This window comes from Haliotis asinina, chromosome 6 (genome assembly GCF_037392515.1).
Source record: "Haliotis asinina isolate JCU_RB_2024 chromosome 6, JCU_Hal_asi_v2, whole genome shotgun sequence".
In the NCBI taxonomy this organism is placed as follows: domain Eukaryota; kingdom Metazoa; phylum Mollusca; class Gastropoda; order Lepetellida; family Haliotidae; genus Haliotis; species Haliotis asinina.
Window position 1 is genome coordinate 11,511,858 of NC_090285.1, and position 72,089 is coordinate 11,583,946.

The 72,089-nt window shown below is 39.2% G+C and overlaps 3 protein-coding genes and 1 pseudogene across 3 annotated transcripts; all 4 read right to left on the minus strand.

Moving 5' to 3' along the window:
• Positions 1 to 6,883: 6,883 nt before the first annotated feature.
• LOC137286850 (mas-related G-protein coupled receptor member D-like) lies at positions 6,884 to 7,801 on the minus strand. Its single transcript, XM_067818860.1, has one exon. It carries the CDS (start codon positions 7,799 to 7,801, stop codon positions 6,884 to 6,886), a length of 918 nt encoding a protein of 305 aa, XP_067674961.1.
• Positions 7,802 to 24,112: 16,311 nt separating this feature from the next.
• LOC137286851 (somatostatin receptor type 4-like) lies at positions 24,113 to 25,027 on the minus strand. Its single transcript, XM_067818861.1, has one exon. It carries the CDS (start codon positions 25,025 to 25,027, stop codon positions 24,113 to 24,115), a length of 915 nt encoding a protein of 304 aa, XP_067674962.1.
• Positions 25,028 to 28,122: 3,095 nt separating this feature from the next.
• LOC137286852 (somatostatin receptor type 5-like) lies at positions 28,123 to 29,073 on the minus strand. The gene has a single exon (XM_067818862.1). It carries the CDS (start codon positions 29,071 to 29,073, stop codon positions 28,123 to 28,125), a length of 951 nt encoding a protein of 316 aa, XP_067674963.1.
• Positions 29,074 to 53,420: 24,347 nt separating this feature from the next.
• LOC137286854 (FMRFamide peptide receptor frpr-18-like) lies at positions 53,421 to 60,280 on the minus strand (annotated as a pseudogene).
• Positions 60,281 to 72,089: the final 11,809 nt, after the last annotated feature.

The following is a 72,089-nucleotide window of genomic DNA, read 5'->3' on the forward strand; positions in this document are numbered from 1 at the left end:
CATTTACGTATTGGGTGTATCTTAATAATTCATTTCTTATTTACATAGCTGTGTATTGCCGTTTGACTGTGTTCTTGCCTAATTGTTATTTGTATTTATAATCTGTTAACTTATACAATGTATAACAAATTAACCTCGGGATAATAAAGGATAATCTTATCTTATGGCTTAAGATGATGGTTTAGGACCGTGCTAAAGGTTCATTATGAGTGCAAGACGGGGGGAACATATGCTTTGGTATCTGTATACCAATAAGTACCTCAAGACATCTAGATCGTGCACCCTTTTATAACATTGTACATGGAGAGATCTGGAACAGATTATTAGGAAAATCTGGACAAAAAAATGAAACATGGGTTACAAAACACATATGATCATCTCCGAAATAGTCCTTAGAAGACTTTCCATATTGCTCAACAGGAACTTTGAAAAGTAAGTCAAAAAGAGTGAGTGAGTTAATATTTATCGTCACATCGGCAATAAGTCAAAAAGAGCACCATAAAGCGCACCTCGACCTACACGATGTTTTAAATGTCAGAAATTCGGACATGAGCACACTTCATGCAAACGCAAAGCTACTTGTTTCCGATGTGCCGGATTTGACCATTGGGGGTAGCACATGCTCTTAGCCTGTTAAATGTTCCAACTGTCAAGGTGACCATATGTCATCTTCGACAGACTGCTCTCAATATAAATTTCAGTCTCTTGTTCGAAAGATCAAATGTGAACAGACGATCAGTTATGCAGATGTGATCAAACAAGCACAGTAAGTAAGTTGTTTCTGCAAAGATAACAGGACATTCTTAGGCTTCTGTAGCCAAGACCATCAAAACAAAAGCGGTAGACTGTCAGACAGATTCGTCATGGACATTTGGCGACACTCCAAAACAAGGTTCTGATAGTGAAAAAAATGCACAAGCACCAAAATCAAGTGCGATGATAACCAACCACATGAACATCTACTTTTACAGAAAAAATATCATAAGGACAAAGAAAAGTTCAACGTTGAAAAAAAAAGAAAAAAAAGAAAGTTCATGATGACCAAGGGTCAAAGGCACTCCACAATAAGTATGGGTCGCTCGAGGACAATTATGGATACTGAAGTATCTGATCATGTTCACACTAATGGTCATACCAAAGGTCGTTCACGCAAAAAGAAAGGAGAGCATCGTCACCTGTTACAGCCCCTTAAATGCTTAATACAACATTAATTCCATAGATCTGTAGAGTATTGTGGAATACCTTCAATGACATCCACTTGTTAATACAGGATTTACACCGTCAGCAGCATGTCTCGAGGAACATCTTTGAAAAAAAATACAGATAATGTCAATCTAAGACAGAACTGTGATTATTACACTTTGCTCTCCGCCAGGAGATAAAGAAACTGGAGGTACTTCTATTTAAGTATGGCAGCATCATTAACCCTGGTGACGATCCACCTTTATCTAGAAAGAACTTTGCCAGGGCCGATTGGTCATTACATTGGACCCTATGTGTTGAACGATTGAAGTCTGAACCTTTCAGGAAAAATTAAGATCCTGTACAAGTTTTTCAGGACATAGCTGACAGAGAAATTCCTCAATCCTCTGCGAATCCACTATTCGTAAACTATGGTTTAATAATGAGTGTGAACAGTCCATAAAGTTTATGATGAAAACGGTAACATTTTTTTGCAAACATACTACTGTCCATAATTTAGACAAAGTTAAAATTTTAAATACCTAGCCTCGATGCTAATTGAAACAGAATGGTTTTGGAGGAAGTACATTTCCAAAATCAATTTACATACAGCTATGTCCAAACTGTGGAACATGGTCCACAGAACCGAAAGGAGAGCAAAGGTTCTCAATCTACTGTACACCATCTGAAGGATGGGGATAATCTATTAACTAATAAAACTGACATATCAAACTTGATGAAACTCGGCCCAAACATTCTTAATCTTTAAATCATGTCCCTAAATTTCAGAAACACCAAGAGGAGAAGAAAACTCAGTCAACGGTGGACATTACAATGGATTAGTTTCACTACATGAGCTACATACCATCATCAAAAGAGGCTGATGATGTCCACTATCAGCTCTTAAAGCACTGAAGTCGTGTTTGGAAACACTGCTAAACATAATTGCTACGATATGGAGCACATGGAATACCCAAACTTCCTGGTGTAATGCCATTGTAATCCCAATACCAAAACCTGGCCGGTTTCATACTGATCAGTTTAATAACACACCAATCTTTGACGAGTTGTGTCTGTAAAACCATAGAATAAAAGGTTAACAATCGATTAACATGGTATCTTGCAACCAATAACCTTATCACAGATGTAGTGTCAGGAAAAATCGTAGTGCGATCATTTGGCACGTTTAAAATCTTTTCCTAAAATGCACTAGTAAATAAACAACATGTAGTATAAATTTCCTTTGATCTTGAGAAGGCTTATGATATGACCTGGAAGCATGGCCTTTTGAAGGATTCACATGATTTTGGTTTGAGAAGCCCATTTGCCTCTTTTTATATCACAGCTTTTAATTTCAAGTCCGAGTGGGTTCAACCCTGTCTGAACATTATCATCAGTATCAGGGTGAGCCTCAAGGCAGTAGATTGTCTGTCACGCTGTTTAGCACCAAGATCAATAGTTTATTAAAGGTTTCAAATGATTCCATTGATGGATCATTGTTTGTGGATGATTTTAATATTTCTTTACATGTTAAGAATATGCGAACTATTGAACGGCAATTACAGTTATGGCTGAACAAAATAAATAAATGATGTCTTGAAATTTTCCAAATCCAAAACTAATCGTATGTACTTTGTAGAAAATGCCCCTTGAGGACCCAGAACAAGTTCTAAATAGTCAAAGTTGTAAAGGAGGCGAGATTCCTGGGCCTAATTTTCGATTCCTGTCACATATTAAATCCCTTGAAGCCATCGTATACAAAAGCAATCTAAAGCTACTTGATTCTATCCACCACCAAGCCTAAGACTTTGTCTTGGGTATTTTCGAACTTCTGTTGACACCCTCTATGTTGAGGCAGATGAATGTGCCTTCTCTTACAACACGTCTTGTAAACTTATCTTTGCACTATATTACAAAGTTACTTTTAACAAGTCTAACACTGCTTTTAACCGTGTCTTAACCGTGAATTTACACGTCAAGAAATCTTCTCTTCTTCCGCCTCTTGGGCTCAGAATTAAACTATTCATCTCTGCTGCTGGCTTTGAGCTGGAAATTGTATCTCTACTTTGCTTTCTTCTCCTCCATGGCAGTTGGCTAGGCCACACGCTGTCCTAACAATAACCGCATTTAAAAAGTCAGAAACAAATAAACTACAGTATATACAAGGATTTAATTACGAAATGAATATAATACATTTAAATCCTTATTGACAGATGGGTCCAAGGATGGTGGTGCTGTCGACTGTGCCACTGTCTTTGGATTGCGAACAATATCTTCTCGACTGCCTGCTAACAGCTCTATACAGCAGAGGCTAGCGCATTATTATCAGCTCTACTGTACATTAATAAACACCCTAAACATAAACGATATATCATCTTTTCAGACTCTCTTTCTTGCCTTCAGGCCTTTCTTACTTGTAAACATCCACTTTTAATTGCATTTCTTGAATTATATCATGATTTGCATGAATAGGACATCGTCTTTTGTTGGTTAGCCAGTCACATAGTCTTTTCTCGTAACGTAATGGCCATTCTTGCTGCTAAGGCAGCACTCAACAAATCTGTGACACCACTATTTATTCTACACGATTACAAAGCTAGCATTAAAACTTACACCTGATGCAAAAGATGTGGAACTCTCAAGTCGGTATGAATAGTTTACATGAAATAAAACCCTATATCGGTTATACCTCCTTGGGGTGCCAGTTTAGATTTGAAGAGGTCATTATGTCGCATTGGGCATACTAGACATACTTAGGAATACCCGTTGAAAGGTGAAGATCCTCCGTTTTGTAACCCTTGTGATCACATTCAAGGATGTTCTGCTTGAGTGTATTGAATCTGCCATCACAATGAATAAATACTTTATTGTCGAAACGATCAAAGATCTCTTTTATAATGTGAATTATCACGTAATCCCTGACTTTTAAAGGAAATGTAATTACTGCATAAATTTTGAACAGTATGTTTTGTAAAAACATAATGGTATTTAAAACGGTATTCTTAATTAGTAACGACATTTGTTAGTGGCTGTATCCTCAAAGGTGATTAAAGTATCGGAAAGTTATTGTCCTCCTGAGAGGCTACGTAAGCATCAAACCTTTCCAAGTCAGTTTAGCTTAACCATGTTTAACTTGAATGTTGAATATTTTAAATTTTGGCAAACGTTTCCTACAATCGCCAGTGGATGAAGTAATGGTGCAAATTCAGCTATGTCCATGCAGGTATCAAAAATGCCTTAAGTCCTCATGGTCCCTAGTATGGTGATCTACCTTCATTTGCTGGCGATGTATATCCTATATTTTATAATACATCGTCATGTATAGTTAATTTATTTTTTGATAAAATTACCAGTTTTAAATTAATAAATGTGATTATCTAGTTGACGTTCGTTGACAGATATTTCTAATGTACTTTTAAATGACAGAACATCTATAATTTGATTTAGGCTGAAATATTGCCGATGTAACTGCATAAATTTAAAATCACTCACTAGTGTTCACCTTCATATATAAAAACAGTATGTAAATGGTGCGCCCTACTGTATCATGGGTTAAATATTATAGTAGTTACATCTTGTGATTTATGGTTATGTTTTCTGTTTGTACATTTAGAAAGTCGCTTAAACGAAATTGCCACTAGCCTCGCTTTCTTAAGTACAGGCTAACACAAAGGAACCCTTGTCAAATGTTCACGAACGCAGGTAATAAAAACAAAACGAAACAGCAACAAAAGCAACCACAACCACACCAAGAACAGAAACCCAACCGATGTAGCCTCACACATTCAATAATTCTTGTGTACATGTACTATTGGGTTTGGTATAACCACTCTACATAACGTTTAGTTTTTGATTGTAATTAGACAAGATGGACACACTGAACTATTCGAGAAGAATATTGAGCAGTCTGGACCAGACAATCCAGTGACCAAAAACATGAGCATCGATCTACACAGTTGAGATACAATTACATGAGCCAGTCAAGTCAAGATATGCAATAATTTCAACAATAATTTCTTTCACTCTAGATATGCTATGTGCCCCGTATGATGTTTGGTACATTTTCTTTAGTTTTCCCTATTTGAGGAGATAAATAATAAGTGAAACAAGTGAAGCAGTCATAAAATGACCCGAAATGTTTTTTTATTTGCTTCCACACTTACGTTGTCTTCTCTGGTATCGTAATGTCGAAGGTGTAACTTTCGGGCACATGGCCTGCAAATACGGAATAATATAACCCATTACCGAGTTTGTCTATTAATAACTGACTAATTCAGCTGGCTTCAAGCTATTCATGACAAAACTATCAAACATGAACCCCCAAATCTTTAATCAAGTACAGCAAAATGAGCAACTTAACCAGGCGCCACAATACGGTTAGTTTGTATTCCTACACACGTTGGAGTGTTTGGAAACGAAAACGCCCAGAAAATGGTCACTACGTACATAACAAAAACTGTCCAACAATGGCTTTTTCCCCAAAATAAAAATAAACATCACAAAGCGACTCAAAACTAATAGCCCCCCCCAAAAAAAAACCAAAAAAAAACCAAAACACCAAAAACAAAAAAAACCCCAATAAATATAGCAACTGTATGAGTCAGAATGTATCGTTACATTGGCAATATTTCATCCATATCGTGACGAGAACAATCAATGTTATACATAAAAATTAATGGCAAATCGTATAAACCTGCCAATGAGCGACAGTAAAATGACTAGATTACTAGATTATCACATATTCGAATTAAAAAAAGTAATTAGATATGATACAGTTTAACTATAGCAGGAAAAAATAGCAGGTAAACAGTCTATATATTGCGAGCAACTTCAGGTAGACCACCATCCTGGGGACCATTCATAATTTATGGGTGAGGAGTGAGGTGGTGATAAGGGATTTTATGGAGTTGCATGTAGAATGTGAATGACCTGATCAATGACTCCACCTCCACTCCTGAACATGCGTACAATACTGATGACACCGTCCTTCTCCTACCCTCCCACCCCCACCCCACCCCACCCCACGCCTCCCTCTCTCTCTCTCTCTCTTCTCTCATGAACGTTCCCCTATGAACCAATAAGTAACAGACAGGGCAATACATGTAACTAAGCTACAGAAAGGACTCACGAAAGTAACTTGTTATTGAAATATACCTAGTGCGGCGTAAAACTAAACTCACTCACTCCTTCACCATAACACTTCCCTGGCAAGTTAAATAGGCAACTGTAACGGCTACTTGCATTTGCTCTCTCCGTTCAAAGCCTTTCTTTACTAAATGACCCTACGGTCTCACGTGGAAATCCCCACATGATCATTGTAATGGCTAAGCACCTGTCGTTATCTTGATACCAACACTGCAGAAGTCAATTATTTCATCTTTCAGTGCCTTATTCCTGAACCTAAAATTCTAGAACTGACACACATTTTAAAACAAGAATAAAATAACACGTTTGAATTTACCAAATTGTGACTCGCTGGCGGAAATATTTCATTGATCTTGTCGTCTTGTATCAGTCACGCTCTTCTGATGATCGTCACGTACACACAACAATGTGAATGTGAGGAATAAGCTTTCCTGGTCGCCACTTTGTAGTCACTTGCAAATTGTTCGTCATCCGTTTGTCACCAGGCAGTCAAAAGATCACAAACTGGTCGTCCGTGGTGAACAAAAAACGCAAACATCTGGATCCAATCCAAGTACTATACTGATGACACAGGTATGGCTGTCTTTATCCCTGTTGAACATGGTGTCTTTTTGCACAGAGATGCCAAGGTTGTTCTAAATTCACTGCCGATCAAACAGTAGAAAATGAAGTTGGTAGCACTGTTAATGACGGTCATCAAACGGGCAGAAATAAGCACGTATGCAGCTATTTCAATCACACTGTTAGACATCCAATAATATATAAAAGTGGCGCCTAAAGCACCGTGTGTGACAATAAACATTGTAGTGATTGCAAGGACGAGACACGTCAGCTGAAATGCACTCCGGGGGTGTCGTCTATGAGGTGATCCACATTGGTTGTCGTGCCCTTGTAATGATTTCATTCTACATCGTGAAACAACTAGGATGACGTTGCAGCTGACAATGATGATTATAGGAAAAAACCGGCAAAGTATCTGTTCGACATACTTTGAGGAAACCACAATATTTTGGGGTGGCATACCCCTGATGTAAAGTATGTCAGCCACCACTGATGGCACGTTGAAAAGCACTGAAAGTACAATGATTACAAAGAGCATCTTGTTTTGAACTGAATCCCGCATACAACTTGAAAATCTGAAAGGCATCGCCACGGCCAGACATCTCACAAAGGCAATCAAGACAGTCAGGTAGGCTTCAAACGTCAGAACTATGTCCACCAAAGGTACTAAAAACATATAAACATGATGAAAACTGACCTGGGGACTTCCCATCTGAACGACGTTCAACGTCAGCAAAGTACAGTACATGGCTAAGAATGCAATATCCACTGAGTTGAGGTACTTTAGCAGACGTAACGACCTTGAATTCATTTTGGAAAGAACATACACGCTTATCGAGTTTCCAATAATGCCTAGTAAACACAGCGCTATCCCAACACACATACATACTTTTTCGAAGTATATAACATCCATGATGCTTTGCGGGCTGAAGTCTGGTCACGTGCAATGTTATGTCCTTATGTCCTCTGCGACATACAATGTCATGCCCTTATGTCCTCTGCGACATGCAATGACATGCGCCTATATCCTCTGCGACAGAAAGTATCTTCATACTTTTCAACCGTACACAGATTCCACGAGGCTATGTATGCTGCACGATCAGCTGAATGTTGCGTCTCGTTGCATGCATACTTCTGGTTGCTATTACCTTTGGGAAAAGAATATATAATGTATATAGAATGAGGGCAGTAAACTAGCAAATGTTTTTGTCCGGACAGAAAGCACATTGTACGTCCAGGCTCTATCAGAATCGGACCGGGAATGTCACGGGGCAGAACAGGCCTTCAGGAACCCATGCTTGCCATAAAAGGCGACTCTACTTGTTGTCAGAGGCGACTAACGGGATCGGGTGGTCAGGATCGCTCACTTCTATTAGAATCGTTTTGAATGTGTATGGACCGCTTTGCGCTATTTGATTATTGTCCAGATAGGATCATTTGTGTGAAAATATTCACTACATGAAAGTCAACATAAACATATATAAAGTCAACATAACGAAAACTAGCTTCCTAGATCCAAGAGGAATTTAACACTAAACGTGATAGCCATGTCAATACCAATTTTATCAGGTTAATCACAAATCTGAGCACATATGATATGACATTTACATAAATAACATCAATCTGTAATTGAATGGGTGGGGTAGTTTTGTTCAATGTCAATTCTCCCCTCCTTGTTGATCTGCCTCTGGCGTCAACGTTAACATCTGTTTAAAGTTTATCGATGACACATGACGTGGTTTTACTAACTAAATGATACATTATTTTGATTGCCCTCAATGTATTTGGAATTGCCAGAACTATACTACAAACAAAACATACGGGAAGACCCTAAAAGTTGATAATCATGTATTACCTAAAACGTAGTGATGTAATTTATACTCTAAGGTAAATGCAACGTTTTGTGAGATTAATGGGCAGTTTAAACGACATGATACAATTTGCAGTGATGCAACTGATTCCATATTCGTTGAGCTTGAGTGAAATAAAGGGTGAAAAACAAGGGTGTTGAAACACACCAGCACTAAGTTTGATTCAAACGCTCAAACAAAACAGCTCAGTGGATGTGGAAGACAGACTGGATCCTGAGTCCAAGATGCGGGTCAAGAGAATATTTCTTTTTGAACCGATCCACATAAAATGGATACAACGGAAGGTAAAGGCAGGATTTGACTGGCTGGAATATACGCTCGTAATTTTGTTGTACACTACAAGGATAATATAATCTGGCGGTGGTTAATGTGTGGCTCAACGGCCTCGACGTAGAGTCTGTCAACAGAAGAAGATCAAAAGACCCAAGACAAAGAAACTCAAGCGAATGTTTGAAACAGGTAGATCTACCGGAACTCGAAACCTCGCCTCCGGGATATATAGCAAAATCAGAGACCACACTATGAAATATGTATCTCGATCCATAAGCCTTGATTCTGTGATACGATATGTGAAGGTCTGGGCTAGACTACTGACCTGCAGTAACCCGTGCTTGTCTTAAGAGGTGACTATCGGGATCAGGTGGTCACGCTTGCTGACCTGTCTGACACATTTCATCGGTTCCCAATGGCGCTGATCGATTCTCATGCTGTGAATCACTAAATTGTCTTGTCCAGACTTGAATATTTACAGACCGCCGCCATAAAGCTGGAATATTGGGGAGGGAGGCGCAAACATAAACTCACTCACTCACTTTGCGAAATACACGGTTTGATGTCTTTTATCTAAACATATTCCTAGCACAGGAACTAGGGCTGAAACATCTGAAACATCGACATCCTCATAATCCTACTATGTTTATATTCTGAACATATTCAGAAGAGTTAAGATCTGAAATGTTTAAAATTAACAAATCTTCGAAACAAACTGCATGTCAGTGTTGTTATCCTACGAATGTAAATATGTTTATGTGCATTACATTCAAAGTCTATTTTTGAAGCCATTTCAATGTACTAAGAAATTCGGTGTGCTGAAAATTCACAGGCACTTGCAAAACTCGCTTAATCAAAACACACTATATAAATAGTGAAATACACTAAGCCATGTTTGTGACTAGGAAGTATGTCATACTGACATCGGCCTCGGTACCTTATGTGTCCGTGTGAAGAATTAGAAATCAAGATGTTTCAGTTTCTTATTTCCCCAAGTATCTGAAAGTATTGCGTCCAAAGATCGCTGTGATTGTTATATTGTTTTTACCAAACAGAAGTAAACCAAGTACAGTAAATGTGAAACTGCGACAGACCCTCCTCAGACCTCCCACGTTCAAATAAAACAATGATGAGTGAGTGAGCGAATTAATATTTAACGCCACATCGGCAATATTTCAGCCATATCGTGACGAGTAAACGACCATGAAACCTAATAGAAAGAGGTGACTTGTAAGATAACTGCAATGAATTGGGTGTCACCATCATAGACATAAACAACTGATTAATGTTGGTTGAATACTCGGTTTCATCTGCTATGTCATCAGCACGTTTTTCAAGCGCATCAAAAACAGAATGGCGCTATCATTAGGTGATGTATTCCTATCGCCTGTCAAGGGTCCGATCCTAAAATACGCATACAAGTTACTTAATCAAACCTTCACACGCCTCCAGCACTCCCTTACATGTCTACCCCTCTAATATCAATCCTACTAAATATTCACTCCCCTAGTGCACGTCCACGCTCTATGTGGAAAGGGTGAAACAGAATAATCTAATTGATTTACTTCTCTCCATAATATCATGGCATCACAATAATGATAATAATAGGGGACTCCTTTAGTCCTTTGCTTTTTTGTCTGTCTCTGAATCCTTTGAGTTTTCTGCTCAATAGGGAGGAGGGTTATCATCCCGGACCTCCTCAGCACAGATCCCCAACACCTCTTACTCGTCTTCTCTACATGGATGACATCGAGCTCCTTGCCAAGGGAGAGACCAATTTGAAAGAACAGGTTCTCCTTGTCGAGTCCTTCTCTAATGATATAGGCATGACATTTGGACTCGACAAATGTAATACTCTTCATTTGAAACGTGGCAAGGTAACTAATGATGGATCGGTCAGGTTACAAGGGGTAGGAGTTATTGAGCATCTTGTGGAAGATCAGGCCTACACCTATCTTGGAATGCAAGTTCGAGACAAGCTCCAGAATGCCCAGATTCAAGATAAACTTCGGGCCGAGTATAAATCTCGTTTAAAGAAAATCTGGAGCTCCGAGCTAAATGCTCGAAACAAGGTCAAAGCCACCAATACTTTTGCTGTGCCAGTCCTCTCCTACTCCTTTGGAGTAGTTGATTGGACAAAACAAGACATCCAGGGTCTTGACCGCCTGACCAGAAGGATCATGTCTGATAACAGAGCACACCACCCTCGTTCCTCTCTTAATCGTTTATACATGCCAATCAATTCGGGAGGACGGGGTTTGATTAATGTGGAAGCTCTTCATGACAGAATTCTATTGTGCACTTTTGCACATATTTATTTATCGGATGATCCTCTGGTGATGCACGTCAAGACTCACGATGAAAGCAACGAATTCCACAGCTATTTTAAGCGTGCCAAGGTTGTTGGACACAATCTGAAATTTGAAGTTGATTTTGTTGATGGTGATGTACTGCTGGACGGTACAGTGATGGGAGTAAACCAGGTGAAGTCCTTCACCAAGTCTGCCCAGAGTCGGTCCTTTGTGGAGAAGCTGTCTGAGAAGCCACTGCATCGTGTGTATATGCAGTGTGTGGAACAGAACAGCAATCCAACTGACTCCTTCGCCTGGATGAAGTCGGCTGGTCTCAAATGTGAAACTGAGGGCTTCCTTTTTGCTGCTCAGGACCAGTCACTTCCCACTCGCAATCGCCAGAATGTTATTCTTAAAGAAAATATCAATATGAAATGTCGTCTTTGCAATCAATTTACAGAGACTGTCCAACACCTTGTTAGTGGATGCCCTTCCTTGGCACAAACAGCATATCTTAAAAGACATGATGGCATGGCTCGCTGCTTTTATTATCGTCTCCGCCATGCCTGTGGCTTTGACTCCGAGGTCCATCCATGGTACGACCCTGAGCATGTCCAGGGCGTCCTGGAAAATGCCAGCTACAAACTTCTCTGGAATAGGCCAATATACAGCCTGAGACGAATTCCAGCCAACAAACCTGATCTTGTCCTTTTTGATAAAGCCAATGAAATTATTTATATCATAGAATTTTCTGTCCCTTTTGACAGCAATGTGATTGGCAAGATTCAGGAAAAGCATGATAAATATGCGGACCTCGCCTTTGAAATGTCTCGCTTGCATCCCAAGTACACTGTCGTCAGGCTCCCCATTGTTCTCGGTTCCCTTGGTTTGGTACCTCCTGATCTCTTGGCGCAGATGAGGAGAGTGCCCGGGTTCTCCATCGGGAGCACAGCCCTTCTGACAATCTGGGTAATGCAGAAGGCTGCAGTGTTGGGGAGCCTTCATATTCTCCGAAAAGTTCTTGGTGGGTTCGACTAGGCAGTGTTTCCTGGGAGAAGTCCCATTCGCTGTCTGGGCTGCGTGTAGAGGGGGTGAGGGCCCTGAGCTGATGATGAGCTTGACCAGCCTGACTGTGCCAGGATCACCCGAACCCTCTCTGCTGCATTTCAATTTTTTAATCTGTAAAACATAATTGCTATAATGCACATTAATGTAATGACTGTTTGCAGAACTGCCAATGAAATCACAGTTTTGCAAACAATTAGGGAGTATGGCAAAATGATACATTGCCCCTTAGAAATGTCAATGCCAAGTTCTTTTTCTTTGGATAACATAAGAGCAACGTTTTGATGAAAGCAAGCTTTTCATACCATGAATTGTTTGGCAGGAATTCATCGGATGTCGAAAGGACGCATAAATTTGACATCCTTGTTTGGTGCACTTTACTAGCGATGTAATGGTGGTCAGGCGAGATTGAACATTGAAGACAGAGCAGGATATATGTTGTTGATGAAGCATAAACAGTAACAAAATTGTACAAAAATGAAAAAGATTAAAATGATTAGGTTAAAGTACCACGCCAAGATGGACGGAGAACAAGTTCGAATTGTATCGGTACACCATTCATAGCTGCACTGCAGCAAAATAACGGAAAAATCGCTGTTCTCATCGCTGACCGTAAAAGGTTTTGTTTCTCATAACGTTGACCAATATTACGTGAGTGAGTGAGTGAGTTTAGGTTTACGCCACACTCAACAATATTCCAGCTATATGGCGCCGGTCTGTAAATAATCGAGTCTGGACCAGACAATCCAGTGATCAACAACATAAGCATCGATCTGCGTCACTGGGAACCGATGACATATGTCAACCAAGTCAGTAAGTCTGACCACCCGATCCCGTTAGTCGCCTCTTACGACAAGCACAGTCGCCTTTTATGGCAAGCATGGGTTGCTGGAGGTCTATTCTGCCCCGGGACCTTCACGGGTCTGATTTCAAAGAAATGGAACTTAATTATCTCCTGCATCCTTATGTACAAAGTGTGATTTTCTGTATATAGTTTCTCTTTGATAAATTGTTGGGGACCATACCCCTACATACCACAATATGGAATATTGAGGGCTGGAGTAAATGCTTCTGCGGTACAATGTAGAAGACAGAGGTTTTTGATGACGTAATTGTGAACAGTGGTTATCTGTTGTTCCCCTTTTTGTAATATAAATATGCACTGATGTTTACTAATACCTTTTATGTCGAGAGGTGGCATGAAAAGGTATCGAATCGGTGGCTACACATCTATGCTAAAAGAAGACCACCGAAGTGATGCAGATGGGCGCCAGCAAAAGCCATTTTGTCAGGACCGTGAACTGTACAAGTTGATCATCATCAGGCTGTTTCAGCGGTACAATGTAGAAGGCAGTAGTAACTTGATGGCTTAATTGTGAACACTGGTTATCTATTGTTCCCCTTTTTGTAATATGCACTGATGTTTACTAAAACCTTTTATGGTTATACACTTCTTACAAAATAAATTATATAACTGGAATATTGAAATTTACTAAAACCTGTTACCTATTGTTCCCCTTTTTTGTAATATAAATATGCACTGATGTTTACTAATACCTTTTATAGTTATACACTACTTGCAAAATAAAATATATAACTGGAATATTGATGAGTGCTGCGTAAAACTACACTCACACACTTTAAATTTTCTCTTGGCTATATTGTGTTATAATATGTTTAAACATCTAGTTAAGTCCAGCGAATGCGGTCGCATTAATACTATAAATTAAGACAATATGTATGATACCTGCAATTCCAAAAGATATTTCAACCCACAGTCAGTGATAAACTCACATTGTCACGAACGGAATGCTGTGCCATTGACTGACATGGTACCGATCCAAAGTAAATAATAACAGCGGAAATAGCATATGTAAATGAGCTACAGCTGAAAAGGGTGTTAACAAGTAAGTTCACACCTTCAGTGGAGAGTATGATAAACTTGTATATTCATGCCTGCCGTTAGATCATAATTTCCTTATGGGCAAATCGTTCGACTGAATCATCAGCAGGATTTCTAGCCGTTTATGGGGGAGTATCTACTTAACGATGACGTGTAGCGTTCGCTGAAGACAGTTGACCGTTAGCTAGCCGGAAGAGCTGACTACTCTTAGAGATGTTGGGAATTATGCTTTCTGCAGAAGAAAAATAAACATAACTAATAATGTTTCAGGTTATAATGACGAGAAAATGAAATGAAAAGAAACATTCGGCTTTTGGCTGAACTCAAGTGAGATCATCTATGAAAATTATTCTACATCAGTCTGATCACATGGAGTCTACGATAGATAAAAGGGAATACATTGCTTATGCAGTGAAAATGTGAGACAGAATAGAAATCAATTAATCTGAAATACATGCAGCTGTTGTTGTGATCACCAAGTATATATTTCTCAACAACCAGCCCCGAAGTCCTATATCACCAGAAGTGATTTCAGTGGGCAAAAACTGTGGCGATGTCCAAATAGGCTAGGGGTGATGTTAGAAGATCGTATTTTCATCAATGAGTGAGCGAGTGAGTTAATATTTAGCGTCACATTTAAATTGAGAAGGTAAAAACCTGTCATCGAAGGACTGTAATAATACCAGAGTATCACGGATATGAACATGGAATTAGCATGTAAAACTAAAACAGTGCAATTGAAGAGGGCACACCATATTAAACAAGGGGTAGAGATCATCAAACTGAAGTTAGAAGATAGTAAAATCCTTTTAGGCTGACACTTACTAATCGTTCTCCCAAAGGCAGCATTTGGGCAGTGTAGAGGCACGTGAATTTGCGAAAATGGCAAAACATGCGTTTTGAGAAAATTAATGCTTGTCGAGAGGTGGCATAAAAAGGTATCGAATCGGTGGCTACTCATCTATGCTAAAAGAAGACCACCGAAGTGATGCAGATGGGCGCCAGTAAAAGCCATTTTGTCAGGACCGTGAAAAGTTGACCATCATCAGGCTGTTTCAGCGGTACAATGTAGAAGGCAGTGGTAAATTGATGGCTTAATTGTGAACACTGGTTATCTATTGTTCCAATTTTTGTAATATGCACTGATGTTTACTAAAACCTTTTATGGTTATACACTTCTTGCAAAATTAATTATATAACTGGAATATTGATGAGTGCTGCGTAGAACTACACTCACACACTTTAAAAAGAAATCTGTGATAGGTTATTCTACTGAAGTGGAGAAGTGTTTTCAGGTCAGACTTATTCATTGATAGAATATAGAGAGTTATGGTCACAGTATGGCGGAAATACTACACATGTGACTTTGATGATTAGCTCACTCAGCATGTATATACCTAGCAAAATACAAAAAAAACCTGCTCACAATAGCTCTAGCTTTTCATTTCCAAAATGATGTAAAATTATGTGAAATTTCATCTGAATCCACTTACCCTGTTATGAGAATTGTTGGAAATGAACAGGTTGTCCTGTATCAGTCATGCTCCTCTGATGCCCGTCCACACAACACCAGAATCAATAATCCCTTCAAGAGTGTCACCGATCCTTTGTGATATATGATAATAGCTACATCTGGTTTCCCGAACCTAATAGTTATTCGGTTGGAGACAGATCACTAACTGTTAGTCAACTGTTTTCGTAGAGAAAAATGAACTATTCCTTGGAATAGTGACTGTGCTATGCTGATGACACGGGCATAGATCTGTTTCTCCTTGCAGGAGAGAGGCACAGAAAAGCCTTCTTGCACAGATCTACCATTGTTGTCCTGAATTCACTCCCGATCAAGCAGTAGAAAATGAAGTTGGTAGCACTGTTGATAATAATCATGAATTCGGTAAAAGCGGGGAGATTCGAATCCATTACAGTTTCAATCTCATATATAGTAAAATATATATCATAAACAAGTAAGGAACCGTGAGTGGCAATAAACATTGCAGTAATTGTGAGGACAAGGAAAGTCAGCTGATACGCACTTCGGCTGTTACGGCTTGGAGGTGAACGACATTGGTTGTCCTGTCCTGATAATGATTTCATTCTACATCTTGAAACGACCAGGATGACGTTGCAGATGACAATGACAAGTATCGGAAGAATTCGGCAGAATATCTTCTGAATGTAGATTGAGAACACAGAAATCCAAACGTGTGTGGACCATCCTTGTGATACCTCCGATAGGACGAAAGGCACGTTGAACAGGATTGACAACACTGCAGTTGCAATGAGTAACTTATTTTGAACAGAATCCCGCATACAAGTTGCAAATCTGAAAGGCATTGCCACGGCCATACATCTAACAAAGGCAATCAAGACAGTTAGGTATGCTTCAAATGTTTGAAGTACAAATCCCAGTGTGATAATACACGTACCCACATGATAAGGAAGAAACACAAACCCTTCCGATACGAGTTCACTCAGCGTTAGAATAGTACAAACTGTCACTAACAGTGCAACATCCACGACGGTTAGATACTGCAACAATCTTAAGGACTTGGATTTTATACTGGAAAGGACACACACACTTATCGCATTTCCAATTATTCCCAGTAAACACAGTGTGATTAGAATGGAGCCTAATACCTTCCCCTTGTACACAAAATCCATGTTGCTGTGTACCCTGAGAATCAACTGAATGCAGTGCCTCGTGGTATATATATATACTAACACTGACTGTTATTTCCTCTGGGAAAATGAATACATTAAATATGTTGATATTGAAGGCATTAAAGGTCTGTGGTGTTTGCAGCTTGGTGAGAGCTAATCCGTAAATCCATCGACTATCAGAAGCGTTTATAACACATGTGGGTTCTTCTAAGATATGTTATATTTGAGCATTGTGTACACTGGCACAGGCACATTAATATTTCTTATCAGTTGTATTGGGGAGATACAAGAGGCTTGGCATGTATCACAAAAGTGAACTGCAGTATTTGATAGACCTTTACGTTCACAGTGAATGAAGGAGTTATAGAAGGCCTTCTGATAATTAATTAATCTGTAATTAATTCACACAAACCGCAGAACCACTAATGAGTGAGTGAGTGAGTGAGTCTGGTTTTACGCCGTTTTTAGCAATATTCCAGCAATATCACGGCGGGGGACACCAGAAAGAACCACTAATGACTGCTGTGTGGGTCGTTTAGCGGCTGAAGCTAAGACATGCATGATCTACTGACGACTTCTAACCTCTATCCCTTACGGAACGAATCATCAACGAATTAGACGAGCCACAACAAACAAGATGGTCGGCCTGAAGTTTCACTCACTCAATATTTCTTTAAAAAAACAACAAATAAAAAAATACCTATCTGCAATGTGTTTCTAAAATATCCGTGAATTCAACATACAGTGGAAGCTGTCAAAACCAGCATATGTCCAATCCGTCAAGTTTAAAACACAACGGCATAAAATCTCAGTCCCATCCATGACTTGTACATCAGCTCTACAATCGGGCACATTGCTTAAACTGGATTATTTACTCAGTCCCAATGAGTGCCAGCATAGACAACTTTCACACTATATGCCATGTCAGATAATAAACGGCAGAACGAAAACGGGCATATGTGAAATGTGATATTCTGGCATCCAACAAGCCAGAATACTCACTGCGGCTTTTATGTCTGTGTGTTTGGTGTATTTCTAAAAACATAACATTTTAAATCGATGCATATTACCATTGGTGATTTGATGACAAAGAAACATTAGTAATCAGTAATTGGCTGGTTTTGAAATCAAAATCTCCAAGTAGGTTTACATTTCCACACACCGCAAGCATGGCGAGACCATGTATCTAATATCCACAGATCATTTCATTACCCTTGCTTTAACAGGATACCACCATCCGAATTCTCAATATAATGCAAACAGACAATTACAACCTTTACCGTTCAACGTAATTTTGCATTCGGTTTCAAGACACGGAGACCAAACAGGAGGAAATTCCGTATATATGAAAGGTGAATATCTTTATGTTACCAACAAAGTAATTTGCATCGTATCTTTCAAATATCCGTACAAATGCAAACGTCGCCGCCTAAGAATCAATTCGTTGGTATATTTTAATCCTAAGGTAAACAATTTACTACAAATTCATAATTATTCAATATTGAGCTTCTATCTTAAATTAACATTTCTCAAGTTTTAAAGGTTTTTGTCACTGACAAAGTCATGTGGACTTATCTCAAGCATCACATTGTTTGACATTGGCGCTGATTGCTCACTGATCTGGATGTCGTGTATCAATGTTGCTCATCTGAAGATTTCTTATTTTAGCGCACAGCACCAGAAACAATAATCTCTCAGAGAATCTGCAATTTATTCTTTAATGTTTTCAGTATTCAGATAACCTGTAGCTCGCCACATGGTAGTCTAATAATAAGTCAAATGGTTGAAACAAGTAGATATGAAGCTACAGGCAGAAATCTGTTCTGTCCATGTGTAATTAAATGTCTTCTCTCACACAGCGATACCGGGGCTGTTTTAAATCCGCTACCGATGAAACAGTAGAAACAAGAAGACACAGCCACCAATACCCCCCGCATTACCTCCCGTGAAACTTGTTGCCATGGAAACCTCAAAAACATTTTATTCAGAATTTAAAACGTATCAAAAGGCACCAGTATACCACTAGAATAATCTATGTGTCATGTTTGGTGAAAAAAACATTGAACGCCTTTAGAGTTCTGCTCCGGACGTGCGGGGCGCATTATAAATTGAACAGCATTGACAACACTGCAGTTGCAATGAGTAACTTATTTTGAAAGTAAAAGTTAAAAATCTGAAAGGCATTGCCACGATCAGACATCTCACAAACTACAATACAGTCAGATATGCTTCCAACACGTCTGAATTACAGGGAACAATACTCCAAAACACATATAAACATAGTTAAGACTAAATTTGAACTGCCATAATGAATTTAGATCATCTTTGAAAGAACATATACGTTAATCGCGTTTGCAATAATACCTAGTGAAAACAGTAGGATTTGAATGTATCAAACCCACCCCAAACCCCTTCAAACCGCAGGTAAACCTCCATTAACTCCACGGGGGAAGTCTACCAGATCCATTGCCAATGTGGAAAGTTGACGACAATGTGGACGAATTTAAAAAAACAACACAAAACTTCAGTCCAGACTGCAAATCCCCCACGGCGACCACACCCAAGCCAACATTGACCATGACATTCTTTAGAACAACATCCATATACTGGAAACCAACCGAGCAGACGAAAAGCTTAGGAAACTTCTTGAAGCAGTAAAATCCCAAGTTTCAACCTCACCTTGAACCGAGATCAATATTATTTATCTCCTCCGTCTACCACCATTAATTAAAGATCACAAGTAATCTACCCGTACCTCTTGTACCTCATCCATCGGTACCCATGATCCATCGACATCCATGCTCCCGTTTGTGCATTCTAATCACGAGCAATCAATGTACAAAGCAGACACACAAAACACACACACACACACACATGTTATATTTAAATTTATCAACAATTACCAACGGCTGAGGGGACGATGTAATTCCTGCTATTCACAGGGATTTCTCTTTTCAACTCATAACCCATAACGTGACCTCAAACTAAAGGAAACCCTTGTGACAAAACTTTGCCATGACCTGTACCAGTTTGATAACATGTCTGATTGTCTTTGTTAACATGAAGGAAAGCCTCGTAGCTAAGTCTGTTAAATTCACTTATGACACTTATGTCCGTAACTAGTATGGTTGTCTTTGCTATCGTATCTCATAGATAGAATATCAGTGTAGATTATCTGCTGAAACACGTTGCAAGAAATTTCAAATTTTCAATAAAATATTGACAAATTTACCATCCCGTGCCGTGCATATTTCACTTCGTATGTTCGTTAGGAAAGAAACATTCCTGTTAACCTTTTACACTGAAATGTCAGTCTAAACATTTACAACTGTATTAGAGTCCCTAACAGTTTCAGCTGGAGAAATGACAGCGTTATCATTTAAGACACTCTCACGAGTATTTGGCTGGCATTATCAAGCAAATACGTTGTTATAATAACATTTAGTACACATAAACGATGGCAATCACATCAAATATAATAATGACGGATTATTTCCCTATTGCATATGTTGGACGGACCAGTGCACACGTGAATACAGTCACGTTGCAAAGCCCTTTCAGATTAGACCATCATGGCATTTAATGTTATCAAGTGATGTTTGCCTCTTAGCTTCGGAGAAATCAGGCCATTAGGTGTCTTTTTCATGGGTTTCAGTTGTCAAATATCGTAAAGTGTAACGGGAACTAATTTTCTCTCACACTAATGTATCGTTCTTCATGTGGGCCCTACAATTACTGATTCTCTTCTGTTTTTTTTTCTGAATTGATATTAAGTGACCTGTTGAACGGAACACGAAGTACGATAAGAATCCCAGTACGAAATATCTGCCTCACTTAGTGCACCTTCCACAGTGATACAGCAGTTTCCAGAATATAAAAAAACCCCAAAACAACAACAAAATTAAAAAACAACAACAACAAAACAACAAAAAACCAAAAAAACCAAACAAACATAAGACTGACCAAAGCTCAGCTGCAAGGACACATTACACAAAATACAAACAAGAGTCACCAGAAGATGACAAGTCAGTGATGTTACAGTGAGTGGGTGAGTTTACGCCGCACTAAACACTATTCCAGCGATATGGCGGCGGTCTGTAAATAACTTAGTCTGGACCAGACAATCCAGTGATCAATAGCATGAGCATCGATCTGCCCAATTGGGAACCGATGACATGTGTCAACCAAGTCAGCGAGTCTGACCACACGATCCCGTTAGTCGCCTCTTGCGACAAGCAAAGTCGCCTGTTGTGGCAAGCATGGTTTGCAGAAGGCCTATTCTACCCAGGATCTTCACGGGTCCAGTGATGTTACAGAGATGTATGTGACCAAAATATGTTTTACCTTACAAGTGTACTATATGGGCTATGTATCCTGAATTACGAAATGAACGTGATTGATTTATTTTTAATTTGTAAAATCGCTCCAGTGAGTTTCTGTTTAATTTATTTGTCCGTATACAAGGGTAGTTAATGAGCTCTCAAAACACTAACATGGAACTTGGGTTGGCAACTTTGTATTTCTATATCAGGTACACGCCATTATCACAGTCAAAGCAAAAGGCAGCAGTTGGCGACCTGGGTCCCCTTGCACAAACCAATCTTAGCACCACGATTGTCTTAAGCCCATGTTGAATCATTGCAGCGCTTCGTGCAAGCCACCCCTGTTTATTGTTTGTGCAGGTTCGCAGTTGTAGATACTTTCTGGCCAAACATTAACCACTATGAACGGAGTCAAAGTCAAACTTTGCGTACTGGCTTTCCGAGGAAAGTTTCGTAGTTGTAGATACTTTCTGGTAGTTGTAGATACTTTCTGGTAGTTGTAGATACTTTCTGGCCGAATACTAACCACTATGAACGGAGTCAAAGTCAAACTTTGCGCACTGGCTTTCCGTGGAAACGGGAAACAAGAAAATTATTTTAAATTCCTAAATAGCATAAGGCATCACTTCAGTTACATGTAGCAGGCTGGGTAGGAAGTTTTTTTAACCTTCTGAGCGGTGATCCGTCACCGAAATACACACAATTCCTTTGGATCAAGTTCAAATTGTTTCCATGGAATGTCCAAATCCGAAGAATAAAAGATTAGAAAAATACAAAACTATTTTAACATTTTTGGAAGGATGTTGTTTCATGCTATGCATGTTTCCATTCTACATACAATTGAAGGGATGATCATTTTATGTGCTTACCACTTCGTAATTTTCTACTTTGTGTCGATATTGGGTTGTATGTCTCACGCTTACAGAAAGGTATGAAATATATGAACGACATTTTCTCAAATAAAGGTGAATTTGTGTCCTTTGATAGGCTTTCAAAAGAATTTGATCTTTACGAAACGTATCTCCTATATTTCAGATTTTAAAAAATATATACGAAAACGGGAGATCAAAGTTATCAAAGATACAAATCAAAAGATAGAATCAGTATACTTCAAGGACCTGTTGTTTTCGAACTAGTTGATCTATTTGAGTAAAATAACTGGAAATGCTGATGGGGAACACTGTCCAACACCACTCCTAAGATAGGTTGGTGTCACCTGTCTAGACTTTACGTAGGCTTAGACAGCACTGTATTTCTGTGAAAAAACGCGGTGACCTTTCTACATTTGTTGAGTGGTATCGAATCAACACCTAGTCCTAGTTTAAATATAAATGTTGAATATTTCCTGCTGGGAGACCCGGAGGTACCTGTCCTGATTAATCATCCATCTTTTTATCAAATCAAGAAACATGTTTACAACACAAGATACAACTTTACCGAATTACATTTCAAACAACTTGCATGTTTCATAAAATATAATTTCAAAATAGAAAAAATATAGTTTCGAGGAATGTGAAGAAAAATTCGTGGAAAATGGATGTCTCTGTTCCTTTGTGAGTAAATTCCCTCTGCACCGTGTATACTGCGGCTTTCCTCGGAGTCCTTTGTACGTCCTATCCTCTGAGCGTTTAGTTTCACGGAAAGCAAACCTTATTGGTATCTCTTTGTTTCAATAAAAAAAAAGAAAACACACAGCGCAAAATATTGTCAGTGTGGTCATGATGGTTATTGAAGAATTTTGAGATACAGATTTCTTCAACATTTGAATATAAAGATTAACTACGCTTCTTGATACAAAGTTACTGAACTACGATTACAAGTATGGTTGAGCAAAACTGACTTTGAAAGTTTTTGGGACTTACGTATAAATCCAATTGTGGTCCATAAAGGTAGCAGAAGTATTGTAAGTCCCCAAGGGTCTTTGTATTCATTTTATGAGTACTAGTACCAGCGTACTAGTTTTAAATATATTTCTGTGATAATCTAGTGTTTTACAGTCCTTCGATGGCAAGTGTTTGCGTTGTAAATTTATTGATTTTCATATTGATATAAATTCTTCTTGTCACGATATGGCTAAAATATTGCCGATGTGACGCTAAATACTAACTAACTCACTTACTATTACACAGATGCCTCAAATGAAACGCGCATATTCACCCACTGCAAACACAGACACAGAGCCGAAAACGTATTACTACACAAGGTGCTGCAATAGAAATGCACTGGACACAGACCCCTAACACTACAAAACCCATTTAGGTGCACTAAACAAAGTCAAACCTTCAAACCCCAAGGCAGTATTTGTATATATCCGGCCTTCTGGGCCACATACACTTCACTTTGGGCAAAATGCCTTTAGGAATGAAGTTCAAATGCGCTTGTAAAAATCATCATCATCATCATCATCATCATCATCATCAACGTCGTCGTCGTCGTCGACGTCTCTATTAAGCAATCTTGATATCAACCCATACTGCAAAACAGTAAATCTATTATAGTTATGTAGTTTCAATACTTACCTTATTCCTTATACTAAACTGTTGCAAAACCAGTTCCTACACACATTTTCACAAAGACAAAAATATGGAAAATGTCGCATCATTTGCTCGAATTAACTCACCAGAGTATGACTTGCCGTCGGAGATATTTCTCTGATCTTGATCAACCATGTTTCTCAGAAACAATAATCCCTCTGCGGTGCTCTCTTGACAACTGTATTGTAGCCATTTGAATCTTGTAGAAAACTATTCACAACCTCTGGTTGTCACAAGGTAGCCAGTAGATCCCAAACTGGTAGTCAAACAGTGAATCAAATGGAAATCCATTGGTTGCAACAGAATGCTACACTGTTGACACAGACATAGTTTTGTTTCTTCTTGCTGAAGAAGGTTTCTTCTTGCACAGAGATACCAGGGTTGTTCTAAAATCGCTACCGATCAAACAATAGAAAATGAAGTTGGTAGCACTGTTAATAATGATCATCAGCATGGAAAAACGACCGATGTATGCAACCAGTTCAGTTACTGTGGGAGATATCAAAAGACAGAGATAAACAACACCAAAAGAACCGTTTGTGGCAATAAACATTGCAGTGATTGCAAGGACGAGGCACGTCAGATGAAATGCACTCCTGCCGTGTCGTCCGTTAGGTGATCCACATTGGTTGTCCTGCCCTTTTAATGAGTTCATTCTACATCTTGAAACGACCAGGATGATATTGCAGATGACAATGGCGAGTATCGGAAGGAACTTGCAAAATATTTGTTGGAAGTAGACGGAGAAATGTGAAATCCATTTGTGAGGGGACGTTAAGTGCTGCACTAGTATGTCAGGTAAGTTAAAAAGTAACGAAAACACGGCACTTGCAATAAGTAACTTATTTTGCACAGAATCCCGCATACACGTTGTAAATTTGAAAGGCATTGCCACCGCCACACATCTCACAATAGCAACCAAGACAGTCAGGTAGGCTTCAAACGTCTGAACTACAATGATCAGTGCTCCAGTACACAGAAACACGATGTTTAGAAAAAGAGGAAATTGGAATCCTTCTGACATAAAGGCAGCCATCGACACCCAAGTACAAACCATCGCTAACAGTACAATATCCACCATATTGAGGTACTTCAACAGTCTTAATGACTTGGACTTCATCTGGGAAAGAACATACACGCTGATCGCGTTTCCAATAATGCCCAATAAACACAGTACGATCTGAACGTATCCTAAAACTCTCCAAATATACCTAGGATCCATGATGATGTGTATGCTGAATGGTCAAGTCAAGGCAGTGCCTCGTTGTATATATACTACAGGCTGCTATTTCCTTTGGGAAAATGAAGACATAATGTGCTCAGCTTGTAGGACAAAGGGCTTACTGTTAGTACTGTTTAACATACTACAAGCGGTCATTTCCTTTGGGAACATGAAGATGGTATGTGTTCAGGCTGACGGACAAAGTGTTACTGTTAATGCTGTTTAACATACTGGCACAAAATGGTATTGAGAAAATCTGTTTTCAGATGTTTCTAATTTAATAGGGCAGTGACGATTGTGTTTCTAAGAAAATATAAATGTTTTGCTTAATACCATTACACGTATGAAGCCTCTGGTTAGCATACTTGCCATTGATTATTGACGGAAGGGCGATTTATATGTGCGATCGGTTACAGACAGCAAAACTGACAGCGACCCACCGATATTATGTGAGTGACACATACTGTGGACATCAACATGATCTGCAACAACAGCAACTTCATTTAGAAAATCAGTCCTCTCAGGTAACTATATTAGTCCTTCAATCCCATTACAACAACAACAAAATAATATGCTTTTAACTGCTTTGTGTTAATCAGAGGATAACACACAGAATGAAACCTGAAACACTTGACTCAGAACATACACCAGATAAGGAAATGGTGTTTCCGCATGAAGACATTCACTGATTAGGAAAGAAGAGATTCGACTAGACTAACGCCAAGCATGTTTTAGTTATATTAGCACCAAATACAGAACTATAGGACAAGGTTTCAAGTTAAAAGATATGAGCTTAACTGGCTAAAATTTCATTTATTAGAAGCGGACTTTTTAGCATTGCTAATCTATCACTAAACGTTTAAATCATGATTGTCATGGAAACAAACAACTTTGTGTAAACAGATCAGACGTTAATGTACTAGCTGAAACTAAAGTTTTTAATGATAATAATGCTGGCATGAGTATGACAAACATTTGTAAATGTTAGGAATAGAGATACTAGAGTTAGTACTAGATCTAGAGTCAGGGGATGGTGCATTTCATTTTCAAATTGGGTAAATGGTACATCTACAAATACAGAAACTGTCTATGGGTAGATTATCTATGAAAAGAATTTATTTCAGGTGCAATATATAAAGCAAAGAAATCATAACGGTATTTAGTTTGTTTGGAAGGCATGGGTCGGTCGACCATTACCAGTACCGAAACTGACAGCATATGAAATAGCAACTCAAACGACAAATCGTTTCCAAATCTGAAAGAAGTCGATTGTACAGTTCTGCTTTCAGCTGTATTAGAATGGAGTCTGCAAACAATCAAATCTGGACCAGACAACCCCGTGATTCACGCCATGGGATACGATGAGAATCTGTTCAGGATTACAAAAACCAAAGAAATCGTAGGAGGTTCAGATATGCGATCTCAAAACTTCAGGAAAAACAGAGTACATTAAGATACCCAGTTGGCGTCTGACCAGGAAAAATGATAAGTGGCATACACACTAGCTGGGGGTAGTGGTTAGGGTTGACTAACGAAATAAAGCTTTACAGCGCCTTCTTATATGGTACCTACATCATACATACTACTACATATGTGATCATGATAGTGGGGTTCCAAACAATCTAAATTTTGAAACATTTCTTTCTTATCTGATATGATCAAAGTTTGTGCTTCATCCTATATTAGGCATTAGGTTCATTTCAATCCCTTAAATCAAATACTACGTTATAGACTGGCACAACCAGAGACATAACACTCTCACCATACATATTTTTCATGTACCGAAACAATCGTTATTGATTATGTACATAAACTCTGAAGACTCCTTTCACGTATAACGTTGTACCTCTTCAGTGAGTAATTTAAGATTTTGATGAGTAAGTAAATATGTTTTCGTCACACCGGCAATATTTCAGCTATATCTTGACGAGAACAATCAATAATCATATTATAGATCAATAAAATTAGACACTAAAACCCTGTTAACGAAGACCAGTAATACCAGTTGTGTATTACAGATATCCATTTAAAACTAGGAATTAAAACTGGAACATTTTATCCAGAAATAACAAGACAAGTTTGATGAGGCTGGCATGTATAGTCTGGAAGATCTGCCCTGGACAAGATGACATCCTCATCATTAATCAAAGTCAGAGCCATACGTCACGTTTCAATTGAAACCGAAAAAAAATCAGCAACTATAATCTGGGTCAAATCTCTCAAATTTATTTCTGTGTGTTTCTGTGATACTACGAAGCTGTGAATGGATCACATCAGCATGTGCGATGGCTAAGCAGCTGGTCAGGCTCTCGAACTTGATTGACAGATGTCATCGTTTCTCGGCTGTGTGGATCGATGATCATGACCATTAGATTGTTTGGTCCAGACGCCATTACTTACAGACAACCACCACTGGAATAATGATCTGTACAGCGTTAACCAGCAACCAACTAAGCAAGACCAGTAGAGCTGACACTGTAATCTACATGTTACCACTCATTCACGATAAGCTATCAGTGCAACTACAGAATATGATAGTTCATATAATAATTCATAATAATAATAATAATTGATTTATAGGGTGCCTATTTCCAAATAGTATTGCTCAATGGCGATATAAAGAGAAAGGATTGTATACAACGTCTATGGAAATCAAATAATAATTCATAATCCTGACTCTGAGAGTGCGGGTTCGAATCCCGGATGGGCCTGAATTAAAAAAAGTGCTAGAATGTGTACTTTACTAAGAAAGTGAAATTACAAATATGACATATGTTGCATTTGAACACTTTCTGAATGGCATTGTGTAATCACAATCTAATTTAACATGAAGCCTCTCCTCAATCCACTTACCCGATTCTGACAGTACTTCTTTCAGCTGGGCGTCCTTTTTCAGTCATGCTCCTCTGATGATCGTCCATTTTATACACAACACCAGAATCAATAATCCCTTAATGAGTGTCACCGATCAAGCTCCATTTGGTTTCCCGAATCTAAGAGTCATCTAGATGTCAGCAACTGATCGTCAACTATTAGTCAAATGGTAAACAGAATGCTGGAGCCAGTAGGCAGAGATGGAAAAATAAGAGACGCAGTTATAAAGCAGTTTCCAGTGGAACAGCGAAATTGTTACGCTGACGACACGACAAAGATCTGTTACTTCTTGTGAAACATTGTGTCTTCTTACATAGAGACACCAGAGTTGTCCTAAATTCGCTGCCGATCAAGCAGTAGAAAATGAAGTTGGTAGCACTGTTAATGATAATCATGCAAAAGTCTAAACCAGGGACAGCCGATTCCAATACATTTGCAGCCACAACTGAGATATCATAAACGAGTAAGCAACCGTGAGTGCCTACAAACATTGTAGTGATTGTGATGACAAGGCAAGTCAGCTGAAATGCACTTCGGCTGTTCCGGCTAGGAGGTGACCCACACTGGTTGGCCTGTGGTAACGATTTCATTCTACATCTTGAAACGGCAAGGATGATGTTGCAGATGACAATGACAAGTATCGGAAGAATTCGGCAACAGATTTGTTTGAAGATGATGTACAAGATTGAAATCGAAAAGGATGGGGACATTTCGTATAAGAATAGTAGATTCATCAAGATGAAAGGCACGTTGAAAAGCACTGAAAATACAGCTGTTGCAATGAGTAACTTATTTTGAACAGAATCCCGCATGCATGTTGCAAATCTGAAAGGCATTGCCACGGCCATACATCTCACAAAGGCAATCAAGACAGTTAGGTATGCTTCAAAAGTTTGAATCACATTCATCAATATAATACCACACCTTATCACATAATATGGATCAAGCGCTGAAATTATCAATCCTTTCATATCGAGGACGTCTAGTGTTACAATGGTACAAATTGTCACTAACAGTACAACATCCACGACATTGAGGTACTGCAACAATCGTAATGGCTTGGATTTCATCCTGGCTAGAACACACACACTTATAGCATTTCCAGTTATACCTAGTATACACAGTGTGATTAAAATGTAGGGTAACGCTTTCAGATAGTACACAGAATCCATGATGATGTGGACACCCAAAAAGCAACTCAATGCAGTACCTCGTTGCCTATAGCTATATACGCCGGCTGCTACTTCCTTTGGGAAAATGAATACGTAATAAGTTTAGGCTGAGGCCATTAAACGAGCTTGTGATGTTTGTAGCTTGTAGAGAGGTCACCATAAATACGCCAACTAGCCGAAGCATTTTCAGTGCAAAACTATTTCATATTTTCTTGTCTGCTTAAGAGAAGCAAGAGTCACAGAACAAATAACTGGAACAAAATGGAAACCAAAGATTAATTTCAGCTGGGTTTTCGGATCGTTCGTTTACATTTCCATCAAGTTTCCGGAAAACGGAAACACAAATTAACTACATTCCGGTATGGCTCCAGTGAGTTTCCTTTGCCCAGATTCCAGATCATATAAGTCCCTTTGATGCAGCTGCGTTGGCCGTCTTCTTCAGGCAGAAAGACCGTTTTATCTGGGTCTGGCCGTTTTCTCGATTTGAGGAGGAGGGAGGGGGTCCGTTTTCTCCGTATCCCTTTGGGATAAGAGGCGACTAACGGGATCGGGTGGTCAGGCTCGATGACTTGGTTGACATATGTCATCGTTTCCCAAGTGTGCAGATCTGATCCACATTTGATTACTTACAGACCGCCGCCATGTAGCTGGCCTATTGCTGAGTGCTTGGTAAAACTAAACTCACTCACTCATTTATTAACATTTAATTATATAATATGTCCATGTCATGCCCTTAAATGTTCTTGGACATTATAGACGATGCAGTTCTTCAGATTCCTAGGAACTGTCAAACTGGTCTGTGGGTGAATGTATCATTTTGGTCAGTCGCAAATGCCCCTTTTCAAGGCACGGCAACGAACATGCTTGTAATGTTGTGATATACCTGGCGGAATTGTACAGTGGGCTCTGCCAAACGGATGGATGACATCAGGATGTGTGAAAAGTAGTGATCGGAGCTTTTACTTTTTTACTCTAATCCTAATCCAACCCACTGGAGCAGCCTCTGACACTGGATGGACCTGAACCTTGGTCCAATCACCATAAAAGGAAAATATACATATATTTGAACTTGGAGAGCCGAAAGCATAACAACTGCGCGAGTACTGAATCGATACTTTTGACAAAGACGTATGTAACATTCCATGCACATTTCCATTCTGGGCATACGACATTCCTATAAACACGTTTTAACGAGTGGGATGGGTTAGCTGGTGGACAAATGGCAACGTATAACTTCTTGTAACAATTTCTCCGAATCAGCCATTTCCGACCACATCTAATCCCACCCCAACCATGCCATAATTTGAAAAAAACCATCAACATCCTAGATGCCAACCGATCAGATTACAAAACAAGGAAACTCTTAGAAGCAATGACCATCAAACGACTCAGCCCGACAGTCACAAGAGATCAAGGTTATCACATTCCCACAGCTTACGATCAACTAATCAAATCTAATCAAGAACAACCCATGTCTCACACTATACATAAACCCCCTCTATTGTATAAACATCCCTGCCATATATATATTTCTCTTTGTACATATGTTATGCATCATTTACTTGAAAACGGTATCCTGGTGGTTGAGGGCAGTTGGGCTTTTAACTGCGTTCCATTTGCCCAACACACCACTTCGGCCCTTACTTCACCTAGACGGGTGGTTGAATTGGCCCGATTCAACCAATCGGCTGGTCATGCCAAGCCCTGTGCATGGACTATGTATGTGTCATTGCACAAATTTGATTTTGGAATTGTTGTGAATTTTGGTCTTGGCACTACTGTTGATCTGAAGCCATGAGTCTTGTGCCAGAAGGCGATGGCTCATGGGCCAATTTGGTAGACTAATTATTTATAATTCTTCTACTGGAGTACATCATCCGGGTATCCTTGGTGCTGTAAGCTGGAGGCCAGCTTGCTTTAGCATTGTCCTTGTGATACTCCGTGGTGGGTGGGGAGCTCGGATAATGAACCAAATTAAACTAACCATGGCTTATGACATACCCCCCCCAAAAAAAAAAACCAAAAAAAAAAACAAAAAAAAAACCCGTCCACTTGAAGTATCCTGTTGATACTGACCACAGACCGTCTCTATCGATTGAGTATTGGCCACGTTTTCTTGTTATTGAGACTCCAGACAAGACACCATTGAAGCTGAAGTATCTAAGGGTATTCAAGGTATTGCTGGGGACGTTAAGAACATTGGACGCTTACGGTCGGGTGCGCTTTTAATTGAATGCGGAAAAAGGCAACAATCAACCAATCTGATGTACATTAAATCTTTCGTGGGCATTCCGGTCACGGTCTCTCCGCATAAAACCTTGAACACAAGCAAAGGTATCGTGAGAGATCGGGATCGATTGTTTGATGATATGTCGGAACTTGATATAGGATCTGAAATGAAGGATCAAGGTGTACTCTATGTCAAGCGCTTCTCAACTCGCAGAAACAATGAAACCATCAAAACGAATCAAAACAAATACATATCTGTTTACTTTCTCATGTCCAAATGCTCCCAAATCAGAGAAGGCAGGCTACTGTAACATTCCAGTTGATACCTACATCCCCAACCCGCTCAGGTGTTTCAAATGCCAGAGATATGGACACGGTGTAAATACCTGCACATTGTCTGTTGTGTGTGCTCACTGTGGTGAGAAGACACACACAACAGAAGATTGTGACAGTGATTATAAAAAATGTGCCAATTGCTCAGGCAACCATTCTTCGTTTTCTAAACAGTGTCCAATTTGGAAAGAGCAAATGGAGATCAACAAAATGAAATTCACTCAAAATATCTCTTTTTCTGAGGCCAAAACACTAGTAAAGAGAAAGAAAGTTATGCTACAGTAGCAAAAACACCATCGGGGTCTAGGTCTACAACAACATCAACCACAGGCTGTCAAAGTACCTTGACTTGGGTAAATTGCGATTCTCCACAGCTTTTGTACCCAGCTATATCATCTCAGACTGAGGAATCACTTCCTAGTACCTCAAAGTCTTCTTCTGATCACAAATCATCATCTCAGTCACACTCAAAGTCTCAGTCGACAGCTGATAGTCAGCAAACTGTGAAAAGTAAACCGTAGCCAAGCCTGATACTTCAAAACAACAAAGTGGCAGAGCTCCTAAAGGGTCACAGAACAAAATTCAACTGTTTAATAAATACGGGTCTTTTGAAGACATGGACGTTTCTGAAAACGTCCATTCTAGGGCACATAGCTTGTCGCCCTCCAAAAGAGTGCGGGGTAGATCCCCAATAAATCCCCCTAAGAGATAGTTTATTCCAATAATATTATACAGTGGAACTGCAGAGGATTGAGGACAAATTTACATGAATTACAGCTATTAGTCCAAGATTTCACACCTTCAGCGTTATGTCTCCACGAGACATATTTAAAACAAACAGATATATTTGACCTTCGTCAGTTTAATGCATATCATTGTTTTCCACCTTCGGGTGATAGGGCCACTGGCGGATCATCCATTCTAGTCAGACAAAACGTTATTCAAAGCCCCGTTTCGCTTAATACTAATATGCAGGCTGTTGCATTGGGAATTACTTTACATGTAGCGTTTACGCGATGCTCTCTTTATATTTCGCCGTCTTCGACGTTTGCCAAAACTGACCTTCAAGCTCTATATGACCAACTCCCGAAGCCCTGTATTATAATGGGAGATTTAAATGGGCACAACCCACTCTGGGGTAGTGTAACTACAAACACTAAAGGTAAGTTGTTGGAAGACATTTTGTTCTGACAATGATTTATGTATTTATAATGATAGTTCCAGCACATATTTACACCCTGGTACAGGGACTTATTCTGCTCTCGACTTGTCACTCACAAATTCAGAACTACTTAATGAATTCGAACGGTCAGTCTACGATGACCTGTGTGGAAGTGACCATTTTCCTACTATATTAAAAGCTGTAACCCCATCTGATGTTCCTCCATCATCAAGGCGATATTTTAAAAAAGCTAACTGGGCTTTATATGAAACACTGTGTGCTGAAAAACTTAAACATGAACGTTTTATTGACGTTCCCGATGCTATTAAATGTTTTTCTGATGAACTGAATTCCATAGCTGATGAGTGTATTCCAAAGTCCTCTGCAGTTCCACATATTCGAAAACCATGGTTCATCGATGACTGCAAACAAGCTAGGAAGGCAAGGAAAAAAGCAGATCATTATTTCCGTCGCCATCCTATGCTAAATAAATTTTAAATTTTAAATGCTAAAGCACGGCGTACTTTTAAACACAACAAACGCCAATCTTTGCACAATTATGTATCTAAAATAAATTCTCGGACACCCATGTCCAAGGTATGGAACATGGTCCAGAAAATTAAAGGTAAAGGTACTAAATCTACTGTCCATCATCATAAACATGGAGATCAATTACTTACTAATAAATCAGATACTGCGAATAAACTAGGCGAAACTCTCGCTAAACATTCTTCCTCTTCTAATTATATACCTAAATTTCAGCATACATTATCAACTCCTGAAGCAATTACCAAAATCCTGCCTAGAAACTCTTCTAAATATTTTTGATGATATTTGGACATCGGGTAACTTTCCCCCATCATGGCGTAGTGCCATACTAGTACCAATACCTAAACCTGGACGTGATCATACGGATCCATCCAATTATCGACCTATTTCATTAACTAGCTGTGTTTGCAAGACCATGGAACGCATGATAAATAATCGACTAGTTTGGTACATGGAAACTAAAAATCTTATCACAGATATACAGTGTGGTTTCCGGAAAAACAGAAGTACAGCCGATCACTTAGTGCGTTTAGAATCATTTGTGAAAAACGCGCTGATTAATAAACAACATGCTGTGTCTTTCTTTTTTGATCTTGAGAAGGCATATGACACAACCTGGAAATATGGTATTTTAAGAGATTTACATGATTTCGGGTTGCGAGGTCGTTTGCCTCAATTCATAGCCAAGTTTTTAAATAACAGACAATTTCAAGTCCACGTGGGTTCTACCCTGTCTGATCATTACAATCAGGATCAGGGTGTTCCACAAGGCAGTATTTTGTCTGTTACACTTTTTAGCATCACGATCAACAGTTTATCCAAAGTTTTAAACGATTTAATAGATGGATCTTTATTTGTGGATGATTTTAATATTTCTTTCCCTCCTTCACTTATATAGATCACTCGTCCGCTCAAAAGTTGATTATGGCTCCATCGTATATGGTAGAGCCTGCGCAAGCAACCTGAAACTATTAGATTCTGTCCATCACCAAGGTCTAAGACTTTGTCTTGGTTCTTTCAGAACTTCACCTATTGACAGTCTCTTTGTGGAGGCTGATGAACCATCTCTTGAGCAGCGCCGTATTAAGTTAGCTTTACAATACATTTCTAAATTATACTCTAATGAATCTAACGCTGCATATGACTGTGGTTTCAATCCACTTTTGCGAGGATTTATACAATAAAAAGTCTTCTCTTGTCCCTCCTCTAGGACATAGAATTAAACCCTTTCTTTCTTCAGCCGGCATTGAACTGGAAAACATAGCTCCCTCCCGTTTTCTTTCTTTTCCTCCTTGACAAATGGTTAGGTGACAAGCTGACCTAACATTAATTACATTTAAAAATCAGAAACGAATGAATTACAATATAAGCAAGAATATAATCAACTAAAACATAAAGTTAGCAATTATAAATCCTTATTTACAGATGGGTCCAAGGATGGTGTCGCTGTGGCTTGTGCTACTGTCATTGAATCCAGAACAATATCTTCTAGATTACCAGATAATAGTTCTCTTTATACAGCTGAAGCTAACGCCATATTAACAGCTCTTATATGTTCAAAGACACCCTAAACGTAAACAATATATAATCTATTCAGACTCTCTTTCTTGTCTTCAGGCTATTAAAAAGTTATCATGTAAACATCCACTTTTAATTGACATTATTGAATTCTATAATAATTTTGCTACTGACCAATACGACATCGTCTTCTGTTGGTTACCCAGCCATGTAGGCATTTCAGGTAACAAAATGGCCGATCTTGCTGCCAAGGCAGCACTCAACAAATCTGTAACACTACTTTGTATCCCATACTCTGATTATAAAGCTAACATTAGATCTTATATCCGTGATCTGATGCTGAAGAAGTGGGACACCCAGGTAGGCATCTATAAATTACATGAAATAAAACCTTACATTGGTTATTCCTACAGGGTTGTCAGTCCAGATTTGAAGAGGTAATCATGCGGCGATGTCGTATTGGCCATACTAGATATACTCATTCATACCTATTGAAAGGTGAGGATCCTCCGTTTTGCTTTCCTTGTGATGAGAGAACCACGGTCAAGCATATCCTGCTTGACTGTGTTGAATTCTCCATCACAAGGGATAAATATTTCAATGTCAAAACAATTAAACTACCTTTTTAACACCGTAAGTTCTCATTTAATTCTTGGATTTTTCAAAGAAATTGATTTCATCATTGGATTTTGATTATTATGTTCTGTAGATAGCTGCATTTTAATTCATGGTAGTTTAGATTAGTAACTTGAACTGTTAGTGGCTGTACCCTCAAAGGGGGTTGAAGTACCGTAAAACTATTGTCCTCCTGAGAGGGTACGTAAGTCTCAAAACATGTCATGTACGTTTAGACTTCCACTGTTTTTAATCGTAGTATATATGTATTTTTAATTTTTGGCTAGATGTGACTTAATTGCTAACGGCTGAGGGGATGATGTAAATCCAACTAGGACCCATGCAGGTAGCAAAAGTACTGTAAGTCCCCATGGCCCCTAGTATGGTGATCTACCTTCAGTTGTTGGCAATCTATAGCCTGATTTTATGTTGTATTGTCTGAATAGTGATATTAGTTTTAACTTTCCACACTAGTTTTAATCCCAATTGTGATATTCTAGTTGTTTCACTGTCCCTCGTTGACAGGTTTTTATAGCATCCATATATTTCATTTCAGTATTTAACGTTCTCGTCACGATATGGCTGAGATATTGCCGATGTGACGTTAAATATTAACTCACTCACTCACTCACTCTACATCCTCAACTGGCAATGCAATCATTTAAAACTTACTCAAGAGTATTGACTGACCTTATGAAGCAGATAATTTGCAATCACTATATTTGGTGCACATAAAATCCCATCAAATATGAGGGGCGGTGGGGTAATCGGCAAAATGTCAGCTAAATGTAAACTTTTACATACGTAATTTAATTGCTTTAGGACGTTTTGCACAAGGGGAGTATCAGGATAATTTTACAGGTTATGCTACTTTCCGCCGTCATCAACTGTTCAACTAACTGATCTGCTATCTCTCAATGGTCATCTACCTGAACCCTGTTTAATCAAGGGTCAATTCAATGCCCACAAACCTTCTGGGGTAGTGCTAATACAAACACCAAATGTAAAATACTGGAAGATTTTATTTCAAACAATGATTTATGCATTTGTAATGACAGTTCAAACACGTATTTAAACCCTGGCACAGGACATTATTCAGCTCTTGATTTGTCAACTACTGACTTTCTCAACTCTACTAAAGCCAGTCAGTCCATGTGATGTTCCTCCAGCATCTCGACTGAAGTTTTATAAAGACTAAGTGACCTTTATATGAAACTCTCTATGGTGATAAACTCAAACGTGAACTTCTTAACGATATTCCTGATGCCATTAAATGTTTGATCAGATGAACTAAATTACATAGCTGAGGAGTGTATCACAAAGTCCCAGATTTCCTCATTTACGACAACCATGATTTAACAATAAATGCAAACAGGCATGCAAGGCACGAAAGAACGCGGAACATTATTTCAGTCGCCATCCTATGGTCCACAATTTAAACAAATTTAATTGTTTAACGCTAAAGCAGCATGGAGTACTCTCAAGCAAGGTAAACGCTAATCTTGGCTCAACTGTGTATCAAAAATTGATTCGCACACGCTGATATCAAAGGTGTGGAATATGATCCTGAAAATCAAAGGTAAGGGGTCCAAATCTTTACAATTACAGAACCTTTTCACTAACCAGCTGCATTTACAAGACATGGAACGCATGATAAATAATCGATTTGTTTCGTACTTGGAAACCAGTAACCTAGTAAGAGATATTTAATGTTGCTTCTGTAAAAACATTAAATTTAGTGCGCATATAATCCTTTGTTGAGAATGGCATAATTAATAAATTTAGAAAATTCATTCAACATGACTTGAAAATATGGGATTTTAAAGATCCCTACGACTTTGTAATTGGATTATGAGACCATTTCCCTCAATTTATATCCAACTTCTCACAATCGCCATGGACTGAAGGGATGGCTAAATCTATCTATGGTCCATACAGGTAGCAACGGTAAGTCCTCATGGTCTCAAGTGTGGGGATCTCCCTACAGTTGTTGGCAGTTTACAGCCTGTGTTTATATTGTATCTTCGGTAGTTAGACTATTTAAGATATAATTCCTAGTTTACAATTTGTATCTGTGATAATATAGCTCTTTTTTACTGTCCTTTGCTAACAGATGTTTATGATTTACTTTGAATTATTATGAAGCTGTAATTTTATTTAGTCATGATATAGCTGTAATATTGCCGATATGACTTAAAAGTTTCACTCAGTCACTCAACAAGACGTTTTAATTGATTTTATCCTTGTTTTATTGTATATATTAGAAACACACTACCTGAACAATAATCGACAAATCTATCATCCCGTACATGGTTAATTTGTTCGTTTGGGAGCTTAACATTCCTGTTAACAGTTATACTGAAATGTCAACAGAAACATTTACAACTGTATTAAAATCCCTAACAGGTTTAGTTACTGTAACACAAATAACAACATTATCAGTCAATACAATCTCACTTGTATCGACTGGCATTATCAAGCAAATACGTTATAATATTAACATTTAGTACGCATGTACAATGACAATCACATATGATATGATGACAGATTATTTCACCATTTCCATATTACATATACTCGAAGGACTAGTGCACACGTGAGAACATTCATGCTGAAAGCCCTTTTCCTGCACTAAATATTGAAACGCGTGTAAGAACAAAAACTAATCAAGCACAGAAGTTTCTTGGTTTCGATCTACGTATCACCAACAGTGGAAAATAGGTTTCCAGAATTCAACCCTCAAAAGCCATAAAATAAAAAAAGCCATAAAATACATGTTTTAAATCACATTGGCAATATTTCTGCGATATCGTGACTTCAACAAGTTATAGATTTATAACGATTACATATAAATTATAAAAAACCTGCCAACTGAGGACAGTGAAACAACTTGATTATCACAGATATATGTTTAAAACTAGTAAATTATTTCTAAGCAGTTTAACTATCAAGGAAGATACAATATATATACATTCCATAGATCGCCAACAAGTAAAGGACGATTACCATGCCAGGGACCACGTGGCTTAGCTACCTACGCGGACCCTGGATGGATTAAACCCTCACGTCAGAAGCTGGCGATTATTAGATAATTTAGCCAAAATTTAAAAGTACATACATGCTATGAATAAACATAATAGTGGGTTTAAAATTTATCTTGAAGGCTTGTGAAATGAACAAATAACCAAAAAATCCGTTCATTGCAATCCATTAATTGCAACCAAACAGAAAACCCAAGTCATTATTTCCTTAAAGTCGGCCTTCTGGGTCCCATACAAAGAATTCAAAATGGGTAAATGACACTAACGCATTGTGTCCGAAAGCGGCTGTAAAATCAACTTCATCGCTAAACAAATATATTAATCGTGATTTTCACGGTGACAGAAGACTATAGATATATATGGAAAATATCATTTACACGAATTAACTCACCTGAGTTTCTCCGACCTGGACGTCCTGTATCAATCATGCTCCTCTGATGATCGTCAGTGTCACACCAGAGGCAAGTGAGTACATATAAGTCAACGAAGAGTCAAAATGTTACACTGTTGACACTGACATAGATCTGTTCCTTCTTGTAGAACAGGATTTCCTCTTGCACAGAGATACGAGAGTTGTTCTGAATTCACTTCCGATCAAACAATAAAAAATGAAGGTGGTAGTACTATTAGTAATGATCATCAAATTGGAAAACAATAGGGAATACACAGAAAGTCCACTTTGAGGATATATCCAAATATAGACGCAAAAAATACCATAAGAACCGTGTGCGACAATAAACACTGCAGTGATTGCAAGGACGAGGCATGTCAGCTGAAATGCACTCCGGCCGTGGTGTCTATCAGAAGAACGACATTGGTTGCCCTGCCGTGGTACTGATTTCATTCTACATCTTGAAACAACCAGGATGACGTTGCAGCCGACTATGACGAGTATCGGAAGAAACCTGCATAATATATGTTGGAAGTAGGCAGAGAAACCTGAAATCCATTTGTATGTGGATATGTAACGTCCTACTATGAGTGGCACGTTGAACATTACTGAAAATACTGCACTTGATATGAGTAACTTATTTTGCACAGAATCCGTCATACAAGTTGCAAATCTGAACGGCATTGCCACGGCCACACATCTCACAGCGGCAATCAAGACAGTCAGGTAGGCTTCAAACGTCTGAACCAGTAGTATACACAGAAACACAATTTCTAGGATAAGTTGGAATGTTGTCAACGTAAGGCCAATAAATGCAGGCATCGTGATCCAAATGAAAACAATCGATAACAGTACAATATCCACCACATTGAGGTACTTCAAAAGTCGTAAGGACTTGGATTTCATCTTTGAAAGAACATACACACTAAGCACGTTTCCATTAATACCTAGTACACACAGTACGATTTGAGCCCACCATAATACCTCCACAATATACAGAGAATCCATGATGATGTGAATGCTGAACGAACTAATCAGGGCAGTCTGTCGTTGTATGTAGACTACTGCTTGACAAGTATTAAATGAGCCAGCGAAGTGAACGCGTTTGTGACAAGCAGGCGGGGCAAGTAATCTGGACGAATACACTTGGTTGCTACTGACACATTGGCGATTAAGTACGTGCAATGCATGCTGACCGTGGCGTGAAATCAATACCACTACTGTTTAACACGTGTCTCATAGAGCGATTTAGTTCAGCAAAACACCATCACGAAACGATTAGCACGAGGAAACGTTTCAATATTTAGGCGACAACCTTTTCCCCTCTTGTTTCAAATGTAATGTTCTGCAGGACGTTACCATATATGCAAACTGTGGTCATTTGTCAGGTCGTGGCTTGTCTAATACTTGTCAAGCAGTACAGTGTGTAATTTCCCTTGGGAAAATGAATGCATAATGTGTTGGTTGAAATGCTTCGCCAGGGAAAAGGAGGTACAGTACATATAGTCTGGTTCATAATTATTGAGAATTTTTCTTCTTACTTTGAGCTGTCCTAGCACCTCAACTTGATTCGCTGATACTTAAAACTAAGTAATGGTATAAGGGAGGTAACTCATCTTGGCCTACTGAGTATAGTACAATTAGAGTTACCTCCCCTGAATTTGTAGCAGACGTCATTTTCCTCAGCACTGTCAACAATGTCTGCTGAAGATAAAAGAAGGTTGATTTTTGAGCTGTGTAATCAAGGAATTGATGATGTAAATACATTGGCAGAGAGAACAGGAACTCCTCTTTCTACTGTGTATAGGATTAGGAAGAATTTTAAAGAGGGAAAGGATTTTGGGCACCAGAAAGGAGCAGGGAGACCCAGAAAATTGGACTTCTCAGATCGCGTCCGCCTGGGAATTTTAGCGTCTAAAAAGCAAAGGGCAAGCATCTCCAACATCAGGTATGAAATGATAGAAAGGGGATCAACAGTTGTATCAAAATCTACAGTTAGAAGAAATTTGATTGATCTTGAATGGGAGAAAAAGACTGGAATTCCTTCTCCTCTCATGAAACAAGAACATAAAGGCAGGCGTGTTGAGTGGTGTTTGGTACATGAAAACTTTGACTGGGAAAATGTGATTTTTACTGATGAAAGCTCAATATAGGTATATCCCAATAATGTGAAAATATGGACAAAGTCTGCGTCAGCACCGTTGTATCGACAACCTAAATACAGCCCAAAGTTTCATGTATGGGGAGGGATATCCTTATTAGGAACGACCCCACTGTGTGTGTTTGAGGGAAATCTGACAAGTCAACGCTACACTAACATATTAGATAATTTTCTCCTTCCAAGTGCACATGTGTTTTATGGAAATGACGGGATTTTTCAGCAAGATAATGATCCTAAACACACCGCAAAACATGCCAAGCAGTGGTTTCAGGAGAAAAATGTGACTGCATTACCATTTCCTGCATATAGTCCTGACTTAAATCCCATTGAGAACATTTGGGGGATGATGAAGGAATGTGTGAATCAAAAGGGGTTGACAAAAATTGAAGACATGAAGAGAGAAGTGGTCCGATACTGGGACAGCATAACTCACGAGACACTAACCTCTCTGATAGGAAGTATGCCTACCCGTCTTAGACTGTGCCGTGAAGCTCAAGGAGACTTGATAAAATATTAAATTGTTACCTACACAACATGAAAAGGTCAGTTCACTTTCACAATACATTCAATTTTATCTGATTTGTTCTCGTTTAATAATATGAAATGCTTTAGCTATTCTCAATAATTTTGAACCATACTGTATTCACAGGCATATTGGGAAACAGTGGTATTGATAAAATATAACAATCTCTTATCTGATTTGTCTAATTTAATCTCGTTGTGATGTTTTTGCTCTCAAAGAATGTATAAACTAATGTCCAAAAGAAACGACACCACGAAAGAAAATTATATAAAAATGAAACGATCCTCTAGGTTTTAGATATCTCTTACTATATCTTTTCGGAATTGTTTATACGCATATCAACTGAGTTTCAGTCAATCAAACGGACAGGCCATTCCAATCATTAGGACAAACCTAGAAAGACGTGAGGTGACCAACGTACAAAATCCATTCAAACACACTTAACGAGGTAAGTATGGAACATGACACAACATGGCATCTAAGTGTCATGTTTGTACTGGGTATGCCCATAACGTTGGGGATGGGGGTCGTGTTTGTGTGTGTGTGTGTGTGTTGCGTGTGTGTGTTGCGAGTGTGTGTTGCGCGCGCGCGCGCGTGTGTGTGTGTGTGTGTGCTGGGGGTGGGGGGGGAGAGAGAGTTGAGAGGTAGAGGGGTTGGAGGTGAAGAGTTGGGAAGGGAAAAGGGAGTGATGCGTTGCCATTCATGTCAGTGGAATTGTTCCAATCCCCAGAGGCGAGGTCGGCGATCCTACCAGTTTTCGATTAGGTTCATATCCCGTGAACATCTCCCCATGGCAAACTGAATGCCGCCCAAAGTAAAATATTGTTGTTGGATGATGACTGCCTCCACAGCTGGCTGCAAACTTTCATCTCGATAAACTGTGCATTCAGGTTTCCTGGAATAACGAATAACGACGAGCCTCGTTTTGGCGTCAGCGCAGATTGCACCCCAAACCATTAAACCACTGTCTCTGAAGGGGCGGACTTGGCAAATGCAATTCTGTACCAAACATTCACCAACTCTTTGGTACACAAGCTGTCGACCATCGTTCCTGAAGATGCAAAATCTGTTCTAGTCTGAAAACGTGACCAATGTCCACGTTCGCAGTTGCCACCAGCGAAGTCGCCTGGCCCACATAATCTGTTGGCTGGGTGGCTTTTGAAGTGTCATGAACGTGACCAATGTCCACGTTCGCAGTTGCCACCAGCGAAGTCGCCTGGCCCACATAATCTGTTGGCTGGGTGGCTTTTGAAGTGTCATGAACGCTCTCCGGTACGGGCAACGTGGCTGCAATCTGCTTCATATGGTTTGTTGACTCATCACGTGTCCCAGTGGCGTCCTTATCGATAACGTAAATGAGATGAAGGGATACCGGAGATGAAGAACCCGAATATGATAGTCTTCAGTTGGCGTGGTTTCCCGAGGTCTCCTGCTTTTCGGCCTTTCTCTTGTCCAACCTGTTCGACGCAGCAGGTGCATGGGGTGTGGTAGGTGAGCTGGTTAAAGCGTCAGGCTAGTGATCCAGAGAGCTGAGGTATCGGGATCGAGCCAACCTGTGACCGTGTGTTAACAAAACCTTTGAGTCAACTTTGTGTGCAGACTCTTTCCGTGATGTCACAACCCTTGTGTAAAGTATACCACGCTGTGCACTTAAAAGAACCCAGGAATCCTTTGGTATATGACCAGATGGTGGCCATATGAATACGTGCAAACACCTAGTTGAGAATAGGGCAAAGTGCATTGAACTTGGACAAAGTACTGTGACTATATGTCTCAGTCCACCCAGCTGTGAATGGGTACCTCGCTAGGATGAGAAAGCCACACTAAACTCGATGTGCCTAGAAGCAGCAAAAGTTTATACTCCCAAGGGTGTTGAGATAGATAATATGATATGCCGTTGACACTGACATCCAATGAACGAGGAAAAAAGACCTGTGCCTTGAGCAAGCACCAGCTGCGTGAAAATGTGCACTATTGAAATATCCTATAATAATAATTATGCATTAATCAGGGGCAGGTTTCCTCACCTTCTGATGGTGTTGGTTTTCGTTGAATTGGTAACCGATAACTTGTGTCAACCCAAGTGAGCGAGTCTGACTACCCGATTCCAGTGGTTGCCTCTTTCAACATGCATAGGTTACTGAAGATCAATATCTCAACCCAGAACGTCAGGGGTATAATGTTGATGCTGCTGACATGAGTGAGTGAGTTGAGTTTTACGCCGCACTCAGCAATATTCCAGCTATATGGCAGCGCTCTCTGAATATCAAGTCTGGACCAGACAATCCAGTGATCAACAGCATGAACATCGATCTGTCCAACTGGGAACCGATGACATATATCAACCAGGTCCTCGAGCCTGACCACCCGATCCCGTTTGTCGCCTCTTACGACAAGCATAGTCGCCTTTTATGGCAAGCATGGGTTGCTTAAGGCTTATTCTACCCCGGGACCTTCACGGGTTCCTACTGACATGAGTATGATACGTATGTTAAAAACTGAGATACTAGAGTAGGATCAGGGGTAGTTGCTCTTTATTCGTTAAGAATCATCGCACAATCAGGTAAAGGTTATATCTACAGATACCAGAAACTGTCTATACAGATATATTTTGCACCTATGCATCTGTAGATCTTTACCAAGACACATTATTCACAATCACCCTTAACAGCAACGTGTGTGTGTATCAAACTGTGAGTGTTCGCTATTTATGGATAGTCTGATCTTTGGCCGAGAAGACAAGTGAATTGTTGATAATTTTCTTGCTCAGAAGGTTTTTAAAGTCTGTCCGTTTTGGGTGCACTCGCAAAGTACCCACGATTGTGTTGATTGTGTTGAATACCTACCACTACTATCGTTCACGAGTCGTAGAATTAAGATTTCAACATTCAATGCCTCAGGGTAGCTTTCAAGCTTGAGTGAGTGCTTGATAACGTTAATTACCCTTTCCCCGTGTGGACCCTGTGTGGAGTTGGTCCTCAGCACCCAATTGCTGGTTCTAAGAGGGGGCCAATCTGGGCAACCTGCTAGCTGTGGTTTGTGTTCTTCCGGCGGCAGTGGAAGGGTATCTGGTGGTGCAGATGCTGAAACAGGCAATAGTGTTCCATAATTCAACACACCACTTTGGCATGGCATTTGATGTCAAATTGCCAATGCGTTTAAACCCCTATCCACAGAAGGCATGAGCTCACAAACCAATCTCGTGATTCTGAAATTCGATTTGATTGTCACGGATGAACCATCTTGACATTTGATCTTGTTAAAACCTTTTCGTGTCAGTCTTGCTTAACACCCTTTGTCCTCGATGTTTGCATCGTGGTGGGTGGCGAAATAGGATGCAGAACCATAAACCTTTTTGGGACATGACTTTCAAGATCCCTGGTTCAAAACAACGACACGTCAACATCTGATGACACTATGAGGGACAGGAAAATAGGAAGAAAACGGAAAATTCTTCCGCCAACACCCTACCCTGCAAAACTGCAATAAAGTCAAAATCATAAATGGCAGGGCAGGCAAACTATACGTCAGTAATGTAGGAAATATGTATCCAAACTATGTTTCCACACTCCAACGTCTAAGATGACGAACATAAGCAAATCGACGAAGGATAACGGATCAAAATTGGCAATTTTATTGCCACATGGTTCTGCAGATGAATGACAATGGTTTTCTTTGGTGCTTCGGCTGTGAAAAGAGAGGTGTTGTTCGGCATTCTAGAAGATATTGTTCTGGATCCAGTGACAGTGGCACACGTTACTGAGACACCATCCTTGGACCCATCTGTAAATAATGGATTTGTAATTCCTATATTTGACTTTTAATTGATTATATTATTTTTAATTGCATTTTCTGTTAAGAGAAACATCCATAAAGTACACTAACTACCTAAATGACATATTGACAAATCTATTATACCGTACGTGTTCGTCTATTTGGGAACATAGCATACCTATATATATATATAGGTGACAGAAACATAGAAAATATATTAAAAATATCATTTACTCGAAACAACTCACCGATTTTCTCTGAACTCGACTCCATGAATCAGTCATGCTCCACGGATCATTATCATAATAACTGGTAATTGTCATTTGCAACCTGTAATAGACTGTTCACAAACAGAGTCTTCTGGTTGTCACCGAATAGCAACTATGTCTTAAACTGGTAGTCAAACAGTGAATCAGACTGTGAATCAAATCTGGTTGAAACCAATATATGTAGTGAAAATGCTACACTGTTCACACGGGCATAGATGTGTTTCTTGTGAAACAAGGTTTCTTCTTGCACAGAGATAGGAGGGTTGTTCTGAATTCGCTTCCGATCAAACAATAAAAAATGAAGGTGGTACCACTGTTAGCAATGATCATCAAATTGGAAAAAAGTAAGTAATGTTGAGAAATTTGAGTTTCGAGATCTATCCAAACATAGATAGCAACAATACCATAAGAACCGTGTGCAACAATAAACATTGTAGTGATTGCAAGGACGAGGCACGTCAGCTGAAATGCACTCCGGTCGTGTCGTCCAGTAGGTGATCCACATTGGTTGTTCGGTCGTGGTAATGATTTAATTTTATATCTTGAAACAACTAGGACGGCGTTGCAGATGATAATGATGAGTATCGGAAGAAACCTGCAAAGTGTCTGTTGAAAATAGAAGCAGACATCTGAAATAACACTCTCTGAGGACGTTCCTCTCATGTACTGCGCTACAATGAGAAGCACATTGAAAACGACTGAAAATACTGCACTTGCAATGAGTAACTTATTTTGCACAGAATCCGTCATACAGGTTGCAAATCTGAACGGCATTGCCACGGCCACGCATCTCACAGCGGCAATCAAGACAGTCAGGTAGGCTTCAAACGTCTGAACCAGAAATATACACAGAAATACAATTATTGAGACAAGAGTAAACTGGAATCTTTCAGACAAAAATACAGGCATCAATGCAAACATCGTAATCCAAACGATCCAAGTGCAAACCATCGCTAACAGTACAATATCCACCACGTTGAGGTACTTCAACAGTCTTAAGGACCTTGAGTTCATCGCGGAAAGAACATGAACACTGATCGCGTTTCCAATAATACCTAGTAAACACAGTACGATTTGAGCCCACCATAATACCTCCACAATATACAGAGATTCCATGATGATGTGAATGCTGAACGAACTAATCAATGTAGTGTCTCGTTGTACATATACTGCAGTCTGTTATTTCCTTTGGGAAAATGAATGCATAATGTATTGGTATCAGTGCTTTGCTAGGAGAAAAGAGTTACCGTACATGTTCATAACGATAGGATTTCATTTGAGACTTTTTTACGTAAAGTACGCATGTAAAGAAATCATGTGAGTAAAGAGTTGCCATTCATCAAGGTGTCATTGTTCCAATACCTTGACCCTGACCTCCCGATCCCGTTAATTGCCGCTTACGACAAGCATAGCCGCCTTTTATATCAAGCATGGTTTGCTGAAGGCCTATTCTACCCAGGATCTTCACGGGTCCAGTGATGTTACAGAGATGTCACGCTTTGGATATGTGACCAAAATATGCTTTATCTTACAAGTGTATATGGGCCATATATCCTGCATTACGAAATGAACGTGATTAATTTTTGTAATTTGTAAAGTCGCTCCAGTGAGTTTCTGTTTAATCCATTTGTCCCTATGCAAGGGTAGTTAATGAGCTCTCAAAACACTAACATGGAACTGGGGTTGTCAACTCTGTATTTCTATATCAGGTACACGCCAATATCAAAGTCAAAGCAAAAGGCAGCAGTTGGCGACCTGGGCCCACTTGCACAAACCAATCTTAGCGCTACAGTTATCTTTAGCCTGTGTTGAAGAATGGCAGTTACAATCACTGCAGCGCTTAGATCGTTTCGTGCAAATCTGCCCTGGTTTTTGTTTGAGCAGTTTCATAGTTTCAGAGATACTTTCTGGACAAACGCTAACCACTATAAACAGAGTCAAAGTCAAACTTTACGTACTGGCTTTCCATGAAAACAGGAAACAAGAAAATTATTTTAAATTCCTAAATAGCATAGGGTACCAGTCCTTGGTTATTACATGTAGCAGACTGGGTAGAAAGTCTTTTAACCTTTGGAGCGGTGATCCGTAACCGAAATACACACAATTCCTTTGAGATCAAGTTCAAGCTGTTTCCATGGAAAGCATAAAAAATAAAAATGTCCAAATCCGAACAATAAAAATTGGAAAAAATACAAAAATATTGAAATTATTTTTTGAAAGATGTTGTTTCATGCTATGCGTGTTTCCATTCTAAATACAATTATAGTGTTGATCATTTTATCTGCTTACCACTTCGTAATTTTGTACTTTGTGTCGATATTGGGTTGTATGTCTCATGCTTACAGAAAGGTATGAAATATATGAATGACATTTTCTCGAACAAAGGTGAATTTATGTCCTTTGACAAACTTTCAGAAGAATTTAATCTTTACGAAACGTATCGCCTTTCTTCAGATTTTTCAAAATATATACCAAAACGTCGGATCAAAGTCATCAAAGATACAAATCCAAAGAATCAGTAAATATGCAATGTACTAGTCTTAAACAAACACTCAACTCAGCTGACTGTAAATTCATATGTAAATTCATACAAACTATGTGAAAGTCAAATGAACTCTCTCTTTAATCTCTGAAATGGGAACACCGCCTTGCAGATATTAATAAAACTACCAAATACGATTAAAGCCATGAACAGTCAATATAAATTAATTCATCGAACGGAGTCTATTTCTATTCAAGATAGGTATCAGTGATACGAGGGCTGGACAAAAGTTTCTAAGCCTACATAACTTGTAGACTGGTGACACTAACTAATCTTAGGGGTGTTGTTGGACAGTGTTCCTCATCAGCATTTCCAGCTATTTTACTCAGCATACTGGGTTATACATACGAGTACAATGTGAGAGACGTTGAGGACTGGTGTCATGATTGTACATGACAATGCTTCGTCTCACACCTCCCGATTGACCGAGTCTGCAGTACATGAATGTGGGTTTGAAGAACTTCCTTTTCCTCCATATTCACTTGACCTGGCCCCATGAACTTCACCGTGGGAAACGCTATACCAGTAATGAGCTCACATCTGTTGTACTCGTATGTATACTCCAGTAAGCTTCAAGGATCTGTTCCTTTCAAACTAGTTGATCTATTTGAGTAAAATAACTGGACATGCTGATGGGGAACATTGTCCAACAACACTCCTAAGATTAGGTGGTGTCACCAGTCTAGAAGTTGTGTAGAATCACGGTCAAGCATGTCTTGTTTGTGTTGATGTGTCATCTAAATATCGGTTAGATCGGTCAAAGATCGTTTTAATAATGTGAATTATCTCTTAATTACTAAATGTTTACAAGTAATACAATTGTTGATTAAATATTGAAATATGTTTTGTAAATAAGTATATGTGTTGTTAATGGTATTTGAGATTATCAACTGAAATTGTTAGTGTCTGTATCCTCGACTGGGGTTGAAATACTTTATAATGATTGTCCCCCTGAGAGAATACGCCACAAACCTATCGGAGGAAACTTAAACAACCCAGATTTTAAAACGTAGTATTTTGCTTTTAAATTTTGGCTAACCTGCAAACATGGAATCTCAGGACATCGAGGATATTAAGATGTTTTTATTTGCTGATGAAGTCAACATGATTTCGTATATATACGGTTATTGGTTTGCAACAACAACTAGACGTATTATACCAGTAATGCAAGTCTTGGGGACTGTCTGTCAATATGAATAAATCAAGCATAATTGTTTTTCGTAATGGTGGAATTATACGCAAGGACGAGGAGTGGTTCTATGCGGGAGAACAACTGGGGCGCACAACATACTACAAATATCTTGGTCTACTATTCTCATCTAGGCTAATGTGGTCAGCTGCAAGTAACAATTTGGCATCACAGGACAGTGTACCAGCTATTTAAACGTAAACGTGCAATGACGTTCTCCACAGCAATGAATATCTTTGACAGCAAAATTTTACCGATCCTCCTGCATGGCTCCGAGATATGGGGAACAAGCTACAATGAAGCGACTGCAAAGGTCCATACTTCATACCTGAAACGATTCCTGTCCGTTGGGAAATTTGTTTCAAACAAAGCAATATTGAGTGAAACAGGTAGCTGCAGTGTATTTGTTTATACCAGAATGAGAGTAATCAAATACTGCTTCAAACTGTTGCAAATGGACTGTTTTAGATACCCAAAGCAGAGCTATCTTCTCAACTCTTTCGATGTTAATGGAAGACACAACTGGGTTTCGGAGGTCATATCTCTGCTCTTTTCAACCGGTTTTTCATGGACTTGGTTGTCATAACAAGTTGGTGATGAAAAGCTATTCATCAGCACTTTCAAACAAAGGTTACAGGATATCTTTAACCAGGATTGGCATTTACCTATTTCTGCCTCAATTGTTCTGTCGTTATACTCGTGATATAAAACTGATTTTAGCACAGAAAGATATATTACGTGTCTTCAAGACAAGTCCTTGATACATGCATTCTGTAAATTTAGAACAGCATTGAACAATCTGAAGGTAAATGCATGCAGGAAGGAGAGACGACATTGAGACTATAACATCTGCTGTGAATATTGTATGGATCTCTACATTCTATTTACTTGTTCAAAATATTCTGCATTCCGAACGAAATATTTACCATGGTTAGCCTCTTTTGAGCCAAACAAATGTAACTTAATTAAACTTATTTGTTCACTAAATCCTGTTACGAGTGTGTATTTCCTGTGTAGTTTGTTATTAATTCAGTTTTAATTGTTATTGGGTCACAATGTTTGGTGTTTTGGACAGTAAATATTATGGGTCACATTTCGTTTTAATATCTGGTCAACACTTGTAGCATTCTGGCATTCTGGAATTTACCTGCTCCTAGTTTTCAATGTTTCACTTCCGGAATACTGCTTCGAGACCATTCTACAGTGTTGACGATGTTAGTTTGTGCCCGAACTTTCGGGAAGTGGCTTAGTTTATATAAATAGGCTGGTTGCCGTGTGGAGGGCGACACTCACACTGATATTCATACCTATCTGCTGGATTTACATCTCAGCCACGCTTGGATATACTGCCAACGCTTGAAATACTGAATCTACATTATCTGCTGTCGCACAGATCGCGTTGTTTACATTTTGCCGTAGCTGTTCCCTCTCACATCAAGACTTTGGTGAGTTTGATACATTGTATTTTTGTGACCCACTGACTTAGATTTAGTCTCTCTTGAAATGTATTTGTAATCAGCATTGATATATTGACTTGTGACTCTGTATATCTCGCTCTCGTGGTTTAACAATATATTATTTGAACGTAAACAACTTGTCTTTGTTCTGTTTTGCTGGTTTACAAGGGGATTTCGTAAATAGTTTGTCACGGTAAATTCTTAACCGTAACAATCCACAAACAATCAAATCGCTGTCATTATTTTAAAGCATGTATTTGAAGCACACCGTTCTTAATCATTAGTTTTGTTTCTTCATATCAAATTCACGTGGCAAAATAATATGTTGGGGTGTAATTGCACCCTAGGTCACCTGGCCAAAGGATAGTAACACAACTGGATTATCACAGGTACAATTAAAACTAGTGAGGAAAGTTAAAACTAACAGTACTCTCTCGACAAAACAATACAAAACACGGACTATACATCCCCAACAATTGAGGGTAGATCACCATACTAGGGACCATGGACACTTACATTACTTTTGCTACCTGCGTGGGCCCCAGCTGTATTTATACCATCATTTCAGCCGCTGGAGACGGTGGAAAGATTTAGCCAGAATTTAAAAGAATATTACGATTACAAGTATGGTTGAGCAAAACTGACTTTGAAAGTTTTTTTTTGACCTACGAGGGGATGTGAATAAGTTTTGAGCCTTTCATAGAAAAACACAAAATATCGGTGTGAACCACATTTATTTTTCAACATAGTCCCCTTGTGAGTCCAGACACTTGTTCCATCTTTTCTGCCAGTTGCTGATGCCATCTCTGTAGAAGGCGCCATTTTGGTCCTCAAACCAAGCCTCAGTAGCAGCAATAAGCTCATTATCATCCTGAAATCTACGACCACGCAAGTGTTTCTTGAGATTTGGGGACAGATGGTAATCACTTGGTGCCAGGTCTGGAGAGTAGGGGAGATGCGGCAAGATTTCGTACCCGCATTCCTGGACAGCAGCGGCTGCAAAGCGAGAGGTGTGTACTGGAGCATTGTCTTGATGTAGAAGAATACCACGTCTGATCTTGCCCCGGCGCTTCTCCTTGATTGACTGTCGCACTTACCTCAACAAGTTAGCGTAATATTCCCCATTCTTTGTTCTTCCTTTTGGTAAGTAATCTATGTGGATGACGCCTTTGCTATCCCAGAAGACTGTCGACATTACCTTCTGCACTGATCTGGATGTTTTGAACTTTTTGGTCCCGGGAGAAGGGACATGTTTCCTTTCCATGTATTCTTGTTTGGTCTCAGGATCATAGTGGTAGATCCAGGTGTCATCACAGGTTACTAACCTAGAGTGAAAATCTTCTGGATTCTTGTTGTATCTGGTTAGCATGGAGTTGCTATGATGACCCTTGTGTGCTTCATTTCATCTGTAAGCATTCTTGGCACCCATCTTGCGCACAACATAGACATGACGAGATGTTCTTGAAGAATTGTCTCGATGGATCCGTGTGAAATGCCTGTCAGTGTGAGCTGTTCAATAACTTCTGAGAGTAGGATACCACAACTTATATATCACATCAGCTACACCCCAAGGTTCAATGTCATACCATAGGCTGTGAAACCTGGGTATGAAAAATGCTCAAGGCTCAAAACTTATTGACATCCCCTCGTACTATGGTCAATACATGTAACAGAAGTATTGTAAGTCCCCAAGGATATTTGTATTCATTTTATGCGTACTAGTTTTAAATATATTTCTGTGATACTCTAGTGTTTTACTGTACCTCGATGACAGGTGTTTACGTTCTAAATTTATTGACTTTCATATTGATATAAATGGAATTATTCTTGTCACGATAAGGCTGAAATATTGCCGATATGACGCTAAATATTAACTCTCTCACAATTACACAGATACCTCAAATAAAAAGCGCATATTCACCCATTGTAAACACACACAAACAGCCGAAAACATAACACTACTCTTCACGAACCACAACCAACACAAAGTACTGCAGCAAAAGTGCACTGGACACAGACCCCTAAAACTACAAAACCCATTTAATTGTACTAAATAACGTCAAACTGTCAAAACCATAGGCAGTGTTTGTTTAAATCCGGCCGCACACAGTTCAACTTGGGCAAAAGGCCCCCGCGTATTAAGTCCAAAAGCGCTTGTAAAAATCATCATCATCATTATCGCTAAGCAGGTATTATCGTGATATCAACTCACATTGCAAAACATTAAATCTACATGTATTATAGTCATGTATTTTCAATATTTACCTTATTCCTTAAACTAAGTTATTGCAAATTGAGTTCCTACACACATTTCCTCACAGACAAAAATATAGGACATGTCGTATCACTTACACTCGAATTAACTCACCAGAGTATGACTTACTGACTTAGATATTTCTTTGATCTTGATCAACCATGTTCCTCAGAAACAATAATCCTGGTTCTCTCTTGATCACTGTATTGTAGCCATTTGAAGCTTGTAGAAAACTATTCACAACCTCTGGTTGTCACAAGGTAGCCAACAGATCTCAAACTGGTAGTCAAACAGTGAATCAAATGGAAATCTATTGGTTGCAACAAATAGTCAAAATATGCTACACTGTTGACACAGACACAGTTTTCTTTCTTCTCTTGCACAGAGATACCGGGGCTGTCCGAAACTCACTACCGATCAAACAATAGAAAATGAAGTTGGTAGCACTATTAATAATGATCATCAACATGGAAAAGAGTATGGAAAAGACCGAAGTATACAGCAAATTCACTTACTGTAGGAGATATCAAAAGATAGAGAAAAACAACACAAAAAGAACCGTTTGTGACAATAAACATTGCAGTGATTGCAAGGACGAGGCACGTCAGCTGAAATGCACTCCGGGAGTGCCGCCCATTAGGTGAACTACAATGGGTGTCCTGTGCCCCCCCCCCCCCCCCCCCCCCCCCCGTCTTTCCGTTCGTCTTTCATTCCACATCTTGAAACGACCAGGATGATGTTGACGAGTATCGGAAGGAACTTGCAAAATATTTGTTGGAAGTAGACGGAGAAATCTGAAATCCAATTGTGCGGGGACGTTAAGTGCTGCGCTAGTATGTCAGGTACTGAAGCACTGAAGACACGGCACTTGCAATGAGTAACTGATTTTGCACAGAATCCCGCTTACACGTTGTAAAGTTGAAAGGCATTGCCACCGCCACTATGATGACGACCTCCCCCATGTCGACAGTAGGAATACCACTATACATAACTCTGAAATTACTACTGATGAAATAATATCACGTGTTGAAAACCTTAAAAAAATAAAGCCCCTGGAGTTGATTATGTTGTAAATGAATACATCTCTACGATTGATATATTCCTAGATATTTATGTTAAACTTTTTAACATTCTACATGACACTGGTATCTTCCCAGATAAGTGGCTAACTGGTATCATCAAAACAGTTTATAAAAATAGGCGATCCTAAAAACCTTGGAAATTATAGACAAATAACACCATTAAGCTGTTTTGGAAAACTTTTTACATCAGTTTTAAACAGTCGATTAAACAAATTCATCGAATCTATCGAAATTCTTTCCTAAGCCCAGGCTGGTTTCAGAAAAGGATATTCACCAACAGACCATATTTTCAGTTTATTTCATATTTCAGAACTATTTAAATGTCGCAAAAAGAAATTATATTGCGCATTTATCGATTTTCATAAAAGCATCTGATACCGTCTGGAGATCAGGGCTCTGGAAAAAAAAACTTCTGCAAAATGAGATATATGGGAAATGCTTCAAGGTATCAAAATATTAAATCATGCGTCTGTAACGGCGGAAATTATTCTAATTTCCTCTTGTGTAAACAGGGTGTCCGCCAAGGAGAGAACTTGTCCATAGCTTTGTTTTCGTTATTCCTTAATGATCTTGAAGATGCTTTAGCCTCAGACTCATGCTGTGGTTTTAAACAACCGTTTAGGTTCGCTCAATACACTTTTTGCATTGCTGTATGCTGCTGATACAGTCCTTATATCCTCAGACCCTCGTGATTTGCAAAATATGTTAGATTCTTTTCATTACTGTAAAAAATGGAAGCTGCAAGCTGATTAGGAAAGAAGAGATTCGACTGGACTAACGCCAATCTTGTTTTAGTTATGACACTGAAGACTCCTTTTACGTTGTACCTCTTCAGTGAGAGAGTAGTTTAAGATTTTAAAGAGTGAGTTAATATTTTTCGTCAGATCATAGATCAATAAAATTAAAAATTTAGACCCTGTTAATGAAGACCAGTAAAACCAGTTTTGTATCACAGATATGCATTTAAAACTAGCAATTAAATCTGAAACATTTTAACCAGAAATAATAAGAGAAGTTTAATGAGGCTGGCATGTATAGTTTGGAAGATCTGCCCCGGACAATATGACATCCTCTTCATTAATCAAAGTCACAGCCATAAGTCACATTTCCAACCGAAAAAGATCAAATCTGGGTCAAAATCTCCAAAAGGCACATCTAGACATGCTGTAACATACATGCATTTCTTATGCTATATATATATATATATATATATAGTATAAGAAATGCATGTATGTATATATATATGCGATATATATATATATATATATATATATATATATATATATATATATATATATATATATATATGTATGTATGTATGTATGTATGTATGTATGTATGTATGTATGTATATATATATATATATATGTATGTATGTATATGTATATATATATATATAAGAAATGCATGTATGTATATATATATGCGATATATGTATGTATATGTATATATATATATATATATATGTATGTATGTATGTATGTATGTATGTATGTATGTATGTATGTGTGTGTGTGTGTGTATATATATATATGTGTGTGTGTGTGTGTGTGTGTGTGTGTGTGTGTGTGTGTGTGTGTGTGTGTGTGTGTGTGTGTGTGTGTGTGTGTGTGTGTGTGTGTGTGTGTGTGTGTGTGTGTGTGTATATCCAAAGAGAATTGCACTGGAATCCAAAGATATATCCATATTAATGTGGGTATGCAATAAAAACACCAAACTCCCCCCAAATTGCTTTACATGGTCACATTGAAGGAAAGCATGAGCGAAGTCTCCCCGGTCTGTTTCACAAAATGTGCATATATCATCGTTTACTATGTTCATAGCCTTTCATTTTGGGTGTAAACTATGCGATGCAGAAATTAAAAACTGGAATTTCAAAAGTTTTACGTCTTTTGTACAGCGTTTGTACTGAAGAAATATATTTTTCCAATTTGGAGAAGTGAAATTGAAGTTTTCCGCCCATTTTCACACACACTTTGGGTCACGTATTAGCGGCAATGATATTGTTATAAAAATATCTGGAACGCTTTTCAGTCGTAAGCGAGTCAAGTAAACTGTTTCGAATAGTCAAGTTTGATTTCATTATACATGTGTGCTGGTTGTTGCACTATTTCCACTTAGTGGGAAAGCTACGTAACAGTCTTTGATAATCTAAGAAAGTTCCACGGATATTATATAAGCATTTCAGTTCATTAAATGTCATTTGGCCTCTTGTGTTACATATGTCCCTAATACAATGCAACTCTTTGTCATACCAATTTTGTATAAAGAAAGTTTTATCTTTAAACTAATGGTTCATCCAAAGAGGTTGAGATAAGACGTTACCAGGAGAACATAGGGGTTTCTACACTTATTTCGGATATTGATATTCGCTCCCAATGAAGAGATTTCAGATAAGGGAAACTGGCTTTGGTTCTTAATGTTGGGATTTTGGTAACATTTTCTTAAATGAGAAAGTTTCAAAGCTTGAATAAACGAACTGACATCGATCATTCTTAGACCGCCTCAATCACATTTCCTAATCGTATTAGTCCTTAATAACCAAACTTGCCCACTGGCTTCGTCATCTCTTTTCACAACAAGCTTCATGTCAACACATTATATATCAACCCCTTCTGTTGCATAAACTCACATCCTTGTCACATATATATTTCTCTTTGTACATATGTTATGCATCTTTTGCTTGACGGTGTTAGAAACTACACCGAAACGTTGCATCCACTGCAAGAAAGAAGTTGTCCATATAAGTCTTCATCCTCAAATGGCAATGCAATCATTTAAAACTTTCTCAAGAGTATTGATCGGCCTTATGAAGCAACAAATGTGCGATCATCATATTTGGTGCACATAAAATCCCATCAGATATAAGGGGTGGTGGGGTTGCTGTAAAAGCGTTCGTTCGTCGATGAGCAATGGCTTGTACAAGAAGAAATCGGCAAAATGTCAGCTAAATGTAAACTTTTACATACGTAATTCAATCGTTTGAGGACGTTTCGCGTAAGAGGGGTATCAGCGGTGTGATCGCAGGCAGGCGGAGAAGCGGTGAAAACTGCTGGTGCAGTGAGTCTTTTTTGAATGGAAAGTCGCATACATTCAAGAAAGTCAGTCATGTGTGGTTCAAACAGGTAAACTACAAACAGACAAAAGGACAAAAGGGAAGCAGTTTTCGAATACAGCCACATGAAGACTAAACTGGAATACTTCTCACGAGATGACATCTATTGTCAGGAAAATGCAAATTACAGTAAACGGTTCAATATTCGCCCCAGAAAGTACTTCAACAGTCTTACGGACATATTATTCACATTTCCAAAAACACCAAGTAAACGCAGTGGATTCTGAAGGAGTGTTACTACTTCTTATATTCCTAAACATAAACCATCTTTAATCGCAAATATAATTTCATTATTTACTCCCATGTAAATTCAATAGCATATCAGCCAAAATAGTTTTACAAGTTAGAAGATTAAGTGAAATCGGTGTTGACTAAGTAAAACTGGAAAGTTTGCTTCACATGCTTCTTTATGGAAATCTTTCACAAGAACAATCATTCAGTCAAGTCAAGATACATCTGTATTTAAAAGCAACCATCTTCATCATCAAACATAAATGTGAAACTAACTGTGAAAAACAAATCCAAACCAAACTATTAAAACAAAGAGAATCAAAGCAACAGAATATGAAGGGGGTCGGATAACCAGGTCCAACTTCGTTTGGATCTCTTGACGAATTGGATATGTCGTACCATTCTCATGGTAGAACTAATAGCTTGTCGCCCACAGGGAAGATAAGTGGTAGATCACCTGTCCATCCTCCACAGAAATATTATCCTCACCCATTATTCAATAGAACTGTAGAGGAATTAGGACTAATTTAAGCGATTTACAATTACTAGTCCATAAATGTTAAACAGTGAGCGTTCTGCATTCAAGAAACTTAATTATCTGAAACAGACAGATAATTTAACCTAGCTCTTTTTAATAGTATCAGGGCCTAGATTATCGAAGTTGTCCTAGTGTTAAGATACTCGTAAGTTAATGTTACTGCATGGCACTTACGATTATCTTAGCGCTAAGAGAGCTTCCAAATCTAGGCCCGGTATTTTTCTCCTCCTGGTGATAGATCATCTGGTGGCTCATCTATCTTGGTAACACAATATGTTATCCATAGCCCAGTTCCACTAATCTTAAAACAAATCCGAAGGCGTTACAAGTTACAAGTTAATTTTACAGGTTATGCTTCTTATACATGCCGCCGTCATCAGCTGTTCAACTGACTGATCTTCAAGCTATCAATGGTCACCTACCTAAGCCCTGTTTAAGCAAGGGTGAATTCAAAGCCCACAACCCACTCTGGGGTAGCACTAATCCAAACACCAAATCTAAAATACAGGAAGATTTTATTTCAAACAATGATTTTTGATTTGTAATGGCGGTTCAGACACGTATTTACACCACGGGACAGGAAATTATTCAGCTCTTGATTTATGAACTATTTACTCCAATCTATTGAATGAATTCAATGGTCAGTCCACGAGGACCTCGGTGGAAGTGACCATTTCTCAACTCTACTAAAACCAGTGAATCCATCCGATGTCCCTCCAGCATCTCGACTGAAGTTTTATAAAGGCTTACTAGCGTTTATATGTAACTCTCTATGGTGATAAACTCAAACGTGAACTGGTTAATGATATTCCTCATGCCATTAAGTGTTTTTCAGATGAATTTAATTACATAGCTGAGGTGTGTCCCAAAGTCCTACAATTCCTCATGTACAGCAACCATGGTTTAACAATGAAAGCAAACAGGCTCACAAGGCACGGAAGAACGCTGAACATTGTTTTCGTCGCCACCCTATGGTCCACAATTTTAAAATTTTAAACATTAAAAGCACGGAGTACTTTCAAGAAAAATAAACGCTAACCTTAGCTCACTTGTGTATCAAAACTTAATTCGCGCACGTTGATATCAGAGGTGTGGAAATCAAAGGTAAGGGGTCTAAATCCAACATTCACCATGCGAAAGAAGGGAATGAATTATTGACTAATAAATCAGATATTGCAAATAAACTTTGAGCGAAGTTGGTCAAACATACTTCTTGTCTAAGTATGTACCTGAATTCCAACACTATGAAAAAACAGCAATTAAAATTCAGAAATTAATTTTAATTTAGGTAATAGGAAATACTACCACGAAATCTTTTCCATACAAGAGCATCATGCTGCGCTTAACAAGACTCATGCTAAGTCTCTCAGGATCTAGATGTATTCCCTATGAACTGCTGAAGCACTTATCACATATTTTTGATGATATTTGGACATATGGACAATTGCTTTCCTCGGGGCGTGATGCTATTATTGTTCCCATACGAACACCTGGACACGATCACACTGCTCTTTACAATTATAGAATCATTTCACTAACTAGCTGCGTTTGCAAGACATGGACGTACGATAAATAATCGATTTGTTTCGTACATGGAAACCAATAACCTAGTATGCACTCTGGCTGTGTTATCTATCGGATGAACGGCATTGGTTGCCCTGTCGTGGTAATGATTTCATTCTACATCTTCAAACAACTAGGATGACGTTGCAGCCGACAATGATGAATATAGGAAAAAACCGACAAAATATCTGTTGGAAGTAGGCAGAGAATCCTGAAATCCATTTGTATGCGGATGTGTAACGTCCTACTATGAGTGGCACGTTGAAAATGACTGAAAATACTGCACTTGATATGAGCAACTTATTTTGCACAGAATCCGTCATACAGGTTGCAAATCTGAACGGCATTGCCACGGCCACACATCTCACAGCGGCAATCAAGACAGTCAGGTAGGCTTCAAACGTCTGAACCAGTAGTATACACAGAAACACAATTTCTAGGATAAGTTGGAATGTTGTCAACGTAAGGCCAATAAATGCAGGCATCGTGATCCAAATAAAAACAATCGATAACAGTACAATATCCACCACATTGAGGTACTTCAAAAGTCGTAAGGACTTGGATTTCATCTTTGAAAGAACATACATGCTAATCGCGTTTCCATTAATACCTAGTAAACACAGTACGATTTGAGCCCACCATAATACCTCCACAATATACAGAGAATCCATGATGATGTGAATGCTGAACGAACTAATCAGGGCAGTCTATCGTTGTATGTAGACTACTGCTTGACAAGTATTAAATGAGCCAGCGAAGTGAACGCTTTTGTGACAAGCAGGCGGGGCAAGTAATCTGGACGAATACACTTGGTTGCTACAGATAGATTGGCGATTAAGTACGTGCAATACATGCTGACCGTGGCGTGAAATCAATACCGCTACTGTTTAACACGTGTCTCGTAGAGCGATTTAGTTCAGCAAAACACCATCATGACAGGAAACTTTTCAATATTTAGGCGACAGCCTGTTTCCCTCTTGTTTCAAATGAAATGTTCTGGAGGGCGATATATATATGCAAATTGAGGTCAGGTCGTGGCTCGTCTAATACTTGTCAAGCAGTACAGTCTGTAATTTCCCTTGGGAAAATGACTGAAAATGACAGTCCATTATGAAGTGTCTCGTAGTATGTATACTACAGGCTGCTGTTTCCTTTGGGAATATGAATTCATGTTGTGTTGGTTGAAATGTTTTGCAAGGACAAAAGGACGTACAGTACATATTCATTGGCATATTGGGAAACAGTGGTATCGAGGAAATATAACAATCTCTTATCTGATTCGTCTAATGTAATCTTTGTGATGATTTTGCTTTCAAAGAAAACATAAACTAATATCCAAAAGAAATGACACCACGAAAGAAAATTATATAAAAATGAAACGATTAACCAGGTGTCAGATATTATTTCATTTGAGAATTGTTCATATACATATAAAATGTGTTTCAATCAATCAATCAGAGAGGTCATTACAATCATTAGGACACGCCTAGAAAGACGTGAGGTGTCAACCTACAAAATCCATTCAAACACATTTAACGAAGTAAGTATAGAACATATCACAACAGGACATCTCAATGTGTGTGTGTGAGAGTGTGTGTGTGTGTGTGTGTGTGTGTGTGTGTGTGTGTGTGTGTGTGTGTGTGTGTGTGGTGTGTGCTTGGGGGGTGGGGTGAGAGGTGAAGGGGGTGGGAATGAAGAGGTGGGAAGGGGAAGAGAACTGATGCGTTGCCATTCATCTCGGTGACATTGTCATATCCCGAGAACATGCCGTTCATGGCCACCTGAATGCAGATCAAGATAAAATGTTTTCCACGAAGCTGTTATTGGATGATGACTGCCTCCACAGCTGGTAAAATTTCACCTCGATAACACTGTGCATTCAGGTTTCATTGAATAATGAATAACGACGAGCCTCGTTTTCGCTCAGCACCCCAAACCATTAAACCACCGTCTCTGAATGGGCGGACTTGACGGGTGCACTTCTGTGCCAAACATTCACCAACTCTTTGGTACACAACCTGCCGACCATCGTTCCTGAAGATGCAAAATCTGTTCTAGTTGCATAACGTGACATATGCCAAGGTTCACAGCTGCCACCAACGAAGTGGTCTGGTTCACACAGTCTGTTGGTTGGCTGCCTTTTGAAGTGTCATGAATGCTCTGTGGTACGGGCAACGTGGCTGTTATTTGATGCGTATGTTTTTTGACTCATCACGTGTCCCAGTGGTGTTCTAATCGTTAACGTCAGTGTGATGAAGGGATTCCGGAGATGAAGTACCCCTGACGTGGTTTCCCGAGGTCTCCTGCTTTTCGGCCTTTCTCTTGTCCAACCTGTTCGAGGCAGTAGCTTCACGGGGTGTGGTGGGCGAGCTGGTTAAAGCGCCAGGCTAGTGATCCAGAGAGCTGAGGTATCGGGATCGAGCCAACCTGTGACCGGGTGTAAACAAAACCTTTGAGTCAACTTTGTGTGCAGACTCTTTCCGTGATGTCACAACCCTTGTGTAAAGTATACCACGCTGTGCACTTAAAAGAACCCAGGAATCCTTTGGTATATGACCAGATGGTGGCCATATGAATACGTGCAAACACCTAGTTGCGGATACGGCAACTTGAACTTGGACAAAGTACTGTGACTATATGTCTCAGTCCACCCAGCTATGAATGGGTACCTCGTTAGGATGAGAAATCCACTATAACCTCAGTGTGCCTAGAGTCAGCAAGAGTTGTATACCCCCGGGGGAGTTGAGATTGATAAGCGATATGCCGTTGATCCAAAGATCGAGGGGAAAATACCAGTGCCTTGAGCAAGCACTAGCTGCGTGAATATGTGCACTATGCAAATATCCTATAATAATAATCATGCATTAACCAGGGAGAGGTATCCTAACCTGATGATGATGGTTTGCGTTGCCTTGGGAACCGATGACGTGTGTCAGCCAATTCAGCGAGTCTGACCACCCGATTCCAGTGGTTGCCTCTTAAAGCATGCATAGGTTACTGAAGATCAATATCTCAACCCAGAACGTCAGGGGTATAATGTCATAATCATAAACTAGAGCAGGATCAGGTGTAGTTGCTCTTTATTCGTTAAGAATCATCGCACAATCAGGTAAATGTCATATCTACAAATACAGAAACTGCCTATACATACATATATAGCACCTATGCGTCTGTAGATCTTTACCAAGATTCGTTATTCATAATCACTCTTGACAGCAACATGTGTGTGTATCAATCTGTGAGTGTTCGCGCAAGAGGAGACATGACATAATTACCACAGTGTGTCCGCACGCTATTTTAGCCCCTGATGTCATTATGTACCTTTTTGTACAAATGTATTCATTCTTTCATTTGAGGATGGCGCGATAGCCCTGAGGCTCTTGCACGTCACGCGGAAGACCCAGGTTTGATTCCCCACATGGGTGCAGTGTGTGAGGCCCATTTCTGGTGTCCCCCGCCGTGATATTGCTTGAATACTTCTAAAACATTACGACCCATCCACAATGTCCATCCTCTTTTTCAACATTACGTAAATAGCAATATCATAGCATTGAAGTTACTTGGTTCACAGATTCACCTATCTGAGTCATCTTAAAGGAGGCATTATCACTGCTGACATCAACATGTATGTGAACCATTCTCTGAATGAAACATTGCCCGTGTGACACTTTTTTAACTGCTGATGTCATTATGTGCCGTTATTGTACTGGTGTATGTATTTCATAACACCAAGATATTGCATTTATGCTTGATTCATCAGATATTTGGGGGAATACCAACGATGTATTTCAGTGACTAGTTCGTGTGGACATCGTGGCTCTTTGTGGAGAGTATAATCTTTGGCGGAGATAACAAATGAATTCTCGATATTCAAATGAAACCTTCTTGCTCAGAAGGTTTTTAAAATATGTCCGTTTTGGGTGCATATGCTATTTACCCATGATTGTGTTGATTGTGTTGAATACCTCCCACTACTATCGTTCACAAGTTGTTGAATTAAGATTTCAACATTCAATGCCTCAGGATAGCTTCCAAGCTTGAGAGGGTGCTAGATAACCTTAATGTCTCTTTCCCCGTACAGACCCTGTGTAGAGTTGGTCCTCAACATCCAACTGGTGGTCGTAAGAGGAGACTAACTGGGGAAGCCTGCAAGCTGTGGGTTGTGTTCTTCCGTCGGCAGTGGAAGGGAATCTGGTGGTTGCAGATGCTGAGAGAGGCAACAGTGTTACACACCACTTTGACCCTAACATGTTCAGAATGGGATTTGATGTCAAATTGCCAATGCGTTTAAACCCCTATCCACAGAAGACATGGGCTCACAGACCAATCTGGTGATTCTGACCTTCGTTTTGATTGTCACGGGTGAACGATCTTGACATTTGATGTGGTGGACAGCTTCTCTTGTCAGTCTTACTTAGATATAACACCCTTTAACGTCGATCTTACAGCATGGAGATCAGCTGCAGTATAAGATCGTGTCTGTTAACACTCCGTGGTGGGTGGCGAAATAGGATGCAGAACCATAAACCTTTATGACATGACTTTCCAGATCCCTGGTTCAAAACAACCAGTCACCGACAGCGGCAGATCATCTGATGAGACTATGAGGGAACGAAAAATAGGAAGAAAGCCGAAAAATGCTTCTGCCAACACCCTACCATGCATAACTTCAATAAAGTCAAAATGATAAGTGGCGGGGAAAACAAACTAATGGAGGAAATGTGTATCGAAACTATATTTCCAAACTCCAACGTCTAACATGTCGAACATAAGCAAAAGGATTAAGGGTAACGGGTCAAAATCTGGCAATTTTATTGCCACATGTTTCGGCAGACGTATGACCGGCGTTAACAAACACATACGTTGTAATAATAACATTTGAGACACATACACGATGGCAATCACATCAGATATAATGGCAGATTATTTCACCATTTCTATATTGCATATATTCGACGGACCAGTGTATTCGTGAGAACAGTCATGCTGAAGGCCCTTTTCCTGCACTAAATATTGAAAACCGTGTAAGAAGCAAACTAAATCAGGCACAGCAGTAGCAAAATAAAAGTCAAACCAATTTCCACAATTTCCACCCCCAAAAGCCATAAAATAAATATAGAACCTACCAGAAATAATAACAATAAAAAAGAAACATAGGCATCGCCATAGCAAAGCTACAAGCGCACACTGCACAAAATACACACAAGAGTCATCAGAAGACGAGTAATCAGAGATGTTACGGAGATGTGACGCTTGTGATATCAGACCTAGATATCCTTATCTTACAACTGTAGTGTGGGCCATGTGGCATCAATTATGAAATGAACTTGATTGATCTGATCTGTAAAATTACCCCAGTGAATTTCTCTCTAATCTGTCTGTCCGTTTATCAGAGCAGTTACTGAGATATCAAAGCAATAACATGGAATTAGTAACTATGCATTTCTGTATCAGGTACACACCAATATCAAAGTTCAAAGGAAAAAAACAAATGATGGTTTGTTACAGAACTTTTATATTTTGTTGACACAAATTATAACAAAATTCTGCAGAGTCGGTGTGTCTTTCCTATTTACGATTATTTGGTTTTGACTTAGAGAGATTTTGACTCAAATGGACTTGTACGCATTATGTCTAAAAGCGCCTGTAAAATCATCATCATCGTTGCTAAGCAAACATAATAATCGTGATTTTCATGGTGGCAGAAACATATAGAAATAACTCACCAGATTTTCTCTGAACTCGACGCCACGAATCAATCAGCCTCCACCGATGATTATCACTTTCACACACAGCACACAGTAGGATAATCCCTTATTTTTTAATAACTGGTAAATGTCAGCTGGAACCTATAAAAGACTGTCCACAAACAGAGTCTTCTGGTTGTCATCGGGTAGCAAATGTATCTCAAACTGGTAGTCAAACAGTGAATCAAACTGTCAATCAAACTGGTTGAGACAAATACATGTAGTCAAAATGCTACACTGTTGACACAGGCATAGATCTGTTTCTTCTTGTGGAAGTTTTCTTCTTGCATAGAGATAGGAGGGTTGTTCTGAATTCACTTCCGACAAAATAATAAAATATGACGGTGGTAGCACTGTTAGCAATGATGATTAAATTGGCAAAAAGTATAAGATGTGGAGAAATTAGAGTTTCGAGATCTGTCCAAATACAGACAGCAAAAATACCATGGGCACCGTGTGCGAAAATGAACATTGTGGTGATTCCAAGGATGAGACACGTCAGCTGAAATGAACTCCTGCTGTGTGGTCCATTGGGTGAGCTACTTTGGTTGTCCTGTCCATGTACTGATTTCATTCTGCATCTTGAAATAACTAGGATGACGTTGCAACTTAAAATGACGAGTATCGGAAGAAACCGGCAAAATATCTGTTGGAAGTAGAAGCAGAAATCTGTAATCCAAGTGTGTGAAAATCTTTTTCGTGCAGACTGCACTACTATGAAAGGCACGTTGAAAAATACTGAAAATACGGCACTTGCAATGAGTAACTTATTTTGCACAGAATCCGGCATACAAGTTGCAAACCTGAACGGCATTGCTACGGCAACACATCTCACAAGGGCAATCAAGGCAGTCAGGTATGCTTCAAACGTTTGAACCAAAAATATACACTGAAATATAAGACTAAACTGGAACATTTGGAGTATTTCCAACACAAATAATTTCATCAATGCAAACATCATAATAAAAACGGTCCAAATGCAAACCATTGATAACAGTACAATATCCACCACATTGAGGTACTTCAACAGTCTTAAGGACCTTGAGTTCATCAAGGAAAGAACGTGCACACTAATCGCGTTTCCAATAATGCCTAGTAAACACAGTAGGATTTGAACCCAAAATAATACTTCCGCAAAATACAGAGAATCCATGAGGATGTGTATGCTGAACGAACGTATCAAGGTAGTGTCTCGTTATATATATACTGCAGCCTGTTATTTCCTTTGGGAGAATGAATGCATAATGGTTGCAATGCTTTTCCAGGAGAATGGACTTACCGTACATATTGATTGGCATATTGGGAAACAGTGGTATTGAGAAAATATAACAATCTGCTATCTGAGTTGTCCAGCTTAATCTCGTTGTGGCGAATTTGCTTTACCAAAAAAATAGAAACTACTATAGAAACATAAAACGATACAGAAATTTTTAGATATTATTTCATTTGAGATTTTTTTGAGGTCATTCATTTGAGGTCTTTTAATTCTTCTGCTGGAGTATATCATCCGGGTATCCTTGGTGCTGCAAGCTGGAGGCCCGCTTGCTTTAGCATTGTCGTTGTGATACTCCGTGGTGGGTGGGGAGCTCGGATGATGAAGCATATTACCTTAACCATGGCTTACGAAATCCCACTAAAAGAACAAAACGTCCACTTGATATTGACTTTTGATAGTGACCAGAGACCGTCTGCATCGATTGAATATTGGCCAAGTTTCATTGTGATTGAGACTCCTGACAAGACACCGTTAAAACTGAACCCCTTAGCTCTGTCCAAGGGTATTCAATGTATTGCTGGGGAGGTGAAAAACATTAGACGCTTGCGTTCGGGTGCCCTGCTAGTCGAATGCGGGAAAAAGCAACAAGCAACGAACCTGATGAACATGAAATCTTTCGTGGGCATTCCGGTCATGGTCTTTGCTCACAAGACCTTGAACACGAGTAAAGGTATTGTGAGAGATCGTGATCGATTGTTTGATGATATGTCGGACCTTGATATAGGATCTGAAAAGAAGGATCAAGGTGTGCTCTATGTCAAGTGCTTTTCACCTCGGAGAAACAACGAAACCATCAAAAGGAATACGTACCTGTTTACCTTTTCATCACCAAATGCACCCAAATCAGTGAAGGCAGGCTACTGTAACATTCCAGTTGATACCTACATCCCCAACCCGCTCAGGTGTTTTAAATGCCAGAGATATGGACACGGTGTAAATACCTGCACATTGTCTGTTGTGTGTGCTCACTGTGGTGAGAAGACACACACAACAGAAAATTGTGACAGTGATTATAAAAAATGCAGAAATGGCTCAGGCGACCATTCTTCATTTTCTAAGCAATGTCCTATTTGGAAAGAGCAAATGGAGATCAATAAAATAAAATTTACTCAAAATATCTCTTTTTCCGAGGCCAAAAAAACTGGTAAAGAGATCTGATCTTCCAGGAAATTATGCTAGCGTAGCAAAAACATCATCGGGATCTACCTCTAAAACAACATCAACCACAGGCTGCCAAACTACCTTGACTTGAGTAAATTGCGATTCTCCACAGCATTTGTACCCTGCTATATCATCATAGACTGAGGAATCACTTCCTAGTACCTCAAGGTCTTATGATCACAAATCATCATCTCAGTCACACTCAAAGTCTCAATCGACATCTGATAGTCAGCAAACGGTGAAAAGTAAACCGAAGCCAAAGCCTGATGCTTCAAAACAACAAAGTGGCAGAGCTCCTAAAGGGTCACAAAACAAAATTCAATTGTTCAATAAATGCGGGTCATGGACGTTTCTGAAAACGTCTTTTCTAGGGCACATAGCTTGTCGCCCTCCAAAAGAGCGCGGGGTAGATCCCCAATAAATCCCCCCAAAAGATAGTTTACATGAATTACAGGTATTAGTCCAAGAGACATATTTAAAACAAACAGATACATTTGACCTTCGTCAATTTAATGCATATCATTGTTTTGCACCTCCGGGTGATCGGGTCACCGGCGGATCATCCATTCTAGTCAGACAAAACATTATTCAAAGCCCTGTTTCACTTAATGCTAATATGCAGGCTGTTGCAGTGAGAATTACTTTACATGTAGCGTTTACGCTATGCTCTTTATATTTCGCCGTCTTCGACGTCTGCCAAAACTGATCTTCAAGCTCTATATGACCAACTCCCGAAGCACTGTATTATAATGGGAGATTTGAATGGGCACAACCCACTCATGGGTAGTGTAACTACAAACACTAAAGGTAAGTTGTTGGATGACTTTTGTTCTGACAATGATTTATGTATTTATACTGATGGTTCCAACACACATTTACACCCTGGTGCAGGGACCTATTCTGCCCTTGACTTGTCACTCCCAAATTCAGAACTACTTAATGAATTTGAATGGTCAGTCCACGATGACCTCTGGGAAAGTGACCATTTTCCTACTATACTAAAATCTGTAACTCCATCTGATGTTCCTCCATCATCAAGGCGGAATTATAAAAAGGCTATTTGGGCTTTATATGAAACACTGTGTGGGGAAAAATTTAAACCTGAACGTTTTATTGACGTTCCTGATGCTATGAAATGTTTTTCTGATGAACTGAATTCCATAGCTGATGAGTGTACACCAAAGTCATACCATGGTTCAGCGATGAATGCAAACAAGCTAGGAAGGCAAGGAAAAAAGCAGAACATTATTTCCGTCCCCATCCTATGGTGCATAATTTAAATAAATTTAAAATTTTAAATGCTAAAGCACGGCGTACTTTTAAACAGAACAAACGCCAATCTTGGCAAAATTATGTATCTAAAATAAATTCTCGGACACCCATGTCCAAGGTATGGAACAGGGTCCAAAAAATTAAAGGTAAAGGTACTAAATCTACAGTCCATCATCTTAAACATGGAGATCAATTACTTACTGATAAATCAGATACTGCGAATAAACTGGGCGAAACTCTTGCTAAACATTCTTCCTTTTCTAATTATATACCTAAATTTCAGCAATATCAAAAACAAGAAAAGAAAACTATTAATTTCAATTCTGATAATGGGGAAGATTATAATGGAACGTTTTCTATTCATGAACTCCATACTGCTCTTGATCAAGCTCATGACACTGCTACTGGAGCTGATAACATACATTATCAACTCCTGAAGCACTTACCAGAATCCTGTTTAGAGACGCTCTTATCAATTTTGGATGATATTTGGACTTCCGGGAAATTTCCTTCTTCATGGCGTGATGCTATAGTAGTACCAATACCTAAACCTTGACGTGATCATACAGATCCATCCAATTATCGTCCGATTTCATTAACTAGCTGTGTTTGCAAGACCATGGAACGCATGATAAATAATCGACTTGTTTGGTACTTGGAAACAAATAACCTTATAACAGATATCCAATGTGGTTTTCGGAAAAACAGAAGTACTGTCGATCACTTAGTGCGTTTAGAATCCCTTGTGAAAAACGCTCTGATTAATAAACAACATGCTGAGTCTATCTTTTTTGATCTTGAGAAGGCATATGACACAACCTGAAAGTATGGCATTCTGAGAGATTTACATGATTTCGGTTTGTGAGGTCGTTTGCCTGAATTCATAGGCAATTTTTTAAATAACAGACAATTTCAAGTCCGCGTGGGTTCTACTCTGTCTGATCATTACAATCAGGATCAGGGTGTTCCACAAGGCAGTATTTTGTCTGTCACACTTTTTAGTTTATTAAAAGTTTTAAACAAAATGGCCGACTTTCTGTCTGGCATCACAGTCGGAGTTGATGGAAAGCGGTGCGACAGTTGCCTCTTGTAGACCATCATAAAACCAGTTACCTGATTAAGTTTCAGTGACAACCTTCGTCACACATCATTGCCACATGTCGACAGTGATTTTATGCAGCGAGTCTGTCAGCGAGGCCTCAGTGTCAAGTAATGTAAAGGTGGAATTTGATCTTGCAACGTCACCTTTTAGAATACCCCATGTCACCTCCAATGAATTGTCACAATACTGGTGTCCATGTAAGTGTCTACTTTGTATATGGGGTCTTGGTTGTCGGTTTTGATGATTTTGTTCAGCACAGGCTTTCTCATACTCGGCAGATACGGGATGTTGAATTTCTTAAGCCAAGCAATCACATCGCTCTACTGATTGTTCGACGTCGGAATTATGCAGTCGGGATCATGCACGATGAGGTATGACGCATTGTCAGTGACTGAAAGGGACTTATTTGGTAGAACTAACTATTTTGAACCCACCCGATGAAAACGCTTTCATTCATCTGATGGTAATTCCAATTGTCTTTGGGAGGAAGCCCTTGATAGCGTATCCTTCATGGAAAATAATCAATCTGTCCACTTTCCCCAGCTGCAGTTTCCTCCGTGATCCCTTATTCCCATCGGGTACCGACATTGACTGTGGCGTTATGGACACACTTTCCCAAGTCGCGTCAAGATCCACCGGCTCATACCCCACATCGCGTGTTTCTCTGGATAGCCCTGAGAAATCCCATTTCTCAAACGTACGATATATGATCGTTCGCACAATAATCTCATGTTCTCTCGTACAATGTGTTGTACCTACAGCCGAAAGAAAGTAAGGGCCGCCGTAGTGTGTATTTCGTTACTGACAAATTGATTTGGTTTTCAAGGTGTTTCTATGATACTTTTAATGGCATGTAAATGTTTTATGAGTACAGTTTAGTGATTGGCTGTCTGACCTGGTTCTTCTGGAAATTATATAATTTATTAACCTTTGATGCATGTCCATTACATGTGTCGACAGACGACATGTGTCGACAGCGCTGTCTCACTTCACGTTGTTGTAGTGCTTCCCTCCTCGCCAACTGTCAGCAGGCATGTGTAATGATGACAGTCAGTTAAACAACTTTTGTTGTGATGCATGACAGTTTCTAACAGATGGAAAGGTGTTTGGATGTAGGTTATTAATGAACATCATCTTATTATTTATTATCTACCTTTCTAAACCGACATATTTAGCACTTCATGGGGACACTTCCTAATCAAAAGAGACTGTAATTCCTAGATTCCGAATTCTCCTGCTTGTGTAGACTTGCATTCAAATGACCCTCATATTTAAGATAATGAACTGATTGGTTTTACATGAATACACAACTTTGTGCCATTTGACATTTGGAAAGTGGTCAAATGTAACATGTGGGGGTGGATACAGCTTTTAGAGAAAAGGGTGATTCACGATTCATTTACACCCGAGTTTCAATGGCCATTTAACAAATTTCAGGACACCTGACCCCCTTCTGGATCCTCCTATGCATATGGTATCTTTGGGGTTACACTTTGTCAGTAAAATACAGATTGTAGTAATTTTGTTGCCCAGTTGTACGACTTCCATTGTTTCTTGAAGCCGCGGTGGCTGAACAAGTTAGGCGGTGACTGGCGTGTACTGGCGATTAGGAATGGTCCCGAATGGTACTCAGTCCAACTAAAGTACTAGAATCTGTACTTTACTGAAAAAGTGTAATCCAAAATAAAGCATGTGTTACGATTGTTTTTATAATTTGCAAATTATTCTGAATAGTTGATCAAGAACACAGTTCCGGCTGCACAGTTGTAAATAACCCTATCCTGCTGTTTACATTTTCCATATTATAATGTATATTTTGCTTTTCTTTTTGAAATTTATGCACGAACAGATACTAAATGAAGCCTTGTTCAGTATTACGTCATGCGCACGTGGTAGATATAGGCTATTCCTTTTAAAGGTAG

Coding starts and splice junctions, on each gene's coding strand:
- LOC137286850 (XM_067818860.1), bottom strand. CDS start 7,801: ATGGATGTTATATACTTCGAAAAAGTATGTATGTGTGTTGGGATAGCG.
- LOC137286851 (XM_067818861.1), bottom strand. CDS start 25,027: ATGGATCCTAGGTATATTTGGAGAGTTTTAGGATACGTTCAGATCGTA.
- LOC137286852 (XM_067818862.1), bottom strand. CDS start 29,073: ATGGATTCTGTGTACTATCTGAAAGCGTTACCCTACATTTTAATCACA.